Source organism: Bos taurus, chromosome 21 (genome assembly GCF_002263795.3).
Source record: "Bos taurus isolate L1 Dominette 01449 registration number 42190680 breed Hereford chromosome 21, ARS-UCD2.0, whole genome shotgun sequence".
Classification (NCBI taxonomy): domain Eukaryota; kingdom Metazoa; phylum Chordata; class Mammalia; order Artiodactyla; family Bovidae; genus Bos; species Bos taurus.
In genome coordinates, this window is record NC_037348.1 from 35,876,021 (window position 1) to 35,948,109 (window position 72,089).

General features: G+C 39.3%; 1 long non-coding RNA gene across 1 annotated transcript; it reads left to right on the top strand.

The window, feature by feature from the left end:
• The first annotated feature begins 22,691 nt into the window (after positions 1-22,691).
• LOC112443154 (uncharacterized) lies at positions 22,692-38,636 on the top strand. Its single transcript, XR_003031439.2, has 3 exons — positions 22,692-22,808; positions 28,638-28,672; positions 38,109-38,636. It is a non-coding gene; the product is annotated as an uncharacterized lncRNA (long non-coding RNA).
• The last annotated feature ends 33,453 nt before the right edge of the window (positions 38,637-72,089 follow it).

Consider the following 72,089-nt stretch of genomic DNA (forward strand, 5'->3'; position numbering starts at 1 on the left):
TCACTTAAGTCATGTCCTACCCAACCCTTTGCAAACCCCATGGACTGAAGCATGCCAGGCTCCTCTGGACTCTACCATCTCCTGGAGTTTGCTCAGATTCATGTCTATTGAGTTGGTGATTCTATCTAACCATCTCATCCTCTGCTGCCCTATTCTCCTTTGCCTTTTATCTTTCCCAGCCTCAGGGTCTTTTCCAATGAGTCAGCTCTTCCTGTCAGGTGGCCAAAATATTGGAGCTTCAGCATTAGCCTTTCCAATGAATATTCAGGGTTGATTTTTTTTTTAGGATTTACAGGTTTTGAATATGCAATAATATATACCATAGATCTCCAGAAGACAAACCCTGGGCCCTGTTTGGGCATGTGGACTTGGGAGGACAGAAAGTGGCCACAGGTACCTGGGCACAGGAGGTAAAAGAGCAGGCAAGTACTCCCATTGGTCTTTAAAGTGAGGGCCATGAGCACTGGTGAAATATGGTTCAGAAAATATCCTGGACTTTGACCACTTAGACCAGTTACTCCTTTTACGGGAAGGGCTAGACTATTAGCAGAAGTTTCCTCCTCTGTAAGATGAAAAAGTAGAGGAATGAGGAGCCTTGGGTCTTACATAGTGGACAGCCAGGATTTTGAAAAATGATAAAACCCTTGACACATTTGAACATGCAATATGTATTTCTCTCAAAGAGCATAGGGGAGTTGATAGAGCAGGGAAAATAATCCTTTGAGCCCAAGATACAAGACTTAAAAGCTGTAATAAATTACAACTGAAGGAGACCTTAACGTTGACCTATTTTAGTGATACTTCAATCTGATCTACTGAGCTGTAGGGTCTCCAGGAAACTCATTCTCGGAGACCCCAGAGAAGGAATGGATGGGGTGCTAGGCCCCTTAACCCTCTGTTTTAAGTAGAGCTGCTCCAAAGTCAACTTCAAGAATATCTCTTCTAAACAGGGATATGTCTTTTAAAAGGAATTTGAAAGACCTCTATTGAAGAATGCCAAGCTAACTATCAAGAAAGTTAGAAAATGAATTACTCTATCAGGAGCAATAGAAGACTCTGAGGGACTCTGCAGTGCATGCCAAACATGGTTCAACATTAAAATACCGAGCACCACTTGCCCACTTCAGTCAAGGAACAGTAAGGAGGTAAGAGATAAAGTCTCCTAGTTTGCCAGAATCCCATTAATTCTGATTGAGGGAGCAAGACGGACTTTTACCTAGATGAAATCATAGGAGGGTGTGAGGTATAGCTCTGATAATACAAAGAAATCTTAGTGAACAAAGCTGATTCCATCTAGAAACAGTTTCTTCCTTTGATTTACAGGAATTATACCATCTTGGCACTTATTCTTGTTACATAAGATGAGCTATGGCATATATTTAAGATATGAGATTTCTAAATGATGCTTTTGGGGCATTGTCCATACTAGGAATTAGCAAACTTTTTTCTCTGAAAGGTCAAACAGTAAGCATTTCAGCTTTGCAGGCCACATGGTCTCTACAGCAACTACTCAGTTGTATGGCAGTAGAAAGATGTGGAAGAGAGTAGGCATGGTTATTCACATGGAAGAGTATGGACATGGCAGAACTTGGCCATGATTTCTGCTGCTGATGCTGCTAAGTTGCTTCAGTCGTGTCCGACTCTGTGCGACCCCATAGATGGCAGCCCACCAGGCTCTGCTGTCACTGGGATTTGCCAGGCAAGATTAATGGAGTGGGTTGCCATTGCCTTCTCCGTGGACATGATTTCTGACCAGATTACTATTGGCCAACCCAGACACACCTGGCATGTGCTCAGTTCAGTTCAGTCGCTCAGTCATGTCTGACTCTTTGCAACCCCATGAATCGCAGCATGCCAGGCCTCCCTGTCCATCACCAACTCCCGGAGGTTCACTCAGACTCATGTCCATCGAGTCAGTGATGCCATCCAGCCATCTCATCCTCTGTCGTCCCCTTCTCCTCTTGCCCCCAATCCCTCCCAGCATCAGAGTCTTTTCCAATGAGTCCACTCTTCGCATCAGGTGGCCAAAGTACTGGAGTTTCAGCTTTAGCAGCATTCCTTCCAAAGAAATCCCAGGGCTGATCTCCTTCAGAATGGACTGGTTGGATCTCCTTGCAGTCCAAGGGACTCTCAAGAGTCTTCTCCAATACCACAGTTCAAAAGCATCAATTCTTCAGCACTCAGCTTTCTTCAGAGTCCAACTCTCACATCCATACATGACCACTGGAAAAACCATAGCCTTGACTAGATGAACCTTTGTAGGCAAAGTAATGTCTCTGCTTTTGAATGTGCTATCTAGGTTGGTCATAATTTCCCTTCCAAGGAGTAAGTGTCTTTTAATCTCATGGCTGCAATCACCATCTGCAGTGATTTTGGAGCCCCCCAAAATAAAGTCTGACACTGTTTCCACTGTTTGCTCATCTATTTCCCATAAAGTGATGGGACCACATGCCATGATCTTAGTTTTCTGAATGTTGACCTTTAAGCCAACTTTTTCACTCTCCTCTTTCACTTTCATCAAGAGGCTTTTTAGTTCCTCTTCACTTTCTGCCATAAGGGTGGTGTCATCTGCATATCTGAGGTTATTGATATTTCTCCTGGAAATCTTGATTCCAGCTTGTGCTTCCTCCAGCCAAGCATTTCTCATGATGTACTCTGCATAGAAGTTAAATAAGCAGGATGACAATATACAGCCTTGACGGACTCCTTTTCCTATGTGGAACCTGTCTGTTGTTCCATGTCTAGTTCTAACTATTGCTTCCTGACCCACATATAGGTTTCTCAAGAGGCAGATCAGGTGGTCTGGTATTCCATTCTGTTTTGGAATTTTCCACAGATTATTGTGATCCACACAGTCAAAGGCTTTGGCATAGTCAATAAAGCAGAAATAGATGTTTTTCTGGAACTCTCTTGCTTTCTCCATGATCCAGCAGATGTTGGCAATTTGATCTCTGGCTTCCTTGCCTTTTCTAAAACCAGCTTGAACATCTGGAAGTTCATGGTTCACATACTGTTGAGCCTGGCTTGGAGCATTACTTTACTAGTGTGTGAGATGAGTGCAATTGTGCAATACTTTGAGCATTCTTTAGCATTGCCTTTCTTTGGGATTGGAATGAAAACTGACCTTTTTCAGTCCTGTGGCCACTGCTGAGTTTTCCAAATTTGCTGGCATATTGAGTGCAGCACTTTCACACCATCATCTTTCAGGATTTGAAATAGCTCAACTGGAATTCCATCACCTCCATCAGCTTTGTTCGTAGTGATGCTTTCTAAGGCCCACTTGATTTCACATTTCAGGATGTCTGGCTCTAGGTGAGTGATCACACCATTGTGATTATCTTGGTCATGAAGACCTTTTTTGTACAGTTCTTCTGTGTATTCTTGCCACCTCTTCTTAATATCTTCTGCTCCTGTTAGGTTCATACCATTTCTGTCCTTTATCGAGCCCATCTTTGCATGAAATGTTCCCTTGGTATCTCTAATTTTCTCGAAGAGATCTATAGTCTTTCCCATTCTGTTGTTTTCCTCTATTTCTTTGCATTGATCGCTGAGGAAGGCTTTCTTATCTCTCCTTGCTATTCTTTGGAACTCTGCATTCAGATGCTTTTATCTTTCCTTTTCTCCTTTGCTTTTTGCTTCTCTTCTTTTGACAGCTATTTGTAAGACCTCGTTAGACAGCCATTTTGCTTTTTTGCATTTCTTTTCCATGGGGATGGTCTTGATCCCTGTCTCTTGTACAATGTCACGAACCTCCGTCCATAGTTCATCAGGCATTCTATCTATCAGATCTAGTCCCATAAATCTATTTCTCACTTCCACTGTATAATCATAAGGGATTTGATTTAGGTCATACCTGAATGGTCTAGTGGTTTTCCCCACTTTCTTCAATTTAAGTCTGGATTTGGCAATAAGGAGTTCATGATCTGAGCCACAGTCAGCTCCCAGTTTTGTTTTTGCTGACTGTATAGAGCTTCTCCATCTTTGGCTGCAAAGAATATAATCAATCTGATTTTGATGTTGACCGTCTGGTGATGTCCATGTGTAGAGTCTTCTCTTGTGTTGTTGGAAGAGGGTGTTTGCTATGACCAGTGTGTTCTCTTGGCAAAACTCTATTAGCCTTTGCCCTGCTTCATTCTGTATTCCAAGGCCAAATTTGCCTATTACTCCAGGTGTTTCTTGACTTCCTACTTTTGCATTCCAGTCCCCTATAATTACCACATACTAATGATAAAGAGTCTCCATTAGTAAATACTGCCAGAAAATCTGATTAGTATATTTGCAAAAAAAAAAATCTTGACCATATCACTTCTTTCTTTTCCTTCCTCCATTCTCCCCACTGAGCCCCAACTTGTCTCTAGGGTAAGAAGGATGAATTACAGACCAGTTACTAACATTTGTCTTCCTATACTGCTAGGATGTGAGCTCTGTGAGGTTAGGCATTTTTCCCATATGGTGTTACCCATATGGTGTTGTGGGTAGGAAATGTAAACTCATACCTGGACTATGTGTCAATTCCATTCAATATGTATCACTGTCTGTTTCAGAGTACAAGTGGCTGGTTGGCCTCCTCAGTGGATGGTGGCATGCTGGGACATCACTCTCAGAGTCTGCTGCTGTAATGTTGGATAGTTAACAGTGGCAGCAGCTAAGTCATCCTTGGTTAGTGGGAGCCCTTGCTGGTTGGCCCATGGCACCTCCATTCATACATCCAATTTTTTAGCACTGGAATGGCTAATAGGGTCTGGCTGACACCAACTGGTCAAGCCATTCTTTTGACTTCTTGGCTGTTTAGTGCCTCTTCCATGATGGTATTAAATTCTACACAATGGAAGAGTGTTTTACAGTCGATAAACTCCCTTCTCTCCAATTTTATATTCTGCCCTTGTTGATATATCAATCTCAGGATTCAGTCCCATTATATGCTTCCTTAGCTTGTGTTGACACATGTTGCTGAGGTGCTGAAACTTCTTCAATTACAGTTTCTTTCTTACCTTAGCCAGCCCAGTGTTTCCCTGGCTGAGCATCCTTGGGACTTAATTCTAGTTACTGGTTTGGTGGCAAGAAGATATGAAGAGAGAGATCTTGAGTTGAGGGTGTATATATATTTTTTTCATTAAAAATAGATGTTTCTGCATCATTTTCAAAGAAAAGGAGGAGAATGCTAGCCTATAGCAGGGAGGATGGGGCCACTGCAGCCTCAAAGGATTCAGAGAATCCGGGGGATTAAAGATTTAAGTGCACTGACTAGATATGCCTATCCCAAGTGTCAAGGCCTCAGAGCTTCCCAACCAGTGCCTTGAAACCTGCGTACCAGAGTTACAAAGTCTAGGAATTCAACTTTACCAAAGCACCACTATCTTTATAAGTGATTCTAACCTGATCCAAAGATTATCTGCTTTTACCAAAATCAGATTGATTATATTCTTTGTAGACAAAGATGAAGAAGCTCTATACAGTCAGCCAAAACAAGAGTGGGAGCTGACTGTGGCTCAGATCATGAACTCCTTATTGCAAAATTCAGACTTAAATTGAAGAAAGTAGGGAAAACCAATAGAACATTCAGGTATGACCTAAAATAAATCCCTTATGATTATACAGTGGAAGTGACAAATAGATTCAGGGGATTAGATCTGATAGAGTGCCTGAAGAACTATGGATGGAGGTTCATGACATTGTACAGGAGGCAGTGATCAAGACCATCCCCAAGAATAAGAAATGCAAAAAGGCAAAATGGTTGTCTGAGGAGGTCTTACAAATAGGTGTGAAAAGAAGAGAAGCTAAAGGCAAAGGAGAAAAGGAAAGATATAAGCATCTGAATTCCAAAGAATTCAGTAGAGTTCCAAAGAATAGCAAGGAGAGATAAGAAAGCCTTCCTCAGCAATCAATGCAAAGAAATAGAGGAAAACAACAGAATGGGAAAGACTAGAGATATCTTCAAGAAAATTAGAGATACCAAGGGAACATTTCATGCAAAGATGGGCTCGATAAAGGACAGAAATGGTATGAACCTAACAGGAGCAGAAGATATTAAAAAGAGGTGGCAAGAATATACAGAACTATATAGAAAAGATCTTCATGAGCCAGATAACCATGATCATGTCACTCACCCAGAGTCAGACATCCTGGAATGTGAAGTCAAGTGGGCCTTAGGAAGCATCATTACAAACAAAGCTGATGGAGGTGATGGAATTCCAGTTGAGCTATTTCAAATCCTAAAAGATGATGGTGTGAAAGTGCTGCACTCAATATACCAGCAAATGTGAAAAACTCAGCAGTGGCCACAGGACTGGAAAAGGTCAGTTTTCATTCCAATCCCAAAGAAAGGTAATGTCAAAGAATGCTCAAAGTACTGCACAATTTCACTCATCTCACATGTTAGCAAAGTAATGCTCAAAATTCTCCAAGCCAGGCTCAACAGTATGTGAACCATGAACTTCCAGATTTTCAAGCTGGGTTTAGAAAAGGCAGAGAAGCCATAGATCAAATTGTCAACATCTGCTGGATAATCGAAAAAGCAAAAGAGCTCCAGAAAAACATCTACTTCTGTTTGACTAGGCCACAGTCTTTGACTGTGTGGATTAAAACAAACTGTGGAAAATTCTTCAAGAGATGGGAATACCAGACCACCTTACCTTCCTCCTGAGAAATCTGTATGCATGTCAAGAAGCAACAGATAGAACCAGAAATGGAACAACAGACTGACTGTTTCCAAATCTGGAAAGGAGTACATCAAAGCTGTATATTGTTAACCTGCTTATTTAACTTCTATGCAGAGTACATCATGCAAAATGCTGGGCTGGATGAAGCACAAGCTGGAATCAAGATTACCAAGAGAAATATCAATAACCTCAGATATGCAGATGACACCACCCTTATGGCAGAAAGCGAAGAAGAGCTAAAGAGCCTCTTGATGAAAGTGAAAGAAGAGAGTGAAAAAGATGGCTTAAGACTCCACATTTAGAAAACTAAGATCATGGCATCCAGTCCCATCACTTTTGGCAAATAGATGGGGAAACAAACGAAACAATGACAGACTTTATTTTTGGGAGCTCCAAAATCACTGCAGATGGTGACTGCAGCCATGAAATTAAAAGATGCTTGCTCCTTGGAAAAAAAGCTATGACCAACCTAGACAGCATACTAAAAAACAGAGACATTACTTTGCCAACAAAGGTCCATCTAGTCAAATCTATGGTTTTTCCAGTAGTTATTTATGGATGTGAGTGTTGGACTATAAAAAAAGCTGAGGGCTGAAGAACTGATGCTTTTGAATTGTGGTGTGGAGAAGACCCTCAAGAGTCCCTTGGACTGCAAGGAGATCCAACCAGTCCATCCTAAAGGAAATCAGTCCTGAATATTCATTGGAAGGACTGATGCTGAAGCTGAAATTCCAATACTTTGGTCATCTAAGGTGAAGAATTGATTCCTTGGAAAAGACCCTGATGCTGGGAAGGATTGAAAGCAGGAGAAGGGGACAACAGAGGAAGAGAAGGTTGGATAGCATCACTAACTCGATGGACATGAGTTTGAGTAAGTTCCAGGAGTTGGTGATGGTCAGGGAAGCCTGGCATGCTGCAGTCCTTGGAGTTGCAAAGAATTGAACACGACTGACTGAACTGAACTGAAGCTGTAAGAGCTGTGAATTCCTTTATCAGCTATCAAGGAGACTGATTTTAACACTTTGTTAACCATCCTCAAGCTTTGTTTTCTCCAGTGAATACATAGCACCAGCAACAGTTATCCAACCCCATTGTCCTTATGATTACTCACTCTCAATCTCGCAAATACTTGAGGCACTGCATTATCTATCGCATTCCCTTCCAGAACCATACAATTTGAACTTCCCACTGGCGAGTCTGAACAGTTGAATCAGTACAGTATGTCAGAGATAAGCCTACTTTCAGACTTGCCCGTGGACTGGTAGGTAATCCGGTTTGTAGATTCTGTCTCCTTGGTCTACTCTAAGCATCAATTATCCTTATGTCTGCAATCAGATTTCCTAGGAAACAAACTGTGAGATGAAGAGTTACACACAGAGAGTTTGGGTATGCTTTTGGCAACACCTGTGAGGGTTTGAAAGACTCAGGATTGGGAGACATTCAACTGCAATAGAATTACAACAAATTTTTGGTCATCCCATAGGGAAACTCAGTCACTGGGATGGCTGTTCAAAGTTGTTGCAGATTGTGGAAGGAGGGTCAAGGTCTTTGTACGTCTGTACCAACCAGTAGTCAGTGGATGTAAGTTGCTCCTGAGAAGGGGATGTAACTGTAGGTAAGGTAGCTAACTCCCTTTCTGGAAAATTCCTAATTGGAAGAGATTTTTTATCAGTGAGCCATCAGCAGGCAACATCCTAGCTACCAAAAGGAATGAGTTCCTTAAGTCTGAATGTGGATCAGAGATGTGAATCACAACATTTAATTAAGGCAATAATAGTGAAAGTGAAAAGGAGAGGATATATTTGAGATTTACTTACGAAGTCAAAATGACAGGTCTTAGACATTGGGTTTGAGGAATCAGAGAGAGGAAAGAGTATGGAGTAGCGTAAGATTTTTAACTTGGATGGCCAGGAGAAGAGAGATACCATTCATAGAAAAGTGAAAAATGGTAGGATTAGTCAGAGTTGGGGGGAAAGACAGTAGTTAAATTTCAAACATTATTGGTCACCTGTGGAGCATTTAATGGGGATTATAAATTATTTGGAAATAAGGATCTGGTAATTATGGAAGATTTTAACTGGAAAATTATAGCTATCAATTTAAAGAACATAGTTTGTAAAAGATCTACAGAAAAAATATATAACAGAGAAGAAATAAAAACCAAGGTTGAAATCTGAAACATTTTAAAATGCAGATGAAGACAGCAAAATGGTTCTAACCAAGACCATAGACACTCTCCCAATGACAAATCTAACACACATTTTGAAGTTTTTGGCCGGCCAAACTGGCATATCACACTTTCTACCTCTGGATGGATCCAGAGTTCCCCTCTAAGGAGAAATAGTTGGTGCCTGTTGGAGTATGTGGCCAGGAGGGTTTTATCACAGACGTATTCAAATTATGTAAATTTGTTCTTTCTCTTCTTTTTTCCTTCCTTTCCATGGACAGTTCATTCCTAAAGGCATTAAAGTGGGGCAAAGCATTTCAGGTCTCCTTGCTCAAGGCAGGGAACAGTTGTGGTGGGCCAGAGTATAGTACTGGGATCTGATCAAGGTGAGCAGGATGTTGTCCTGGGAAAGCAGTAGTGTGGGGTGTCAGAACCCAAGGAGGGGGAGATGGGGGAAGGTCTTCTGGGGTGATGACTTGGCCAGGGAGGTAGAACCCAAGTAGGATGAGGAGAGTATTCATGCACGGGGTTAAGTCTTACGTGGAGTATTAGAGACCAAATGGATGAATAGGGCATTCTTCCCCATGGAAAACAGTTTTACTAATTATCAAATGCACAATAATATATTTGTATATTTGCAAGCTTTGATCATATTTCTCTTTCAGGTCACATTTGATACTACTGCTAACTGTCATACTTGAAACATTTTCTTTGCTAGGCTTCTAGGGCAGCTTTCCTCCTAAATAATTTTCCTATTTCCTTCATATCCCCATGCAGACTTCCATTCTATCTACTCTTCTTTATATGATGGTTTCCTTCTCAGCCTTCTATTTTTTTCCTCTACCTACCCTTCCTGAGTGACCTTATCAACTGCCACGGATATACCATCAGTATTTTGCAAGTCCTGTATATACTAATTAACACTTCCCTGCAACAGTTTGGAACTAAGGGCTATTTAACACAAAAAACTTACAGAACATTTCTTTCTGATTTCCCAGAACTAGTTATCTCAAACCACTATTTCAAGCATCTAGTTTGAAGAATGCTTCCAAGTTCTCCAACTCATTATTGTCTCCTCCAAACCACAACTTCTTTATCATTACTCTTTTATTCTGTGAGATGGCACAAACCCCTATCCAACTCTCAAAGCCAGAAGCCATGAAAATAACAACTATGACCTCTCTTTTCCTCTTATACTTAGTCACTCACTAAGTCCTAATGATTCTGCTTTGTACATCTTTCTTGAAGTTCTGTCTCTATTTCTCTTTCCCATTCTCATGGTTATACCTCAATGCAGACTCTTTTCTTCTCTAAACAAGATTATTGAAAATGTCTTGGTCTCCAGTCTTTTTTCCTCCAATTCTTTCTCCATACTACTTCTGGCGATCTTTTTAGCTGAAAATATGATTGTGCTATGCTCCTGCTTGAAACTGTTCAAAAAGTTTCCATCACCTAAGCAAAACATCCACGTTCCCTGGCATTGCCTGTATAATTCTTTATCACCCCAACCCTGATGCTTTTATACTTAGCTCCAATAACAGTAACATTCTACACATTTGGGTTTGACTGTGATGACATAAAACAGGTTTTTATTGAGGCATATCTGTGTTCTGCCAGGAGTTTTTCAAGATAATGAACTGTCTTCATTTGTGTGCAAGAAAATTTGCCCTTGAAACAAATGTGAAAAGTGTATAGAACATTTATATCCTACAGTCAATGAGCTTCTGAAATAATCAGAATTGTATTCTAGGAACAGGAGATGAAACATAGCACAATGACTGCAAACCTACCCATCTCCTGAAATTTGATTTTGTGAAGTTGATTCTATAAATATGAAAGCAAAAACCTTTCAAATCATTTTTATGAATGAAAAGAGACCTTTACTTACTTCTGCAGTTAAAAAAAAAAAACAAAAAAAACCAGTGGGGAGGAGCAGGAAGATATGATTGAGGCATTCCCCTGGTCCTCTTTATGGCCTAGATGAATCTTGAAATCCAAAATATCTTCTTTTGAATATTATCTCCTCCTCAGGGATGTGTTCTGCCTCTTAAGTTTATGAAATAGCTTTAAGTAGAAAAAATAAGTGAGCCAGTCACATGTCCTGTAGGCAAGGCAGGTAGACAGGAAATTGGAAGTTTGCAACCATTTTACATTATTAAAATATCATGAAAATTCTTGGCCATTTGGTGATGTTAGCAATATTCCAATAAAAAGTGCTAGGAAAATAAATTCATTTTTGAGTCTATTTCTACAGGCCTATACCTAGTGTTTCTCAAGGGACTGCTACCTAACCACTTCTGCTTAGCCAAACAGTAAGGCACAGGGAAGTTGAATTTGAGGATATAACTGTACTCCCCCATCTGTTTCTGGGGACATCTTTACAATCTTTGAATTCATTTATATCCACTTCCTTAAATGGTGAGATATTAACACACAATGAAATCTACTTGCTGATTAGGACTATAGGTTGATTGCACTATGTCCTTTACAGAACATATGCCATTGCCTTGGGCATCTTAGATGTTCAATAAATAATAAATACTTGTGGATTCAACTTTAATTATATTTAATGTCATTCTGTAGGAGAGATTTGACATTGGGAGATTTAGCTGTGCAAAGCTAATTCTTCTATCAGTGCATTTCTATTATTCCTATCTCTGTGGATGCACAAAAATATAACAGCATATTTGGTATTTTTACAAGTCTTCTTTAAAGCTAACATTAGAATTCACCAACTGTATTTCCAAAAAAAAAGCTCTCTTTCAAAAAAGTAGTATTTCTGCTTTATTGATAACTTGACAAGCTACATGAAATCAAAGAAATAGACCTAGGCAATGGGATTTGAAGGAGCCCACTCCAAGAAAATTTCTATTCAACAGAGCATCCAGATCACCTAAGCAAGGATACTGAAATAGTGCATACACTTACATAACAAGCCGCAGATGATGATAATTGAGGACCAGTGGTTCAGGAGAATGTGTCTGACCATTCTTGAGCCCATAGACACGTCCAAGGTGCTGATTAGGCTTCATGAAAGACAGCCATTCTCATTGTATCTTTTTTTTTTAACCTTAATTATGCTCCTTCAACTTGCATTTTTGCTGTATTTGACTAGACAATGACAATCTAAGTACATTTCCACAGAATGTGCAATTTCCATAGGAATGGAAAGTGCACTTGTCGATTTAAAGTTCGCTTCTTGCTGTTCATTTGATACTTTACTTCCCACATGGACTTAAAGTGCCCCACTTGCCCATGGAGCTGGGAATGAGTATATCAAGACCAAGATTCCCCTCTTATCATCAGAAGAAAGTGCCCAGTTACTGGGAAAAATGCCAATAAAACTTTTACATCTTTTTGTTCTTTTATTTAAATAACCTCTGTGAAAGTGAGTTTTTCTTCTTAAGTTTTATCATCTGTAGTTTGAAGAGCTGTGTGTAATTATTTAAGACTAAATTAAAACATGACAGGATTTTTTAAAGAACATAGCTTATTAGGGTCAATTGTTTAAAAAATCATATTTTAGAGAATATGGATTAATGCTGGGTTCTCTAGAAGGATTGTCCAACAAAAAATGATTTTTTTTTAAGTTTCCACTTTTTTTTTTTCTTTTGTAAATTATTTTGCCTGTAAACACAGACATTCTTTTCTACCATGACACCACCATTCTCTGTTCTCCCATCCTCGCCTTACTAGAACATATCTGGTTTAAGATAAACAACAATCTATTAAAAAAATAAAAAACGTTTACCTTACCTTAGTAAAGTCAGTCTAAGGTAGTAATTGTCATTGCCTATAACATGGAACATGAAATACAGTTATCTTTGAAAGTATGCTATGGCTTTCAACATAAGACAGATGATTTCATCAAAATGTCCAAGGACCCTGGTTTCATCTATGGGCACCTTTCTTCTAACATAGCTCCAAGAAGAACATTCAAGAAGGATTTACCAAGTGTGTGTTCCATATTAGGCACCATTTGTAGAAGTGGATAGGGCAGACGTGGAATTCACTTTTAACTGAGGGTGGTAACTGGGAGAGCTTCCCTTTTGGCTCAATGGTCAAGAACCTGCCTTTAAAGCAGTAGCTGCAGGAGACACGGGTTTTATCCCTGGGTCTGGAAGATCCCCTGGAGGAAGGCAGGGCAACCCACTCCAGGATTCTTGCCTGGAGAATCCCACGGACAGAGGAACTTGGTGGGCTATAGTCCATAGGGTTGCAAAGAGTTGGACATGACTGAAAGGACTTAGCACACATGCATGCATGGTAACTGGGAGGAGAGAGGTGATAAATATGACCCTTTCAGACTGAGATGTATTGTAACAAGCAAAAATCAACAAGATGATGTGTTAGAGAATATTCCAGCTCTGTACCGATGAACAACATCAAAAAAACCAACCTATACTTAGTGGGTTAGCACAACCTTTTATTTTGCCAACCAACTGCAGTTTGGTCAGGTCTTAGCTGGGACAGTTCGTTCCTACTCTTAATGGTAGCTGACTTTACTCGCATGGATTCAATTTAACACTGGCTGTGGGCTGTTCTCCATGTGGGCCTTTCCTAGTACTCCCTCACAGCAGGAAGCTGGGATCCATGAGCACATACCCCAGGAGACTCATTGGAAAAGACTCTAATGCTGGGAAAGATTGAGGGCAGGGAGAAGCGGGCAACAGAGGATGAGATGGTTGGATGAAATCAATGGACATGAGTTTGCACAAACTCCAGAAGATAGTGAAGGACAGGAAAGCCTTAAGTGCTGCAGTCCATGAGGTTATAAAGAGTTAGATACAACTTAGCAACTGAAAAACAACCACCCCAGCAGACAGGAAGAAGTAGCTGCCAGTCTCTGATAGCCTGAGCTGGACACCCAGAGAAGCATCATTTAGGCTGTGTTCCATTGGTTAAGCAATCATGAGTCTGCTCAGACTCAAGCGAAAAGGTTTATATCCACTTCTTAATGGAAAGGAAGGCAAATAATTTAGCAATCTTTAATTCACCTCAGAGGGCAAATGAAGGGAACGGTCATAAAAGAACTCACGGAGGAACTGACATTTAGGTTGAGACCTCATCGGTGAGAAGGAGCCTGAGGAGTAGGCTCACTCAGAATTCATTCACCAATAGTTACTAAATGCCTCTCACTCACAAGGTGGGGCTCAGATAGTAAAGAATCTGCCTGCAATGCAGGAGACCTATGTTTGACCCCTGGGTCAGGAAGATACCCTGGAGAAGGGAATGGCTATCCACTCCAATATTCTTGCCTGGAAAATTTCAGGGCCAGAGGAGCCTGGCAGGCTATAGCCCATGGGGTGGCAGAGTCGAACAAGACTGAGCAACTAACACTCACCCATAAGGTACTTTTAAAGACACCAGACATAAAAGCATGAATAAGGTATTGTATTATCTCTGAAGGGTTATATTCAAATGAGAGAGTAAAATATGTAAAAGAATAGTGACAGGGCAATGCAGTAAGGTATCTAGGTGTTGTGGGATTACAGAGGAAGGGATCCTTAAACCTGATGGAGAATTCAGATACGCCTTCTCAGAGGAGGCAAAGTCTCAGCTGCCATTTGAAAGGCAAATCTCTCAGATAAAGAAGAGAGAAAGTGAAGACTCTGGGAAACAGAAGCAAGGAATGAGTGTTTGCAGATATGAGGAGGTGCAGGGGAAAAGAAAAACCCAGCTGCAAGTTAACGGAGATGGCTTGGTAGGAGGCCATTTATGAACAGTGACTGAAACTGAGGCTAGAAATGAGGCTGTGTCTGGACCATGACAGACCTTCAACACACAGAGTTCAGTGGTGTGCCTGCTAAAGAGTCAGGAATTTATCTTGCAGGTAATGAAAAGCCGCATGATGTTCTACTTAAGTCACTGGAGGCAGTGCAGCTAATAGAATTACACCATGTATGTAACCTGTCTGTCCTTTTTTAAATGTTGAATGCTCAGTTGAGACCACAGCTCCTGGAATTTAAAATGACTGAGTTAAAATTCTGGTATCATGACTTGCTTAGTGCAACCTTGGATAAGTTACTTAGTCTCTCTGTGTCTCAGTTTCCTCCTCTGTAAGATAGAAATAACAGTCCCCCTTCTCACTGATTTGTTGTGAGAATTTACAGGAATGATTTCATGCAAAGCATTTAGAGCTTGGCATGTAGTAAGCACTCAGTGCTTTTAGTATTATTTATTACATAGTCCCAGCCCATGCCCATCTTCTGACCCCTCCTCTGAGTTAAGGCCTAGGCTGATGGAGCTCCCATACAGCTGAAACGGTCACCCCATGCTCCTGGAATTAAAATTTGCCACTGTAAAGAGTCAATTTTAAATATAAATTAGAACATTTATCTATCTCTACCACATTTAATGTAAACAAAGATAGTGTTTTGCCCATTAGAAAAACCTTCTGGGATGAATTATATTCTTCCAAACACTAAGTCAGTTTAAGCAGAGCTGGTAAAATAGACAAAGAAGCAACCAAAAAAAAAAGAAGTGTTTTTCCCTCTCACCCTGCCCTCTGAATACTTCTCCTTAAACCCAAGTCACATCCTATCCTTCTTTCCCTTCCTCCTTTGCCCCCTCCCTAGACTCCTTCATTGCCTCCCTCCTACGGATTCATTTCCCTTTCTTATATCTAGCTAAAGAAAATCTATTAATATCTTCAATTAAAAAAAAAAAAAGACCGTCCACTAGCCTTGTAGTTAGCTTCTGATTGAAAGAAACTATTTTATTTTGAAGCTAAACTGCTCTCTCTCAGTTGCCAAGCAGTGCTTCGAATAAGAAGAAATCTTTCTTACGAAAGAAAATGACCAACTTTACAGGAAAAAAAGGCATTCCTCCAAATCCAGTTCAACCCAACCATTTTAAGCAAATGCTGACCAGTAGGCAGAACTCCTGCCTAGCTTGCTGGACACTGTTGGTGACCAGAAAGAGCTGGGGAAGAATTCATAATTTCTCCATTCCAACACCCTCCTGTACATGTCTGTGCTCAGGTGGGGGCACACGCCAGAGGTCGTGGTGTGCAGTGAGCAGCTGGATCTGAGCTGTTCTTCTGAGGGCAGTGGCTTCTTTCTGTCATCCTGTGCACAGAGGAGTGTGTCTGCAGGCACGTGGAGAGAGCGGATGCATTCTGACCCTTGTGGCAGCTGATCAGGATGATTGGCTAGTAGTGGCGGCTTTGTGAGTGTACAGTGTATAACAGCCAGCAGGAGACAGACAGTGTTGGGAGAGGAAAAAGGCATCCAAAGCCAGTGCCATTAATATGGAGATTCAAAACAGCAATTTCTACCTCACTTTCTGAAATTAGAGGCTCTATATGGTGTTATTATTGTTATTTAACATGTATTGAATGCCAACTGTGAAGCAGATTCTGAATGGAATGTTAAGCAGCTACAATCTCTACCCAGTGGGTTGCAATGTACATAAGACAACACAAAAGAAACGGGAGGAGGGGACTGGCTCTCACCTACACAAGTTAAGGGTGCCGATTCCTCTTTGCTCCAGGAATCCTTGGATTTTTCTGACTATTCTCTTTCCAGCCTCCATCAGTCACCTTTGCGGTGCGTGCACGCACCTCCAACCTCACTCTGAGTACATCAGCCATAATGAACAAGTGCTCCAGAGTAAAGTGGAACTATTCAGTGCTGCTGGGTCTGGAAGTGCTGACATTGGTTTTCTAGGGAACACATTCTGTATTGATAAATGTCAGGACCCAAAGAACAAATTTAATTCAAGGCAAGTCCAATTTGACTTCCCCAGATAATGGCACAACACCCAACCTCACTGAAGAGTGTGTGGATGGAGGAGTCTCACTCTAAGAACGTGGTGTTTAATCATCTTGAAAAGATTCAAAGGTCATCTACTCCTTGCTCCTCATTAGCCACTCTGGGAATTTTTACTGTTGTTTGTCTTGATTCTCCCTTCACGTTTGATTTATCTGCTTGAATTTGAGATACATGTTTAAGCAGAAATGGCACATTTATTTAATGCAAAGCAAACTGACTCCTCATATTTATTATTTAGATCAATAAATGGACATCCTAAACACTCTTTGCCAAAGGGCACAAGTACAAACTTTAAAACACCAGAGTCAGCAGCATTTCCAAAATCCCATTTTAAAAGCAATTTCCTCAAAATAGCCCCTTCTCAAGGATCACCAGGTTGGAAAGTTATGCTCTGGGCTTTGCGAGTCACTTGACTAAGGCTCTACCCATGAAAATTAAAAGGGAATTCCATAAACAAGTGAAAGTGTAAGATATAAAATAAAGGTGGTTGTTTGAAAATGAATATTTAATACTTTCCAGAAATATGGGAACTAGGTTATATTATGGCTTGAAACATGGCTTTCCAAACTGCTATCTGTAGAACTACTAATAAGTGAATTCTCAAAGCTGGTCTATAGTTCTGATGGTGATGGTAATGGTCAGAATCTGTAAGTTGTACTGAACAAGCTTTAAGAAATGTCTACTGGGTCAGATTAGAAACCTCTCCTGAGCCAAGAAAAATTAACATAGAAAACCACTGTATCAGAAACAAACAAAATGTAGCCAATCTTTGCAGACAGGGAGCAGAATACAGCAGGGACTCTGTACAGAGGATTCCCACGGGAAAGCTGAATTATGGTCATGGGTTTTTCTTCACTACCTCAGGCACAGAAGTCACACCCAGGAGTTATAAACAATGGCTTTGTAGGTGACCCACTCTATCCCTCATATTTTCAGCCCCATACCCCTCACTGTCTTGGCTATACCATGAATCCTTCTTCTAACTTGACATAGAATTCCACAGACCTAGACTTGCTTCATCCTTGAAACCATCGACCCTCATTTCTCTTTCAGCTTTAGGAACCCTTTACTTCTTACTGGGATTCAGCTTCAGCCTCACCAAGAGCTCTGTTTCCTCGATTCTAGATTGTTCTTCCAAACTACTTGCCTGCAAAGCTACTACTCGCTCTCTGTGGGTTTTTCTTTTACCACATTTAAACACACTTAAGCTTCTCTCGGGCTTCCCAGGTGGCTTGGTGGGTAAAGAACCTGCCTGCAATGCAGGAGACACAGGAGATATGGGTTCAATTCCTGGGTCAGGAAGATCCCCTAGAGGAGGGTACAGCAACCCACTACAGCATTCTTGCCTGGAGAATCCCACGGACAGAGGAGCCTGGTGGGCTACAGCCCATAACTCCCAAAGATTCAGACACGACTAAAGTGACTGAGCATGCATGCAAGCTTCTCTTATCTCATAAAAAGCAAAAAACTAAATTCTTCTGCTAATCTTATGCCCCTCCACTGCTGTTATTTACCCTTTTCCCTCTTCCCAACCTGGTGCCATGCAAGGTCTCCGCATTGTTACCTCTTTAACCCACTGCCATGACCCCAGTGGAATTGTTCTGGTCAAAGACACTGATACCCTTTTTTGACTAAAAGATACTAATCTGAAAGGCTTTTGCATTCCACTGATGGTTCTGTTGGTGCATTAAAAAAATATGTATTTCTGTTGGAGTATAGTTGATTGATAGCATTGTGTTAGTTTCAGGTCTACAGCAAAGTGATTCAGCTATATATATTCATTTATTGATTCTTTTTCAGATTTTTTTTCCCATATAGGATATTACATAATACTAAGTAGAATTCCTTATACAACAGGTCCTGGTTGATTATCTATTTTATATATAGTAGTTCATTTCAGTTCACTTGCTCAGTCGTGTCTGACTCTTTGCAACCCCATGAACCGCAGCACACTAGGCCTCCCTGTCCATCACCAACTCCCGGAGTCCACCCAAACCCATGTCCAGTGTGTCAGCGATGTCATCCAACCATCTCATCCTCTGTCATTCCCTTCAAATCCTGCCTTCGATCTTTCCCAGCATCAGGGTCTTTTCAAATGAGTCAGCTCTCCGCATCAGGTGGCCAAAGTATTGGAGTTTCAGCTTCAACATCAGTCCTTCCAATGAACACTCAGGACTAATCTCCTTTAGGATGGACTGGTTGGATCTTCTTGCAGTCCAAGGGACTCTTGAGAGTCTTCTCCAACACCACAGTTCAAAAGCATCAATTCTTCTGTGCTCAGCTTTCTTTATAGTCCAACTCTCACATCCATACATGACTACTGGAAAAACCATAGCCTTGACTAGATGGACCTTTGTTGGCAAAGTAATGTCTCTGCTTTTAATATACTGTCTAGGTTGGTCATAACTTTACTTCCAAGGAGGAAGCATCTTTTAATTTCATGGCTGCAATCACCATCTGCAGTGATTTTGGAGCCCAGAAAAATAAAGTCAGCCATGTTTTTTACTGTTTCCCCATCTATTTGCCATGAAGTGATGAGACCAGATGCCATGATTTTAGTTTTCTGAATGTTGAGCTTTAAGCCAACATTTTCACTCTCCTCTTTCACTTTCATCAAGAGGCTCTTTAGTTCTTCTTCACTTTCTGCCTTAAGGGTGGTGTCATCTGCATATCTGAGGTTATTGATATTTCTCCCAGCAATCTAGATTCCAGCTTGTGCTTCCTCCAGCCCAGCGTTTCTCATGATGTACTCTGCATATAAGTTGTGTGTATATGTTAATTCCAAACACCTAATCTGCTGCTACGTTTACCCAATCTCCTCACCATCCATGGAGGTGGTTGCGTGAGTGCTCAGTCACTAAGTCGTGTCTGACTCTTTGCAACCCATGAACTGTAGCCTGCCATGTTCCTCTGTCCATGGAATTTTTCCATGCAAGATTTCTTGAGTGGGTTGCCATTTCCTCCTCCAGGGCATCTTCCCAATCCAGGGATTGAACCCACGTCTCCTGCATTGGCAGGAGGATTTTTTGTTTTTATCACCGGGCCACCTGGGAAACCCATGACATGGAAGTAGTTAGCAGCCCCTAATAAAAGGAAACACAACTAGACATAATGGGGACACTGGAAGTTTCTCCCTTTTATAGATGACCTTTCCTAAGGAGCTCAAGAATGAGCCAGCCCAGGTTTCAGACCAGCACAGGTCCAATGTTGTGCTGTGTCTCATTGCCTAGGCTGCCTTTAGCCTCCTTAGTACACACTCATCCTCTTAAGATTCCTTAAATTTCCATTGACATCGTTTCGGTTTTCTTCATTCTTTCCTGGTTGCATATCATTATGAGAATAACTTCTGAAGGCAATATGTAAAGAAAATCTTTCATATAGTTAACAAAATAAAATTACCCTTGATAATTACTGAAATTGCCAGTGAAATGTAAATGTGTCAAGATGTTCACACTGTAAGAGTCATATAGGGATTGAAACCTACTGAGAGGATAATGTATTCAGGTTTCCCTGCTCATGCTCAGTTAAGAGCAAGCATTAAGTCATTAAGTCGACTTAGTGACAGCACCCCCAGTATTTTTTTTGTCTTTTTTAACTTTTAATTTTGAAATAATTTCAAATTTACAGAAATGTTGCCCCCGCAAAATGCCAATTACTCCAGTATTCCTTCACCCACATTTTCTCTGTGTGTCTCTCCCTCTGTTCCTTTGTCCCTCTCTTCCTTCCTCTCTCTCTGAATATATATTTTCTGAATCATTTGACAGTTATTTGGAGACATTGTGCTTCTTTACCCCTAAACATTATAGCTGTGTATTTCTTTTTTTTTCACCTTACGTATTTTTTTCCTTTTTAAAAAATAATTATTAATTCATTTACTTTAATTGGAGGCTAATTACTTTACAATATTGTAATGATTTTTGCCATACATTGACATGAATCAGCCATGGGTGCACATGTGTTCCCCATCCTGAACCCCCCTCCCACCTCCCTCTCATCCCATCCCTCAGGGTCATCCCAGTGCACCAACCCTGAGCACCCTGTCTCATGCATTGAACCTGGACTGGTGATTCATTTCACATATGATATTATACATGTTTCAATGCCATTCTCCCAAATCATCCCACCCTCACCCTCTCCCACAGACTCCAAAAGAATGTTCCATACATCAGTGTCTCTTTTGCTGGGTCATCATTACCATCTTTCTAAATTCCATATGTATGCATTCCTATACTGTATTAGTGTTTTTCTTTCTGACTTACTTCACTCCGTATAATAGGCTCCAGTTTCATCTACCTCATTAGAACTGATTCAAATGAATTCTTTTTAATGGCTGAGTAATATTCCATTGTGTATATGTACCACAGCTTGCTTATCCATTCGTCTGCTGATGGACATCTAGGTCAGCACCCACATTATATACGTCATCTTGCTCTACCTTTTTCTTCCTATGTACAGAGTGAAATTTTTATACTTTTAAAATACTCAAAATAATCTCAAAGTTACAGAGATGCTACAATATATAAATACAATATATACAAAATATAAAGAATTTTTCCTCAATGATTAGAGAAGTAAGTTGCCCATATAATCATGATAAGCAACCCTCATCATCCTAATACTTCAGCATGTATCCAACAAAGGCATTCTGCTATATAACCATAACGTGACCACCAATATTAAAAAATTATGGGTGTATCAGACTTCAGTTAATTGAGTGTATCTCAGTTTCCCCATATGGTCAATTATATATAACTCCTGGTTGAAACCTAAAGTATGGCAGGATACAGAAAGCTCCTGACCAGCTGGTAATAATCAACAGAATTCATCACAACTGGAATAACAAACGAGGCTTAGGCAAAGGACAAAAACTGACTCCACATGAACTCGTGGAAAATAAATTAATCTAAATATTTTATATAATTGTCAACATGATTTTAGGCATTGGCTTGTCACACATTGGTCTTTTTTAGTCCTCTATAAGCACAATAGAAGCTTTAACTGAGTGTTGGTATTTTGGGCTGTTTTCTAAGACTTAAAAAAATTTACATTCTCATTCATCTTTCCATCAAGCAGGCTTGGTTTGCATGTTTGGCTAATGACTCTACATCTAAAAATTAGAAAGTAAATTGGTACAGCAACTACAGAAAACAGTATGGAGGTTCCTGAAAAAATTATAAATAGAGCTATCCTATGATCTAGCAATCCTGCTTCTGTGTATTTATTTAAAGAAAATAAAACACTAACTTGGAAAAAATAAATTTAAATTCTTATTCATCGTTTCATCAGTTATGCCTGGTTTGCTTGTTTGGCTAATAATTCTACATCTAAACATTTTTTCTTTTAATTGAATCTATTAATAGTTTTCAACCAAGATCAATCTTGTCTCCAAGAGTTCACAAACATTTGTCAATGTCTGAAGACATTTTTGGTTGTCATAAGCAGGAGGTAGGCTCCTCTTTGCTTCTAGTAGGTAGACATAAGAGAGATGGCTAAATAGTCTTCAGTGCCCAGGACAGCCCTCTACAACGAAGAGCTATCCAGCCAAAATGTGGAGTGTTGAAATTAAGAAATCTTGTTCTAAAGCAAATCGTTTCAAACTGAAGATCTTTGAATCTCAATTTAACATGCTGATAACTTAAAGGCCTCGACAGCACATTTTCAAATGAATTTTTCTGCTTTCTGAATTTTTTTTTTTTTTAATTTGTTTAGAGATCGTTGCCTATGGCTTATGTTGGCCACACCTGAGAACTCACAGGTGGGGCTCGTGTGGGAGGGCAGTCAATTCCAAGAAGACTTGGTGAGACATCTGTTTTTGGTCTAGGTGAAAAAATAATTTATTCAAATCAAGGGGGAGGCCAATCCTAAAAAGTAAACTGTGCTTCTATTTCTAAATGACAAATTTCTAAGTTTGTACATGCACAGGAGGCAAAAGAATGGGGTATGTTAAGTGATGAGACATTGCCACTTATAAAGTCTATCAAAGGTGTTATGTGTCTGTAAAGACAAAGACCCCAAACACCCAGAACAAACATTTCCCCATGGAATGGTTACCACTAGCAACAACGTCCTGTTGCTAGGCAAGTTCAGGTCAGCTCTGGGCGTAAACGAGCAGCCTCCAGTCACAGAGGTATGGCAATGAGTGATGTACAGCTCCCCGTGACCTATGGAGTGTATTTTAGCACCACCCGTGGGTCTGTTACTACATAGGTGAGTGGAATAGGTTTGTTAGAGGTCCCCACTTGATCACACTCACCCACACTTTCAATTATGGGCTGGTTTGGAGGGCATCAAAAGTTGTTTTGACACAATTTCTTTTATTGGATGAAACTAAGTCTGAGTTCTAGATTTAAAGCTGTTATGAGAAATCATTTTTTCATTTATCAAACAGTTACGACGTATTTAAAAAAAAACATGGAAAAGCTTGAGAAGTCAGCGTGGAAAAAGGGTAGGAAACTTCAACCATAGTATTCAAGTTCCTAAGGCAAACTGATTTAGATGATTAATAATAGTTTAACTGAGGAAAAAGAGTATTTTAGTAGGAGGGACCAAGCTAAGAGTAGGCCTGTATATAATACCATCTATCTTCATATTACTAATGGGGATGCTACTTTGAAATAAGGTGGTAGGCTGGGCCAGACCATCAAAGGGCTAACATAACTTACTTCTACTATTAGTCTCCCCTACCATAATATCTAGGCTTTAGCACACAGAGTATAAAAACTCCAAGGATATGCCACATGCTCGCACATCTCCATGGTTTTGTACATACTGTGCCTTCTCTTATTTGGTTGGCAAACTATTTATTCTTTACAGTACATTTTAGATCATTTAATAAGATAACTACAAAGAATCATGGTCACTTCCATAATGAAGCCCTGACTATCCCAGGTTGTCATTCCTTATGTTCCATTATAGTCACCTCTAGTATAACTACAATGATGATGTCTGCCTCTAAATTTTCTCAAAATGTTCTAATTTTAAATAGTTGACCCTAGAAATTATGGTCTTTGGTTTTATAATATTAGCCAATATGTGGTCTGTGCACAGTGGGGCCCCTCTGGAATATGGGCTATAACTCTCCACCTTTTCATCATCAGTGCCTCAAATATATCTGGATACAAAGTTAGGGCTTAATATATGTTTGTTGGATATATTAGTGAATAGGCAAATGCAACAGAATTCCAGAAAAACATCTGTTTTTGCTTTACTGACTAAGTCAAAGCCTTTGACTGTGTGGATCACAACAATCTGTGGATCACAATCTGTGGAAAATTCTTAAAGAGATGGGAATACAAGACCACCTTAACCTGCCTCCTGAGAAATCTGTATGCATGTCAAGAAGCAACAGTTCAAACCAGACATGGAACAACAGACTGGTTCCAAATTGAGAAAGGAGTACATCAAGGTTGTATATTGTCACCCTGCTTATTTAACTTATATGCAGAGTACATAATGCAAAATGCTAGGCTGGATGAAGTACAAGCTGGAATCAAGATTTTCAGGAGAAATATCAATAACCTCAGACATGCAGATGACACCACCCTTATGGCAGAAAGCGAGGAAGAACTAAAGTGCCTATTGATGAAAGTGAAAGAGGAGAGTGAAAAAGTTGGCTTAAAACTCAACTTTCAAAAAACGAAGATCATGGCATCCGATCCCATCACTTCATGGCAAATAGTTGGGGAAACAGTGAGAGACTATTTTTGAGCTCCAAAATCACTGCAGATGGTGATTGCAGCCATGAAATTAAAAGATGCTTACTCCTTGGAAGGAAAGTTATGACCAACCTAGATAGCATATTAAAAAGCAGAGATATTACTTTGTCAACAAAGGTCCATCTAGTCAAGGCAAAGGTTTTTGCAGTGGTCATGTATGGATATGAGAGTTGGACTGTGAAGAAAGCTGAGTGCTGAAGAATTGATGCTTTTAAACTGTGGTGCTGGAGAAGACTCTTGAAAGTCCCTTGGACTGCAAGAAGATCCACCCAGTCCATTCTAAAGGAGATCAGTCCTGGGTGTTCCTTGGAAGGACTGATGCTGAGGCTGAAACTCAGTACTTTGGCCACCTGATGCAAAGAACTGACTCATTTGAAAAGACCCTGATGCTGGGAGGGATTGAGGGCAGGAGGAGAAGGGGATGACAGAGTATGAGATGGTTGGATCGCATCAGTTCAGTTCCTCAGTCATGTCCGAATCTTTGTGACCCTATGGACTGTAGCACATCAGTCCTCCTTGTCCATCTCCAACTCCCAGAGTTTACTCAAATGCATGTTCATTGAGTCGGTGATGCCATCCAACCATCTCATCCTTTGTCGTCCCCTTCTCCTCCTGCCTTCAATCTTCCAGCAGCAGGGTCTTTTCTAATTTGATTGACATGAGTTTGTGCAAGCTCTGGGAGCTGGTGATGGAGAGGATAGCCTGGCGTGCTGCAGTCTGTGGGTTTGCAAAGAGTCGGACACGACTGAATGACTGAACTGAATCGAAGCAAGTGCATATTTATAGTACCTTGCAAAGTCTCTACTATTTGTCCTTCTAAAATGTTTCATGTACTTTATATACTGTTTGAGATGAGCACTAAGGATTACAGAGATTCGGCTAGCTATTTCACACAGCACTGATGGTCAGTGCACTTATGCCTGCTGTGGTCATCAATGTCCTGAGTGCTCTATGTGGGGTAAATACTAGGCAAACACAATGAGAAAAGTTTGTTTTCAATGTCCCTCCCAATATCTGTGTCCTTTTCCTACCTCACCATTTTCTGGCACTCAAATAGCTAAAAATCTTAGATTTTTCTCCTTGAATATCAGTTATACAGAATTGGATTAATCATAAATTTATTATACACCCTCATCATTGACCCATATATGCTATGTTTTCAGTTATTTAGCTGCAATAATTATTTTCAATAATGTAATAAGCATCCATGAACCCACCACACAAAAGAGGTAGGACATGACAGTAACGTACATGTTTACCATATAGCTCTCCAATCTTGTTTTGGAAGCTCTCCAATCTCTACCACCACCTGAATTTCATCATCCTGAATCTTGTCTTTGTCATTTCCTTGTTTCCTTTTATGTGGTGCTTTATTTCATTGCATTTACTTGATTTCTAAAAACAGAATTTTACTGTTTTTATTTTCCTACAAAGTATACCATGCTTTATTGCAATAGGTCATTCTTTTGGCTCCTATTGATTTGCATTTTTTAAAAATTTGGCTGCACCAGGCCTTAGTTATAGCATGCAAACTCTGAGCTGCTGCATGTGGGATCTAGTTCCGAGGCCAAGGACCAAACCCTGGCCCCCTGCATTAAGAGCCTGGAGTCTTAGCCACTGGACCACCAGGGAAGTCCCCTCCATATTCATTTGTATTTTTTCCCGTTCTTGCTACTGTAAACAGTACTACTGTGAATACTCTTGTGCATCTCCCCTGTGATGTTTGAGCAAGGCGTCATCTGCATACCTAGGAGTAGAGCTGCTAGGTTCTAAGGTACATGAATATTCAACTTTGAGATAAAACATTCTATTTTCCAAAGTGCTTTCACTAATTTACAAGTCAATGATCAAAGTATAAGAGATTATGTGCATCCATAGTCTCTCTATCATGGAATTATCAAACTTAATGTTTGCTGAATAAATAAGTTCAAATTGGAGCTTATTATCTTGAATAAAAATGGGGATAGTGGGCTTCTTTGTCTCTTTCCTGATTGTAAAGGCAATACTTCTGACATTTCCTTATTTAAGATGACGCTTGAAGAGTATCTATTTAAAAAGACAAGACCTCTCTATCAGGTTAAAAGAATTTCTTCTAATTTACTAAGAGGTTAAGTGTTTAATTATGTGAAATATCTGTCCTAGATAAGCAGAAACATTGTACGGCATCCCTTATATGCAGAATCTAAAAAGATATGATACAAACAAACTCATTTACAAAACAGAAGCAGACTCACAGACTAGCGAATGATGCTATGGTTGCCGGCAGGGATGGGGGGGGGATAGGTAGGAAATTTGGGATGGACATGTACATATCACTACATTTCAAATGGATAACCAATAAGGACCTACTGTGTAGCACATGAAATTCTGCTCAATGTTATGTGGAAGCCTGGATAGGAGAGAGTTTGGGGGAGAATGGATACATGTATATTTATGGCTGAGTTGCTTCGCTGTTCACCTGAAATTATCACAACATTGCTAATCAGCTGTACTCCAATACAAAATAAAAAGTTTAATAAAAAATAAAACAGAATGCCTGTCCTACATCTCTAACATGATCATACATTTTTTCTAATATTAATCCAGCCTTGCATGTCTGGGATACATCCCACTTGATTGAGGTATAGTAACTTTATTATTTATCAGCTACAATTTAATTATGTTAAGATTTTTTAAAAATATAGGTTTTAAAAACATTGGAATATGACTGTTGACAACACTCTATAATGCCCACTTTATCTGTAGTTATGGCAGTCAGCATCTCAATTTGGAGTATAATTGTTATGACTATACATTTCCCTTGAAATATCTTTTATTAGATTCTACAGATTGACACATGAAACATATAAAATTGTTGTGCTTTTGTTTCTATTTATTGTTTTCATATTAACTTTAAACAATTGTTAAGACTATATAGATCAATTAGATCTCTTTCCTACATACCCATTATATGTATATATATGTGTCAATATGTATCATATACATATTTTGCACAGAACCTTTGATATATCAATTAGATCAAGTTTTAAAACGTGTTCAGATCTTCTATATTGGTAATGATTTCATGCCTGTTTTAGTTCAGTTCATTTGCTCAGTCATGTCCAACGCTTTGTGACACCATGAATCACAGCACGCCAGGCCTCCCTGTCCATCACCAACTCCCGGAGTTCACTCAGACTCACGTCCATTGAGTCAGTGATGCCATCCAGCCATCTCATCCTCTGTCGTCCCCTTCTTTTCCTGCCCCCAATCCCTCCCAGCATCAGAATCTTTTCCAATGAGTCAACTCTTTGCATGAGGTGGCCAAAGTATTGGAGTTTCAGCTTCAGCATCAGTCCTTCCAATGAACACCCAGGACTAATCTCCTTTAGAATGGACTAGATGGATCTCCTTGCAGTCCAAGGGATGCTCAAGAGTCTTCTCCAACACCACAATTCAAAAGCATCAATTCTTCAGCACTCAGCTTTCTTCACAGTCCAACTCTCACATCCATACATGACCACTGGAAAAACCATAGCCTTGACTAGATGGACCTTTTTTGACAAAGTAATGTCCCTGCTTTTGAATATGCTATCTAGGTTGGTCATAACTTTCCTTCCAAGGAGTATGTGTCTTTTAATTTCATGGCTGCAATCACCATCTGCAGTGATTCTGGAGCCCCCAAAAATAAAGTTTGACACTGTTTCCCCATCTATTTGCCATGAAGTGATGGAACCAGATGCCATGATCTTAGTTTTCTGAATGTTGAGCTTTAAGCCAACTTTTTCACTCTCCTCTTTCACTTTCATCAAGAGGCTTTTAGTTCCTCTTTACTTTCTGCCATAAGGGTGGTGTCATCTGCGTATCTGAGGTTATTGATATTTCTCCCGGCAATATTTGATTCCAGCTTGTGCTTCCTCCAGCCCAGCGTTTCTCATGGTGTACTCTGCATGTAAGTTAAATAAGCAGGGTGACAATATACAGCCTTGACGTCCTCCTTTTCCTATTTGGAACCAGTCTGTTGTTCCACGCCCAGTTCTAACTGTTTAGTCTATCAACAATCAAAAGAAGTATGTTGATATCACTATGATAGTATTTATTAACACTCTGCAAACATACATTTTTTAAAAGAGTATTTAAGGCTATTTTGTTGGCTGTAAAGATGTTTAAAATTGCTATATCTTTTTTGGTAAATTGAGATATTACCATGATGCCATGCTCCTTCGCAGGTGTAATTTTTCTGTTAAATTTACTTCATCTGATATTAGGTTGCAGCAGTTTCTTTAGGTTAGCATTTGACTGATATGTTGTTCTCTATCCTTCTCTTCATTTTTGTCTTTAGGTTTTATATATACTTCATCTGCACAGCTGTATCAGGTAAGTTTAATTCAGTGATATTTATTGTAGTTTATATAACATTTAACTAGCCTTTTGGGCATGAATGCCTGAGTTGGCCAATCCGCACTAGATTCTCTCAGCACCTCACACTTTGCCCTGATCTTACTTGTCATGGTAGAGATCAACAAGCACTTTTTTTTTGTCCTAATGTAAGGATGAAGGAAAAGAGGCAAAGATGACCTCTAACAGTTCTTTTCTTAGTAACCCCCCACAGCTTCGCCTTGCTGCCTCTCACCTCAGGTCAAAGCTGCATTCCAACACCAGCCAGAACAGCCCCTACACCCATGGGTTTCTCACAGAGGTGTTATGTGGGTACCTCAACTTAGTCTTGAAGGAGGGAAGCAGTCATTCTGCTACTTCACCATCATGGCATTTTATTAAAAAATATGTCAGTCTCATTAGCAATCGAAGAAACTGAATTTTAAAAAATACAGAGTACCACTTGTATTACCACCTTGGCAAGCATTGTTGTAAAATGAAAATTCTCAAATTTAACAAAGATTTGACTAAATGGGCCTTTTCACACACTGCTGGTGAGTTCTAAGGAGACATCACCTATTTTGTAACGTGTATTAAAGATCTTGTTGTGAATAAATTCTTTCACACAGCAACACATATATTTAATGACAAAAGTATCACTATTTGGTTTATGATAATTAAAAATTGAAAGCAATATAAAGTTTTGTATAGGGATTTTTTTACATAGTTGTGGTATGTCTAGAAAGTGGAATATTCTGTAGCCATTCAAAGAAATTTTTAAAGACCAAATATGAAATATAAAATAGAGTATATTAAAGTATAAGTGCTTAAATCTTGAGTGATGAAATTGTAAATGACTTAAGTTTTCCTCTTTTTACTTAACTGAGTTTTCTAAATACTCTCTAGTGAATACGCACTATTATATTGTTCTAACAGATTACTTCTTTGACATCACTTATCCTGAAAGTTCCCCTAACCACAGAAGACAGAACTAATATAATCAACTACGTGAAGTAAAAGACTAGGGGATTAGCCCTCCAGCATCTTTTGCATTTTAACTGGTAACTTTGTCTTGCAAAAGAAAACACGAAAATGGTGGACATACCAGGTTATTTTCAGGCTTCCCAGGTGGCTCAGTGGGGAAAGAACCTGTCTGCAATGCAGGAGACGCATGTTAGATCCCTTGGTTGGGGACATCCCCTAGAGGAGGAAATGACAACCCATCCAGTATTCTTGCCTGGAGAATCCCATGGACAGAGAAGCCTAGCAGGCTATGGTCCATGGGCTTGCAAAGAGTCAGAGACGACTGAAGCGACTGAGCACGCATGCATACTCCAGGTACTGTTGAAGAAGGAATTCATAGGGCCTGGACTCCATCTTAGGCCTGTTCATGCTGATCATGCTCGGCCACCTTTCCAATGGACTCCGAACTCTGTGTTTAGTGCCTATGAAAACAACAACAGAAGGATAAGACCCCCTCCAGACCAGGGAACCTTGAAGATCGTATCTAGGTTACTCATCGCCTAAGAGAAAACATACATTAATCACCCCTTCCTCCAGACAGGCCTCCGTATTAATTGGAGTGTAGCCTTGGGTTTATTGATTATTGGCTAATTGTTTGACTGTTTGAGCACATGAGCACATAGCACATGAATGATGGGGTTATTGGGATTATATTTTCCTTGGTTTATGTAAGTCTCAAGTAACTTGGAGTGGTGGGTTCAGACACGAACACATGGGGTATAAAAGATTTTCGCAAATGCTGGTCAGGGTCCCCGCCGGTGTAATAAATTGCACTCCACTATCTGCGCTGTCCTTCTGAGTGAGTTTGTTTCCCGGAACGTGTGGCTACAACACTGTCAGGATATAGAATAACCTTCACATCTCTAAATCATTTCATATGTCATACGCCATATTTCTATTCAAGAGAGAGCACATTCTCTCCCCCCCTCAATTTCTCTCTCAAAATATGTGTATATACACACACTTACATACATAAATCATGCATTTATCACACACACACACACACACACACACAAGGGGAGACACAGAAGGGGAGAAAGAAAGGAGGAGACAGGGTGGTTCACCCTGAGATTCACTGGCTGTAAACTTGGCACCAGAGAGGGTGAGAAAGCAAGTACTGCTCAGAAGTACACGTCCTGTATGATTCCTATCATGACAGTCTTAACTGAAACACACCTACTTAGAACCAGGCATCCAATCACCACCACTCTTTTGGAGTAGAGGTTCTCTGGACCCTTTAGTAGGTCCTTGGGGCATCAGAATGTTCACAAAATACTAAAATGATGTTAACTAATCACTTGGAACTATAATAACATTGTCTTATCTTCTACCTTAAATATATTCATCTTCTTCACTAGGAATTTCATTTTTAAAAAGAGGTAATTTGGTACAATCTGGAAAGAAAGTATGAATTTCGATTAACTAATCCAGTTACTCAGTTGCTATGCTTTGGGTATCTACTTCAGAGAACTGCCAGGCATTTTCTTTCCTTTCGTAGCAATATAACTGAATCTAGAGAAGCAATACGTTAAAGAAAAGGATGAGGGATGCAAAGAGGTAATCCATCCAGGGGCCTTTACCCCAAGGCCACCACCCTTAGTCAGGCCAGGATCATTTAAGATGGGACAACTGTAGTAAATGCTTGAGGACTTCTGCAAGGCTAGTCTTGGTACCCTACATCTTTCACACGCCAGCCAGATTTACCCTTTGCAAATGCACCTCTGATCCCATCACTCCTCAGTTTAAAATTCTTGAATGACCACCTATTGCCTTAGGATAAAATGCAAATTGCTAATTTGTCTTACGAAAAGATCTAACTTCTGCCTGCATCTCCACCGTCAAATTACCCCATTCTGCCCATTCCAGACTTGCTAGTTAACTCCCGAAGTGCACTTTGCTCTCTGGTGTCTTGATCCTTTTCCGACTGGCGAGGGTTCATGTGAGAAGAGCTATAATTGAGGTCTGTATTAGCTATGAGAGTACAGAGTCTGTGCTTGCAGAAGCTGAGAAAAGCATCAGAAAACAAGTAACCCTTGAGAGGCTCTTAAGGCTCCTGTAAACACTGTACTTAATTCAATGCCAACATTTATGCAAAGATTCACAGACTGGAAATTAAATAACATGTATTTCAGTTTCCTTATTATATAACATAAGGAGTTAAGCTCAGTGCTGTGCATATTTTCATCCAGTCAACATTTATTTAAGGAATATTTATCAAGTGCCGCTAAAACGCCAGATACTCTTGTAGGTCCTGGAGACATAATGAAATATTGAACAAGTAGTAGTCCCCGATTTCACATATCTAACATCCTCGAGTAGAGGCAACCAATCAACAAATAGGCAGCATAAGTCAAATAGTAGATTATAAAGAAGAAAAACAAAACAGAGTACCAGAAGTATATATGTGTGGAGAGTTGCTGTTTTATACAGGATGTTAGGAAAGGTGCCTCTGAGAGGTCGCAATTAAAAGAGACCTGAATGAAGAGAAGAAAGGACCCTGAAGCTTGCTGGGAGGAATGTTTAAGGCCATGAAGACGTCAGTTACTCTGAGCCTGAACATACTCAACAGGCTGAAGAGCAGCGGGGAGAACGGGGAGTGAGGAGGAGAGAGGCGGCTGGGGTTGGATCCACTCTAGGGCCATGCAGGCCTTGGAAAGAATTTTAAATTCTATTCTAATGATGAAGGAAAGTCAGAGGAACATTTTAAGAAGTCGAGTATCTTAGTCTGATTATTCACCCATGAATAGTTTATAAATGGCAGACCCTGGGGGGAGAAGTAGGATGGGTGTATGTCCAGGTTTTCCAGGGACAGTCTTAGTTTATATGCATGTCCTTCACTCTCAAAAATAGGAAGACAGCCTATAATTCATAGAGAAATGTAGAGCTATGAAAGTAAAATCTACTTTATCGAGAAGACAACTAATGGCTCACTTAGACGGAAAATTCCTACTCTATATAGTGAGGGAGACTGACTGCAGTGTGACTGCACATACCTCTTGGTCAGACGCTCTACCTGCCATCAAGCCTTCAATAGAGGCTTAGGCCAGCTGAAACCAGTCTTAAAAAGACCATGGATGGTTACAATGTGCAGAAACAATTAGCTGTTCCTGAATGCAGACACTGCACTAATGTCTTAATTTTTCCCCAGAGCCAGGCACATTGTTAGGCATGTATCAGATCCTCACTCAGTACTTTCCAAAAAATGGTTAAAAAATTTGAATGACTTCAGACTCTGAAATTTAAAAATACAAAAGTAGGGTTTTCTTCACTAATTTTATTAGGCTGATACAGTTTAATAACTGAGGGATAATATGTAACATAAAACATTTTACTGCATTCTATCATTTTAGTGAAGTGTGACTTATATTACATTGTTTTTGTACCTGGTATTTCTGTCTATAAATGTGCTTAATTTTTCAATGAATAATGAATACGTTAATGACCCACATTACTTTTTAAGACATAAAGCTAACTGCTATAGTTATAAAATTACTCAGATGACATTTTGTTATGGAAATTATTATAACACTGATTTCTCTCCTTACTGTTACACGTGTGAGGCCACATTCAGTGGTTGTTCATAATAAGTGAAATAGTAGTATACAGAGACATCTGAATGGTAGTCTTGCTATATGTGGTCAAAGTTTAGTCAAATGTTCAACGTAACAACAGTCATGGGTTTTTACCTATTGTCTCCATAATGTAATTATGTTTCCTTATGTTGGCAATCCCCATCTGTTCTTTGACTATAAACTTTGATCTAAGTTAGAAGATAAAGGAACTCATCAGATAAAATGCTTAAGATATTACAGAACCAGTGACAACATACCAATGTAGTTTTCTTCTTCCACTAGTTTTTCTTAATTAATGTCATTGACACCTGTTCAGAGTGAAACATGTCTCTTTGCAAAGACTGTTGAGATGAATAGAAAAATCAACAAGAAGACCATGGGCTATTTAGCCTTTGTAACACCCCCAACTTAGGCTATTTATCCATTAACATTGGATTTAGAAAATTTGCTGGAATGACTTTTCTTTTGATAAACAGAGACATTTTCCTCCCCATATTCTACAGTTCAGTCCTCAGGTTCTTTGCAGTGGTCATTCTGTCCACCCCTCCACTGACGCACTTTCACACACAAGAGTGCTCGTCATCATTCAGGGCTGGCTAGATAGTGGATAGAGTACAGACTATTTTTCTGAGCTTCTAAAAGTAATACATTTGTTTTGAGAAAATGGATGAAAACCCTGGTGTCCATAGTGGGTGCTCTGGTGCTGTTTCAGGGTATGGCAGGGCAGAATGAGCTCTGATCTGTTTGCTAAAGTGAGAAACCTGAGATTTTAACTAGCTTCTCCCCCTGGCTGGCTATGGGACTTTGAATGAGTTATTGGAGTTCTCAAATTGTGTCAGCTTCCTCATTTCTAAAATAAAAAGGATTGCAATGGGTGATCTGTAAGGTCTTTCCTAGCTCTGAAAAATTTTTTAATGCTCTATTTAGTTTAGAAATAGAGGCCTTTCTTGTGGCTTTCTTATGACCTGGTGCTCTAAACCCTTTTGCCTTGCAGCTGAGGCTCTATAAAGTTAAATGTTCATTCTCACGTATGCCATGGTTTATTAGAAATGAGTGTCAGGAAATGTGGAGAATCCTATATTTAACATCTCAGAATTGGATACTAGTTTGATATAAATAGCAAGTTGTTATCCGAGTAGATTACAATGGATTTACTATCAAGCAAATTAAATCACTGGGGACAGATGTGTTTTTAGAATTGTCTGAGACAATCAATCTCTAAGGAGAAAATTTTTGGTAGCTGCCAAGCTGTCCTGTATAATTCAAAGATATGTCACCCAAGCACTTCCTTTTCAGTGGCCAATAGAGAGTGTTTGCAGGAAAGGAATGATCAGAAAAGGGCAGGTGTATGCTATTCTAAATTGTATACTATGGGCTTTGGGGAAATTGTGAAGCATTTGGAAGAATGAGCAAGAATCAGTAGAAAGTAAAACAGAAAGAAACATGATGGATAACAAAATGTGCAAGAAAGAGACAAAGGGGTGGGAAATAACTGAAAGTCATACTGCATGGTTAATGAAATATCTGACTTTTATGATAGAAGAAAATGAAAGCAAGTGGTAGGAAGGGACTGACCAAGGTCATAAGCAAGGAAGATGATCTGAACGCATTAGAATGGAAGAAAAATGGTGGGGCTGGAGAACACCTGTGACGAGAATGTGGTAACTGCACAGATGTAAGAGGGACTAAGAATAGGAATGTTAAAAAAAAAAAAATATATATATATATATGTATATATAAATGTTGAAGAATCGATGGAAAAAAAAGATACTTTCTTTAGAATGATTTCCCAGTGAGACTGACATAACTGGCATTTCATATCAATACTGCAGTAACCAAAATTTAATGACTTTTAGTTAATGTTTTTTCTCCCTTGGAGAAAAGTGTTATTTCAATAAAAGATGTTTTTCATTATTTTAAAGATCTAAACATGAAAAAGAAACATTTATACTAGAAGTAATTATAGGAAAATATTATGACCTTAGGAAGTGAAATAGTTTCCTAAAACATAAGACTGATATATTTTCCCATATTAAGTATAAACTCATCTATATAAAAATATACTGTTAAACATATAAAGATGAGAAAATGTAAGTTATTTGCAACATGTATAACAGACAATTACTATTCAGAATATAAACAAATATTCCCTACAAATCAATGGAATAGACAAATTTTTTAAAGGTTCATATAAAATTAAATAGAAGATATGTATGAATAAAAGGTTTTTTAAAAGCGCTTTTCCAGTGAGATTTGGGTAATTGCTACTAATGATAATAGTCAGGTCTTTAAATGAAAGACAGGATAGTCTTTGCCCAATGAGAACCTTGTTTGTTCTCTGACCCAGATAATAAAATTCTATCACTAATCAGAGTCATTTGCATTTGACAGAAATGGAGTCAGCAACCTTATTCTGTAAGGACCAGATAGTAAATATTTCAGGCTTTATAGCCACTAGTTTCCTAGTGCTCCTATAATAAATTACCACAAACTTAGTGGCTGAAAACTACACAAATTTGTTTTTCAGTTTTGGAGGTCGCAAGTCCCAGAATCCCAGTGTTGGCAGGGCTGTGCACCTCTTGGAGGCTTCAGAGGAGAATCCATTCCCTCATGATTTCCAGCTACAAGACCACCTGCATTCCTTAGGTTACAGCCCCTTCTTCCCTCTTCACAGCCAGTAGCACAACATCTTTATATCCCTCTCCTTTCCTGACCCTGATACTGGGCTCACCCAGATAACCCAGGATGATTTTTCCATCTCAAATCCTTAATCACATCTGCAAAATCTCTTTCACCATGTAAATTAACATTCACAAATTCCTAGAATTAGGACAATGGTATCTCTGGAGGCTATTATCCTGTCCACCGTGTGGGTCCTTTGTCTCTTGTTGCAATTACTCAACTCTGATATTGCAGAGGTAAAACAGCCACAGACAACATGTGTAATCAGTCGGTGTGGCTGGGTCCTTCTAAATCTCATTCACAAAAACAGAATCTTCAGAATTGTCCCATGGGCTCTCATTTGCCAACCCCAGAAAGATCCACTGGAGAAGGGTTAGGCTACCCAGTCCAGTATTCTTGGGCTTCCCTTGTGGCTCAGCTGGTAAAGAATCCGCCTGCAATGCGGGAGACCTGGGTTTGAACCCTGGGTTGGGAAGATCCCCTGGAGAAGGGAAAGGCTACCCGCTCCAGCATTCTGGCCTGGAGAACTCCATGGACTGTATAGTCTATGGGGTCACAAAGAGTCGGACACAACTGAGCGACTTTCACTTTCAAGGTAGATTTAAAAAGCAGGAACAAATCTAGCAAAAAATTAGAGGTTTACATGAGCATTCCAAGAGCCAAAAGGAAGGAAGGAAACTGAGGACTCTGCAGGCTTTCAGAATATCTAGAAGGGCAGGAATCCCAAGGAAAGAGATGATCTTGACTGTCTACAGTGTTGCTTTGGTTTGTATTTTGGAGGAAGCCTGGAAGCTGTGTATGCTCAGCCTTCACTCACACCTGCCCTCAGTTATACTGAGTTGGTGGAATATAATTTCCTGGATTTTAGCTCCTTCCTGAGAGAGCTTAGAAGGGAGTGGGTGGTACTCAGTATCATTAGATAATACCTGACAAACATGGTGAGCTCTGGTTTAAAAAAATTATAATTTCAAATAAGCATGGAGAGATGCCACGAAATGGCAGGATTCATCAGAGAAATACTTGTTGGAAGATGAATGGAATTTTCAGCCAGACTCTTTTCCCAGTTCCACAGTTTGGCTGATTATACGTTATAAGCATGTGACAGTGTCTGTCTTTGTTTTCACCAACTGGACATAAGCAATCTGCTCTGACAGCTTTGAGATCAGCCACAATCCTGGACCTCAATCCTGTCTCTACCTTTTTCTGTGTGACCTCAGTAACTGCCTTGGTATCAGATTCATCAGTAAGATGTTTGTGACAGTATCTGTCATATGATTTGGATAGGAAGAGAATAAGACAATGTATGTAAAGTGCCTGGTATGAAATTGATGCTAAATAAATCTATTACTATTCACACTTCCTTTATAACTCATGGGACTGAATATCTTAGAGACTTTTAAATAAAGGATGGGTTCCCCATTAAATATTCTTACTAGAGAAAATTCCCCAATTTTTTTTCCCCTTTTTCCTTCACTGAATCCCCTTGCCCCGACCTGTTCTTACCCCACCCGTCCCTCAGGTACAGTGGCTCACCTATTTCTTCTGATATCTGGGTGATAAGCCACTATCAAGTTGAGTGGACCAGGTCATCCTTGAAGGAGACAGAGGTCTCATTTTGGCCTCAAGTCTCTGACACATTGTCCAATAAAGTTTTACTATCAGTCAAGCTTTATACTCAGTCTAGCTGAAGTCTGATCCACATTTGATTCAGTTTTCCTGTGTACACCCTGTGATGAAGACCAGGACTACAGAGGAGTGGTGAGTGGTACAATTCATACATCAAACCCTACCTTGTACTTTAAACCACAGCCTTGAGACATAAGACATTTTCTTTCGATTTTTATCTTGGTTAATAATGACTTTCATTTAAAAGTTTATTAACATAAAGCTAAAAAAAATGCTTTACTTTCTGATTATTCAAAGATATATAAAAACTACACCAAAAATAATTGTTTGCTTATCTGTTGTGCTACACTGATTTGTTAAGAAGGTATGTGTCTTTATAACAATTTGATGGACAGTTATAGTGCAGAGTTTCAGTGGCTTACGATGTAGAAAGGAAAGCTCCCATGTAAGAATATGTGTTTATGCATTTTACTTCTCTGGTACATTACATATTGTGTCAACTAAAGTCTCTACTTTTGTTACTTTCCTTATAGGTGAGAAAAACTGAAGATACACAACTTGCCCAAGGGTCTTACTATTGATCGTTACTGTGTGCTAAGAACTAGCCAGAGACAGAAACTGAAGAAATACTCGGCTTTGCTGTTTATGACCCTCATCCTACATCCAGCTCTTTATCATAATTTTGGGCTGGGCCCGGAAAGGTCTCTTGCATATCCATACCCAGGAGCTCCTGACAGTCTCATGCACAAAGGAGCCCTGTGGTGAGTTGGAAATCAGCAGCAAAGCTAAACTGAGAAACCCCCCACTGCCAATCAGCCCAGAGGCAAGGTTAAGTGAAGAATGTGCTGTCAGCCCCTGGCATTTCTCCTGTAGAGGAAACTTGAGTGCCGGCTAATAGAGGCCAGAGGTCTGCATGGCCTTAGGATGAATTCAGGGGGTTGATGATTGAGCAGTAGAAGGGAGAGAACCTAGCCTAAGGGAGGCTGGTAAACCTCTCCTATGAAGCAGAAAATCAGCTGGAACAACCCACTCATAAGTAATAAACTGGCATTAATAACTTAGCCCAGCTGACTCTGCATCACATTCTCTTAAGCTAACAGAAAGATGAGCTTATCTGCGGGCATATCTACAAGTATACACTGCGTACAAAAGAATATTTACAAGATCTACCTTTTTGCATTTATTTGGCCTTAATATGTAGCTTAGAAATCAGTAAGAAGCACCACAAGAGTGTTGAGAAAAATTAAAACTTATGTTACTGGGCCTTTATAAGATCTAACTTTCTCCCCCAAACACTGAGTTGAAGATATGGTAGCAGAAGTTCTTCCCGCAAATTTCTAACTTGAGGCAGTGTATTTCAACCAGTTAGCACACCAAATCAGGCATCAACCAGAATCCTAAAGCTGGAACTTTCATTAGCTTTCTGTAAATTAATTTCAGAGTCTTGAGCTCCTCATGAGAAATATAGAAATCTACCTGCTTTATAAGGTCACTGGTCGTTGAAAAGGCCAAATTATAAAGGAACTGTGAGAACATTTAGAGAATTTCTAAAGTGTTAGAAAAGGGTAGGTTTTTCTCATAATAGAAATCTACATTAAACTGACTTGCACATGGACTGGTTAGGTTGAAGATGTGCAGGTAATGCAATCCACAGATGAGTTATTGCTTCTGAGGGAGACTTCCAGTTTAGATTTGCAAACCCAAATATGATGCAAGAACACTTTCTAGATGGACTGAGAATATCGTAAGAGGCCATGAGCAGATATAAAAGCAAACTGCGCTTGAGTTCATTTAGAGGGAAGTGGCTACAGGGTGCCAGGCATTATGGTATTAAGCTCTATTTTATTCAACATCTTTATTCATCATCCAGAAGATGAGAAAAACAGCACATTAATTAAATCTGCAGATGGTGCTAAACAGAGAGACATTTCAGAGGCCACTGTGGGCAAAGTAACAGTATTAAAAGGCTCGATTTATAAGGATGCAGAGCAAAACACTAATGAGTATTTGTGTTGGTACAATAAAGGTTCCAAGTACACCTAAAGTGGAATATGAAATGCTGCTAAAGGCCCGGAACAGGGTGATAACAATTAGCGATGATAAGGATACAAACTAAAATATTATTGGCAGTAAAAAAGAGCTGTGTAACTCACTTTCTGTTTTTTTTCATGTCATGTTATCCCTTTGCTTGACACGCAGACAGAATTCACTTCACAGACGAGGCACGCCAGATGAGATCAGGGTGTACAGTTGTCAAATGGGACTAGGAGCATCAAGGGACCTGCCTGGATAGCCCCTCAGATGTGTATTCTCAGACCATCTCACCAAGCCAGCTCCTACTGGCCTGCTAAGTCATGGACTTCTTCCTTCTAGAACCTTGCTCCACAGTTTACCCTACATAAAGCTACCAGAATCGCCTTCCTCTAACGCTGTTTAACATACCATGTCCCTGGTGAATAAGTGAACAAATAGCTCTTAATTAAGACCTCTATCACTTTTTTCTCCTCATTAAAAAAAAAGTTAATATAGTTGTCAGAGTCTAAACAAAAACTATTCAATGCTCCTCCAAATACTTAAAAAAAATTGTTATATGCCATTTCCTTTCATTTTTTTCCCATACCTCTTAATTTATACCAGGCAAGGTCCTAAAAAGAATTAGATGCTACACTCAGAATACTTACAAAGGGGCTTCTCATTGAGGTTCAGGTTTCAGGGAGCCACGTATTTGGCAGTTACCCAACTGTTTAATATGAGGTTGACTATCAGGCCCTCTAGATCTGAAGGGATGAGAAACTTCTCAGGACCTAGAAGGAGAAGTCATGTAAGGCTGACATCCTTGAAAGAAGCAGTGACATTTAGTTCTGAGCATCAGGCAGCTAGGGATTTCCCTGGTGGCTCAGATAGTAAAGAATTCACCTGCAATGCAGGAGACCTGGGTTCAGTCCCTGGGTTGGGAAGATCCCCTGGAGAAGGGAATAGCTACCCACTCCAGTATTCTTGCCTGAATTCCATGGACAGAGGATCTTGGTAGGCTACAGTCTATGGGATCACAAAGAGTTGGACACGACTGAACGACTTTCACATACATAAGTATCAGGCAACCAGACACAATTTTGGTGGGGAAGAATGAAGGTGATGGATACCTTGATCTCACTGTTGTCCCTCCACCCAATCACCTTTTAGAGCTCTCAACTGACCCAAGCAAAGCAGAAGCCAAAGGAAATAGAGGCCATTCACTTGGCCTTTACAGGTGACCCTCCCGTGGCAGGGAAAAGAGCAGAGAAGGGTGGAGGGGGGCAAGTGGCAGGTACCTGGCCTGAGATTCTCACCTAACATGTTGAGAAGATAAGAAGTTGGGAATGAGGATACGAGTAAGTGGGCCATCCTAACTACATCCTAGCTTCCTCCTGCCTGAGAATATAATCAACAGGACATATTAGGACTTGATTATTTTAACAAAACGTAGTCAACTTTGGCCAAATGGTTCTGTTATAACATACGTAAAATACACAGAACATAAAAGTATATAAGTAATGCTTGGGTAACTCATAAAGAAATACAAATGAACACCCGGAAGCTGTAACATTTTAAAGAGACCATCTTCCTTACAGTGAAGTTTCTCTGTGTACCATCCCTGGCAACACGCTCCAATATTCAACAAACACTACTCTGAATTGTTTCATTCTCTTGCTTTTCTTCATAGAGTTGATTTTAACCCTAACCAACATATATATATATATATATATATATTTTTAATATTGCCAGTTTTTGAACTTGTTATGAGTGGTATCATATTAATGGGACTTGTTTTACAATCACTCAGTGTTCTGAGATTCATCCATTTTGGTGCACAAAACTATTTACTTTTATTGTGATAGAGTGTTTTATCATGTGAATATTTCATAACTATTTACTTATTCTCCTTTGATGGACGCATTTCACTTATAGTTTATTGCTGTTGAAAATTAAGTAATTATGATTGTTTTTATTCATGTCTCCTGGTACACATGTACAAAAGTTTCTCTAAGATGTACTACCTAGGATTGATAATACTGGGTGACAGAATATGTGTATTTTAAACTTTATTACATAATTCCATAATTTTGCATCAATTTATTCTCCCAAGAGTAGCATTTAAGAGTTTCTATTGCTTCTCATCCCCACCAATTCTTAACTATGTTATATAGTTTTTTGAGTCCGGTGTGGGATGGTAGCTCATATGTGTGTACTTTTTTTTAAGTTTTCAGGTGTGATTGCTAATGAGTTTGAGCATCTTTTTATTCTTGTATCTTCCTATGTGAAATATTTTTTCATATGTGTTATTTGGGGAATATTATTTTTTTATTAAATTGTGTAAGTTGTTTTTATGTTCTGGACATGAGTATTTTGGTGGTTATGTTGTAAATATCTCCTCCTTGGTTGTACATTTAAAGCTTTCTTTAATACCACTTTTCAGAACCAGAAGTTCTTAATTTTATTATAGTTAATTTTATTGATTGTTTCTTTTCTGGCTTATTCAATAAATCTTTTCCTTTCTCAAAAGCATAAAAATAATATTCTATATTTTTTCAAAAATTTAAGTTTTGCCTTTATATGTAAGTCTTTAATGCATTATATGCATTCTTTTCAATAATAATGTTTTTCTTGGTGATTCTTCCATATAAATTTTAAAATTTCTGTTGAGATTATGACTAAAACTGCAATGAATATTTAGATAGAATTGGAAATAATTAATATCATTAGGATATTTAGTCTGTCTGTTTAGTAAAATTATATTTTCTATCCTTATTCTGGCAGCTAAAAATGCAAATGGCTTTTTTGACACATTGATCTTTCATGTAGTAAAATAGTCTCTTATTAATTCAGACAATTTATAGAAAATTTGGGGTTTTGAATGTAGGAGAAATCTTTGAAAAATAGTTTTATTTCACTCAAATTCTTATAATTTTGCTCCTTTTTTTTTTTTTTTGTCTTATTATGTTGTTCAGGAGTTCCAGTATTTTGAATTAGATGAGACAATCATAGACATGCTCATCTTGTTCCTAAATAAAAAGGAATGTTTCTAACTTTTTACCATAGGGTAGAATTTTTACTCTAAATAAACCTAATATTTTGAGACTGGGATTTTCTAATTAATCTAAATCACTTATATGTAAATTCAGGAATTACTTTTGTTGATAAATATTGACAGTTAATATTGCAGACTTGTAGCTCAGTTGGTAAAGAATCTGCCTGCAGTGCAGGAGACCCGTGTTTGATCCCTGGGTCGGGAAGATCTACTGGAGAAGGAAATGGAAAGCCACTCCAATATTCTTGCCTGGAGAATCCCATCGACAGAGGAGCCTGGCAGGCTACAGTTCATGGGATCGTAAGAGTTGGACAATGACTAGCGACTAAAAAGAGAGAGGGAGATTGCAGAAGTTGGTGCTACTGAAGCCTAAACTTAACCTTATGAATCAGTTCAGTTGCTCAGTCATGTCCGACTCTTTGGGACCCCATGAATCACAGCACGCCAGGCCTCCCTGTCCATCACCAACTCCCGGAGTTCACTCAAACTCACGTCCATCGAGTCAGTGATGCCATCCAGCCATCTCATCCTCTGTCGTCCCCTTCTCCTCCTGCCCCCAATCCCTCCCAGCATCAGAGTCTTTTCCAATGAGTCAACTCTTTGCATGAGGTGGCCAAAGTATTGGAGTTTCAGCTTCAGCATCAGTCCTTTGAATGAACACCCAGGACTGATCTCCTTTAGGATGGACTGGTTGGATCTCCTTGCAGTCCAAGGGACTCTCAAGAGTCTTCTCCAACACCACAGTTCAAAAGCATCAATTCTTCTGTGCTCAGCTTTCTTTATAGTTCAACTCTCATATCCATACATGACTACTGGAAAAACCATAGCCTTGACTAGATGGACCTTTGTTGACAAAGTAATGCCTCTGCTTTTTAATATGCTGTCTAGGTTGGTCATAACTTTCCTTCCAAGGAGTACGTGTCTTTTAATTTCATGGCTGCAATCACCATCTGCAGTGATTTTGGAGCCCAGAAAAATCACTGGAAAAAGTAGAAAAAAGTCAGTGGAAAAAGTCAGTCACTGTTTCCCCATCTATTTGCCATGAAGTGATGGGACCAGATGCCATGATCTTAGTTTTCTGAATGTTGAATTTTAAGCCAACTTTTTCACTCTCCTCCTTCACTTTCATCAAGAGGCTTTTTAGTTCCTCTTCACTTTCTGCCATAAGGGTGATGTCATCTGCATATCTGAGGTTATTGATATTTCTCCCAGCAATCTTGATTCCAGCTTGTGCTTCTTCCAGCCCAGTGTTTCTCATGATGTACTCTGCATATAAGTTAAATAAGCAGGGTGACAAGATACAGCCTTGCCGTACTCCTTTCCCGATTTAGAATCAGTCTGTTGTTCTGTATCCAGTTCTAACTGTTGCTTCCCGACCTGCATACAGATTTCTCAAGAGGCAGGTCAGGTGGTCTGGTATTCCCATCTCTTTCAGAATTTTCCACAGTTTATTGTGATCCACACAATCAAAGGCTTTGGCATAGTCAATAAAGCAGAAATAGATATTTTTCTAGAACTTTCTTGCTTTTTCCATGATCCAACCGATGTTGGCATATTCAAACAGATTTAGAAAAAAACTAGGAGAACTGAATATGTAAATCTTTTCTCTTCTACCCTCCCTCTCCCATCCCTGAGGGCCCTAATCCACTTCACTCCGTTATTATTATCACCACTTTATTTGAAGAATAGAGTTGCCATTGTTTGATATGGTAAAGATTGTGGGAGCAATAGATTTGAGGGTAAAACATCAGGAGTTCATTTTTTAAGTTTAATCAAAACTGCTTTTTAAATATTTAACTGGTAACATCAGATAGACAGCCAAGTGCCGAGTCTGGAGTTCAGACTAGACGTCCAGGCTAGCACTGAAATTTGGCTAACATCAGCTTTTACAGATGGCGTTTAAAACCATAAGACTGAATGGAATCACCTAGGGGCAAGTAAAGATGAAATAGAACCAAAGACTGAGGACGGGGAACTCATATTTTAAGATATGACATACAAAAGGAACAAAGGAAGCTGAGGAAGAGACATCTTTGAAGAAAGAGAATGAAGAACACATGGTTCTCTGTAAGTCAAGTTCTGAGTCCATTCCAAGGAGGAGGGTGCAGTCATCTAGGTCAAATGATGCCAACAGGTCAAGTAAGAAGAGGATTGAGAACTGGGCACTGGACAGTTCACAACACAGAGGTCATTGGTAACCTTCCTATCATTTGGTAAAATCACTGATGACAGGTTCAAGACAGAACAGGGAGACAGGATATTATTCTGTGTATAGCTGTGTGACCTGATGTTTTCACTTATTAAAAATAGTTTCTGTGTGCTTAAACATTCTTTTATAACACCAGTTTCAATGGCTGGATAGTACTCAAGTGTAGATGTTCTGCAGTATATTTAATTAATTCTATGTTTGAATATATGAATTGTTTCCTTTCTCCCCTCTTTGCTTGTTAACACACTGACTTGTTTCTATTTCTGGAATTCTATTTATTTTCTTAGGTTAAATTACAAGCAGACTTGCTGGCTTACAGGATATATGTAACATATGTCACAACATATTAAAGCATATTATGCTATGATATTTCACAAAAGAATGGAAGTGAAAGAGAAGTTGCTCAGTCATGTATAACTCTTTGCTACCCCCATGGACTATACAGTCCATGGAATTCTCCAGGCTAGAATACTTGAATGGGTAGCCTTTCCCTTCTCCAGGGTATCTTCCCAACCCAGGGATCAAATTCAGGTCTCCCACATTGCAGGCAGATTCTTTACCAGCTGAGCTACAAGGGAAGCCCAAGAATACTGGAGCGGATAAGATATGAAGGCTAATAATGAAATCAGAAACTATGTTTATCTATTATCAATTCAATACATGCAAACTAAACATTTTGAGAGGAAGTTTAATCAGAATTTTGAGAGCTGTTACAAGAAAGTGAAAGTACCTGAGTGAAAAGTAAAAGTAGTTGAAAGTCAAACCTGGTGTATATGCATCTTTTTCTTTCATTCAAATTTTTTTTGAGTGATTACAATATGCTTGACCTTGGGGAGACAATGACTGTACAATATAATCCTATGGAACTGTATCGCCTATATCATCCAAAATTTCCTTAGCTAGTAATCAGTGTATGAAATACTATTACGTTTCTCTTTTCTGCCAGTGGATAAGTAGGATTTATGTAATTTTTGGCACATAACTGATCCTTGATGCCAGATAAGGGCCACTGATACCAGTGATTCACACAGAACCTTGATTGAGCTCATAATTTTGAGGTTAAGTAGTCTCATCCCTTCTATTACTCCTAATAATTATCTTTCCATTTATCATGGGATAAAGATTTTTATATTTTGAGGGTGTGGCACGAGGGATGAATGCCAAGGAATCATAAAATGGCTTTTATATTTAGTTGGGGCTTTCCAGGTGGCACTAGTGGTAAAGAGCCCACCTGGCAATGCAGGAGACCTGGGTTTGATCCCTGGGCCAGGAAGATCTCCTGGAGAAGGGAATGGAAACCCACTCCAGTGTTCTTGCCTGGAGAATCCCATGGACTGAGGAGCCTGGCAGGCTACAGTCTATGGGGTCGCAAAGAGTCCGACATGACTGAGCGACTAAGCGTGCAAAGTAACACATTGGTTATTGGGGATTGGTAGGATTACCAATTGGGGATTGGTAGGGGTGATTAATTTAATATGTGGTTAAATGAAGATAAGACAATGTTTTGGACAAAGTTTGAAATCTACAGAGTCTACTCCCATGAGGCCAAAAGACAGGTCAATAAAACCTTCCAAGATTCTTCAAGGCAAATGGGTTTTTGTTCCTGTTACTAAAAGAGCCTAGTGGATTAAATATGGAGGAATGTTTGGTTGTAACAAAAATAAGTGAGATATCATTATACTAGTAAAGAGACTGAAAGAGGAAGAAAGACTATACTATGTATATTTGAAAGGGTACGAGTGAAAGAGCTCTCATACGCTGCTAGTGGCACCGTCAATTGCTACCTCTCTCGAAAGTAGTTTGACTAAGTTTCTAGAGTCTTAAAATGTTCTACTTCCAGTAATTTATCCCAGGAAAATATTTGGAAGTGTCCGCAAAGATTTATGTATGCTGATGTTTATTACAGTGTTATTTATAAAAGAGTTGAAAACAATATAAATGTCCGCCGATAGGCACTTGGCATAATAAATTAAGGTATATCTATGTAATTTATTTCTATGCAGCAGTTTATAATCATTTTCAAAGACCATTTGATAGCATGGAGAAATATTCACAATATAGTGCTAAATTAAAACTGTCAGGTACAAGCAAACAGCATTAAACAGCTACCACTTACTGAACATTAATTTTGTACTAGGATATGTATTCAGGGCCTTAGAAACACCTCCCTTAATAATCTTCTAACAAATCTGTAAAATGGCTATTGCTATTCTTAATTTATATACTGTGAATCTAAGGTTAGCGAGTTAAGCTGCATTACAAATCCAAGTTGTCCTAGAAAATAGAGTAGCTTCAAGTATGTAGAGGCACTGGAGGAAAAAGGTTTTTCAGAAATCCAGAGACATTTTATATGCTTCAAGTTCAAGGGAGAAAGAAAGTGGCAGGTTATGAAATAAAGTTACAATCTGAAGAGTGTTATATCACTCATTATAGTTTAAATTAATCTGGTAGGTGACGAAAATACCATCGAAGTTTAAAGAACTGAGTGAAATGATCGTATTTCTTGTTTTAGAATGGTAACTGAAGGACTTGTACCAGGCGTGGGATTACCATGCGGCAACTGGCAGTTGTTCAAATACCAGTCAATAGAGGTTTTGTCTCTAAGGGGTGATGATGGAGATGGAGAACAAGAGACAGACTAGAGAGACTCACTGTGGGTAAAGGACTAACTAGACTCTGAGACAAAGAAGACATGAAGTTCTAAGACAAAGGGAAGAGAAGAGACAATAATGATTTTAAGCTTCCAATAGCAGTAGTTATATACACAGTAATAAGTAATGAAGTAGAAACCAAGGGAAAATTCAATACATGGAGCAGCTGACCCTGAGTTTGATTTTGAGGAAGTTTTATGTGAGGAACCGCTTTAAAGGAGGCAACCTAGAGGCAGAAGGTTGTGGAGAAAAACAATGTTCAAGTACAGACTTGAGGGTTGTTTGCATATTAAAGTTATTTGAAGCCATGGGAGTAAATGAGATTTCCAACAGAAAGAATATAGAGCAGGGCTTCTCAAATGAGTATGGATGAGTTTATCAGAATTGCCCAAAGAGATTTCCAAATTACATAGTCAGTCACTGTACACTCAAAAAAATTCTACTATGTCTCCTTTTTCTGTAGGAGGTGGAGAGACCGTGGTTTGAAAAAGTAAGCAGAGCTGAGCTCAAGATTTTTGTTTTTAACTGGTAGCCATATTGATAGATGTTTAATAGATACTTTATAAAAGAAGAATTGATGGATGCAATTCGAATTCTTGAAGCCATACTCACTGCATGAAGAGCTGCGGTTAATATAACTCTGATTATGTCCCTAATCAGTAATGATATATACCAAGAGTGATAATATTTCTTTTGTAAGAGCAATAGGGCCTCAAAGAAATCACTTGGCATGCCTGAACTTACATGTGGTTTACATTTCAACATTGAATTTGTAATTAGACACTGAATCTTTGAATTCATTTTCTCTCAGGAATAGTTTGCAGGAAAACTCATAAGAGCCTGTTTCATACCAATATATTCTAAATGGTGTTTATTTTCTAAAGCAAACTGGTACCAAATCATATTTTTGTAATTTGGTAGAGTTTATTAAAACAGAGGAATCACAAAACAGAAGGGACTGCATATGCAAGGTGATATCTAAGCCATGAAGATGAAGAATTAAAAAATAAAAAACAAACAAGGACGATTCATAATGAGTGAGCCATTAAGAAAAAAGAGATGAGATTTCCAGCCTCACTCCCAAGTGGTTCACTAGGTAATGACTTCAGCCTAGAGCACCATAGGTTTTTAGGGGAAAAGACATGTCAGCTATGAGTATGAAGGAACTGGATGTTGGCCAGTCAACCAATCATCTCTTCATACTGAACATTTGAAGATATGCTCCTTAATTCACAGAAGTTTTTTACCTAAATTATAAAAGAAAAAACTTTTATGTGGTTACCTAGGGACCAGAAGAGAAGGATCAGAGATGAATAGAAAGTATACAATAGAATCTCACTATCCTCAGAATCTTGCCCATTTAAGCTCTTCTTGGTTTTAACGTGGCATGATATAAACAATCATGCATTTTCTGTACTGTATGTGTATTGGAGAGCTACAGTGAATTACAAGAGCTATAATCGCCTTGCTTTATAGTTCCAGTTATTCCTCCCAGGGAAGAAAGGAATTTGGATGGTAATTCAGTAAACTTTTGTGGTGTTACATTTAACTAGATTAGGAAAAAAATGAGAGTTTTACCATTAAATTTTAAAAATCTGTTTTAAATAAGTCAGACAAAAAATCAGTAAAAGTACAAGTAAATATGTAGTTTGTACTTGAGTCAGATAGGACACTATGTTAGTCCCATGTAGCACACAATCAGCTCCGAAAGTTAGATTCTAGAATAGGAAGTGAACTGTTAAGCACTGTCACATTTCAAGTACCAGCGGATGGATGAGAACCTGGACTTCTATATCCATTATCACAGCAGAAGACAGACAGGGGTAGAATTAACTAGAGTCAGACACACCTCCCACACAGAAGTTTAGAAAAACACACACACCCACCACTCAGTCCACACTTTTCTTTCATATGTGCATCAGAACACATATCCTTAGGCTTGCTGCATGCATACATGGTCTTGTCTGCCTAGACATGTGGCAGAGGTACTCAGCAGGTTCTCACAACTGGTCTTTCAAACTAAATTCTCTCGTGAGGGCTCAGTTCTGAAACTGGATACGGCATACCTGGTGACCTGTTACTGACAAGAATCGAAAGTAAATCTCCTTTGTGTTAGATGGGACAAGAAATGTAAAGCCAGGATTCAAAGGAAATGAGAAAACTCATTTTGGAAAAATCTCTAGAATAGAGACTTTCGTCACTTTCCAAGGGTCCAGATAGACTGTATACTTTTATTTTCTAAGATGGGCAGGTGAACTTATGAGATTGAAGAGAATTCTTTGTGGCAGAGAGAGGGGAGGTAAGAGGGGTAGAGTAGGAGGTAGAGAAAAAGGAAATCTTCCAGGTGCTGCTATAAGAAGGTAAAGTCCCTTTATAGGTGCTTGTGGACTTGGCCAAAGTAAGAAAAAGTTGCTACAATACAGAGACAAGGCATATGATTTCAAGGAGAAAGCATAGTGGGAGGCTTAACTCTAGGTAACAATACCATAGTATAAGGTTAAATAATGACTAAAAGTGATTATAGATTTTCTTAAATCTCTCAAATAGCGAAGAAAAACAATTCCTAGACTATACTCAAAAGAGAAATACTTTTAGAGGTATGGAGACTATCTAGGGGACATACATAATTTAAGAAGTGTTTGCAAAGTACATATACTGTTTTTCAGGCATGGCAGTACTGGAACAGGTTTGATGAAAAACAAAAAAAGAAGAGAATATTTAGAAAATATCCTTGGGAATATAATTTCTAGGTGAGAATACACTTGTTGTCAATGTCATCTCCACAAAAACTCAAGGTTTTTAAGTGTAGTTTGAATCTTTCTGATCTGGCCTTTTGCTCTAGTTCTGAAAGCCAGCCTCCTACCCAGATGCTCAAATCCAAATTGACCTGGTCAACTACCAATGCTTTCAGCAGTCACTGGACACACAACCAAGCTCAAAGTAGCAAAAAGTTAGACTACTTCTGCTATAAAATTTATCCTCATATAAAGAGAAATATTCTGCAATATCATTGTTCAGTTGCTAAGTCATGTCCAATTCTTTGTGATCCCATGAACTGCAGCACACCACTCTTCCCTGTCTTTCACTATCTCTGGGAGTTTGCCCAAACTTGAGTCAGAGATGCCATCCAACCATCTCATTCTCTGTTGCCCTCAATTCTGCATTCTGTAATATGTTACCAAAAAATAAACTCCAGTTCTTATGCCCAGTCATAAATATGGTCTACATCTTATTTTTGTGAGTTTAAAAGGAAATCTGTGCTTATTAGAGAAATGTGACTATAGTAGAAATCTTAAGTGGAGGTTTATAAGGAGCAGGGCAGCATGATTAGTTTCTTTCAATAGGAAAATTTTAGGATAAAGAGGTTTTTTTTTTGGTGAACTTGATCTTTAGAAACTCTGAAAAAGCTGTTATAGTCGTCAAGATGTTGTCCCACCTGTAGGGAAATAAAAGCACTTTCCTCAGCTTCCAAAGTATAATATTACCACAGTTCTGAAGTATCTGAGAGTATCTTTGCATGAAGAAAAGATTTTGAGATTTCCCAGAGGCCTGTGCAGTGCACTTCTGTGCCCTTCCTCTAAGAATGTCAATACCCTCGGCAAACCTTAGCTGAATCATCATCATTACAGCCCAGACAATAGGCATCGAACAACTCACTGCATTTTCTTCTCCGTATATAAAGGAGACTATAAATTGGAATGGAGTGTGTCATGGCTAGGGGTCAAAGAAGGCATTATTGAAAAGGAACACTGAATCCAATATCTAACATAACACAGGAGTTGGAAAAGGAGTTTTCTGTTCAGCTTGTCCAAAAGTTCTTTACTGGTTGACAGAGGAAGTGAAAATTCCTACATGGCATTTTTCAAGCAAGACTCAACCCCACGTAGCAGGAATTTACAGACGAATGGACGGGAGGGTTAGGGTTTGCCATACCATAGCATGCTGCTCTCCCAAGGGATCTTCATTTTCCTTATTTTGTACATTCAGAAAATTTAGTCTTAACCCCTTCTGTAATCCTGAAATTCACTTAAGAATCTATCAGTCTTGAAGCATAGGATGTCTCCACTCCAAGAGAAGTGCAGATGCTAGTGGTAAAGAACCTGCCTGTCCATTCAGGTAGATGTAGAAGACACAGGTTCGATCTCAGGGTCAGGAAGATCCCCTGGAGGAGGGCATGGCAACCTACTCTAGAATTCTTTCCTGGAGAATCCCAAGGACTGAGGAGCCTGGTGGGCTACAGTCCATAGTGTCACACAGAGTCTGACACAGAAGCAGAAAGGCACCGACGCACCAAGACAAAGTATGTATTTGCTTGAATATATGATACACTTGAATTTAGCCAAACTTCCCTGCAAGAAACAAAGAAATGCTCTCTTTTAAGCACTAAAGGGCACCATGTTAAACGACCTGGAGGGCAAGCTGTTTGTGTGTTATCTCAACATGTTTTGTCATCTCTGCTAACCTTGTGCATGTTTTCTGTCAATAGACGGAACACTTTAAGAGGTGAGAAAGTGGTGTTTATAACTGCACGCTGAATCCAGAATGAGTTCAAATGTATTATATGACACTGACGATCACCAACTTTAAGGACATTTGGAGTAGCTGATCTCTGGTTCATGAATAATGAGTTATCTTGGTTTTAATAATTTACTTTCAAAAACCTTTTCCCTCTACTCTTTATCTGTGAAGTTGCAAGAGCTCTCTACCTCACCTTAGATGATTACTTAGTTATATTCCTAGAGGGCAGATATAAGTTAATGAACAACAAGGGAGGGGACAAGGAAGCAAGAACAAAAACAGCATATTGCCTTCAAGACTATTAACATCCCTTTGTGGAGGATGGCAACAGCTAATGTCTGGCAAGAGCAGTGGAGGAAGAAATTGCTGCAAGTTCAGGTGGGAGAGTGAGTCACCTTGAGGCTGGCACTGCTGATGAGGTTTGGAGAATAATCTTTCCATTAGGAGTGGGTCCTCCTTTGAGGATGGGGGTATTATTAATGTCCAGTACTTGAAATGTTTGATTTACTTCTTGTGTGTTGCACAGGAACAAAACATTAAAGCCCCACACATCACAGATCCATGGAAGGTTTCTGTTAATGCATCTGTTCTCAAAGATATTAGGAGATTTTTAGAGTTTGGAGCATTTCTTTTGGCATGTGGACATATTACAGAGATGCAAGCTATTTGAATGGAGAGATAAATAGGTAAACAGGTAGGTGGGTCGATACATAGACATCATCACGTAGGATTTTTAGTAGAAAAAGGTCTTGCCTATACTGTGTCTCTCTGCAAAGCTCCTGTTTATGGGAAAACTGTTAAATTTAGATATCAAAATAGTTAAATCACTTCTAATGTACTTGCAACCACAGAGAGTGTCTAGCAGATTTTATTAATAAGTGATTTTCATAGAGCTGGATTTGGAATTGTGTGCTTGCTTTAAATGTCAAGTCATTGTAATGAGGTATTAGCTTGCTTTGGCTTAAATTTGTATATTTTATTCTTACTCACTTTTAAATACCTTTTCTTAATCCCTTATTTTTGGCTCATTTGGTATGATTATCATTCCAATTTCTTGCCTCCTGAATAATAGATTCTAAATCATTCTCATTTTGGTCTTTGATTCCTTATTAAAAATCCTGAAGCCTAACAGCTAATGATGCTATTGATGCATGGTAATACTGCATTTAATCAAGGTTCCCCCCCCCCCCATTATTACACCACATCTTTCTTATCCCAGCAATGATAATTTTTGTATTTTTCCATTTCCCCTTGTTATTTAATTGAATAAGCTGGGAACATACATTTACAGTCAGTGAGCCCCCCAAATGACCTTATACCTAATAAGGTGTTTTCACTTCTAATCAATATAATTTCATGGTTGACACCTCTTTATTTGAGGTGGCTTTGGGTATTTCTGCATACAGCTGTTTTACATCCCTCTATTTATGTGGATTTTTACCAACTGAGCTATCTGGGAAGCCTATTTAAGTCCATAGGCATTCTATTAAAAACAAAGGAAAAAAACATTATGTGTAGAAGGCAAGTCCTCTCAGATACAGGATTTCCAATGCTCTTACAAGATATCAGAATTCTTTTATGTGAAAAATGTGAATTTACAGAACATACGTACTTTCCCAAAGAGCTAATCACTTAAAAGATGCCAGATTTCTCAGTGTGAGATAGCTGCCTTTTGGTTTTAAATTGGTCAAATAGGTTTCAAATTGGTCTTGTTTTACTGGTTACAACAGTTGAACAATAGTTTAAAGAAAGACTTCTGGTCAGCTGGCTGGTTGTAAAAGCAAAGTTTGCCATTCATTTGGAGTTTTTCACTTCCTAAGGAATTACTCAAAAAATTGATCTATGAAAGATAAAGGTGTTTAATAAATACTAGTATGTGTGAATTATGTGGCATTTGTTCCGTTATCTGAAAAAAAAAAAAAAAATTGCCCCATCAGTTATGAGGAAGTCCTGAGCTGCTGCTGCTGCTAAGTCACTTCAGTCGTGTCCGACTCTGTGTGACCCCATAGACAGCAGCCCACCAGGCTCGCCGGTCCCTGGGATTCTCCAGGCAAGAACACTGGAGTGGGTTGCCATTTCCTTCTCCAAGGCATGAAAGTGAAAAGTGAAAGTGAAGTCGCTCAGTCGTGTCCGACTCTTCGCAACCCCATTGACTGCAGCCTACCAGGCTCCTCTGTCCATGGGATTTTCCAGGCAAGAGTACTGGAGTGGGGTGCCATTGCCTTCTCCAAGTCCTAAGCTATCAGTGCTAATGAGGTCAAATGTTTTGGTTCAACCTGGGTTCCCTGGTTCTGTTCCCAGCTTCAAAATGCACAAATGTGTGCTGGGGTCACCAGAAGGACCACATCACAGTGTGAAAAGGGAAGGAAAGTCTATTTTACCACTGGAGGAGAGGGAAACCTGTGAAGTCACATTTTCTACCTTTTGTCAAATAGGCATTATGTCGTTTTATGAAGACAATTACAGAACTGACACAGGATGATACTAAGTAGGAATAAACTATGGGAAAGTCAAAAGATCATTTCCAGCTCCTAGAACAACTTCTTGAAACTTCTTGGTACATTTGTAGAGGGACAAGGATTGAAAAGGGGGCAAAATAATTAAACATCCCCTCTTAGATGTAAACTCCTAGTCAGTGTGCCTCTCTTCCAAAACTTAATAAAAACCACTAGAACTAAACAGGATTAGGTACATGCAAAAATGATTTTAAATTCAGTGGCTCCAAGAACAAGACTTGCTGATGGGCAAGGTGGTAATATCACATATCTAATGAGTATGTGAAAAGTGCTACACGTGCCCAGGTGTATTTGATGTGTATACAGGGAAGAAGGACAGTGACTCAGGCCTCAAGGGAGGAGTTCTATGTAAGGTAGGCTATTTGATTGTATGTGTGTTTGTAATAAAAATATCTATTAAAATACTTTACCACCTTGTGCTCCAACTTCAGCTACCATCAGTCAACCTACTGATTACTAAGAATCTCTTAGGAATAGGAGTGTTCTGGTTAAGAATAATTTTGAAAATATTTGATTAAAAAATGAATTGAAATTCTAGCTTAAACTTCCATCTCTTAGAATACTGTTGACCTACTTCTGTTGAACGATGGTGACAGCTATACATCAGGCATCTTTTCATTTGAAGAAATAACAACAATGAACATGGTCATGACTGATTTTCTCGTGGGTGAAGAGATAGTTATCATCTTTCTCTATGCCACCCTTGTCAACATTCTGTCAAGAGGTCTGCTGTCTCTATTTGCAGAAGGTATCCAGAGTCTGATTACATCTTCACCTCCCCTCTGCTACCCACAGTTTTCTCATGTGTGGATTTCAGCTATGGTCTCCAACAGGTCTTGTGCTTTTTCAGCTATGTCACTCTCACACATGGTCTATTTTGAACAGAGCAAGAATGATGCTTTCATAACACAAGTCAGACTGGTATTTCTCTGCTCAAAATCCTGCAACGTCTCCCATTTCACCAAGAGTAGGAGTCCTTACATTGGCCTAAAGGGCCTGGGCAACCAACTCATTTCCTCATCCTTTCTCTTGCTCATTCTCCAGCCACATCGACCTCCCTTTCCCTTCCACAGGCCACACACACCCAGACCTCCCTCAGAACCTTGGCATGTGTCCTGTCATGAGAACAATCTTCACCCAGTAATCTGCTCTGTTTTTGCTCAAATGTTACAATCTCTTATGAGGCCTTCCATGGCCACACTCAAAGTTACAATCCATTCTCTAAGTACTCCCAATTCTCTTTACTTGGCTCTATTTTTTTCTATTTGTATTTATGTAAAAAAATTTTTTTTTTACTATGGTAAAAGTCACAGAATATAAAACATACTATTATAACCATATTTAACTATACAATTCAGTGGCACTAGGAAGCAACAGTAGAACTGGACATGGAACAACAGACTGGTTCCAAATAGGAAAAGGAGTTCGTCAAGGCTGTGTATTGTCACCCTGCTTATTTAACTTATATGCAGAGTACATCATGAGAAACGCTGGACTGGAAGAAACACAAACTGGAATCAAGATTGCTGGGAGAAATATCAATAACCTCAGACATGCAGATGACACCACCCTTATGGCAGAAAGTGAAGAGGAACTAAAAAGCCTCTTGATGAAAGTGAAAGTGGAGAGTGAAAAAGTTGGCTTAAAGCTCAACATTAGAAAACGAAGATCATGGCATCTGGTCCCACGACTTCATGGGAAATAGATGGGGAAACAGTGGAAACAGTGTCAGACTTTATTTTTCTGGGCTCCAAAATCACTACAGATGGTGACTGCAGCCATGAAATTAAAAGACGCTTACTCCTTGGAAGGTAAGTTATGACCAACCTAGATAGCATATTCAAAAGCAGGGACATTACTTTGCCAACAAAGGTTCGTCTAGTCAAGGCTGTGGTTTTTCCTGTGGTCATGTATGGATGTGAGAGTTGGACTGTGAAAAAGGCTGAGCGCCGAAGAATTGATGCTTTTGAACTGTGGTGTTGGAGAAGACTCTTGAGAGTCCCTTGGACTGCAAGGAGATCCAACCAGTCCATTCTGAAGGAGATCAGCCCTGGGATTTCTTTGAAAGGAATGATGCTAAAGCTGAAACTCCAGTACTTTGGCCACCTCATGCGAAGAGTTGACTCATTGGAAAAGACTCTGATGCTGGGAGGGATTGGGGGCAGGAGGAGAAAGAGACGACAGAGGATGAGATGGCTGGATGGCATCACTGACTCGATGGACGTGAGTCTCAGTGAACTCTGGGAGTTGGTGATGGACAGGGAGGCCGGGCGTGCTGCGATTCATGGGGTCGCAGAGAGTCGGACACGACTGAGCGACTGATCTGATCTGATCTGAAGTACATTTACATTGTTGTACAACTCTCACCATCATCCATTGCCCTGGTTTTTCACCTTCCTAAACTGAAACTCTACCCATTAGATACCAACTCCTCATTCTGCCTCCTCCCTCACCTCCAATCCCTGGAACCCACCAATATATATATTTTTAACTCCAGTATACTTTCTGACTATGAATTTGACTATTCTAGGTACCTTGTCTAAGTGGAGTCAAACAGTATTTGTCTCCACATAAAGTACATTGAAATGCATTTTTAAGCTTAATATATGTTCTACAGACAGACTACCTTTTCTTCCTGTAGTGCTATAGAGTAGGTTCTCGTTACCTATTTTATAGATAGCAGTTATATACATGTCAATTCCAATCCAATTTATTCAATCTCCCATTCTCCCCTTGTTTTTCATGTTTATTCTCTTTATCTGTCTATTTCTGCTTTGCAGATAGATTCTTCTGTATACTGTTTTTCTAGATTCCACATATATGCGTTAATACACATTTTTCAGACTTACTTCACTCTATGACAGCCTCTGCTGCTGCAAAGTCACTTCCATCGTGTCTGACTCTGTGCGACCCCATAGACGGCAGCCCACCAGGCTCCGCCGTCCCTGGGATTCTCTAGGCAAGATCACTGGAGTGGGTTGCCATTTCCTTCTCCAATGCATGAAAGTGAAAAGTGAAAGTGAAGTCGCTCAGTCGTGTCTGACCCTCAGTGACCCCATGGACTGCAGCCCACCAGGCTCCTCTGTCCATGGGGTTTTCCAGGCAAGAGTACTGGAGTGGGGTGCCATCGCCTTCTCCGTGACAGCCTCTAGATCCATCCAATAGAATAGAAATTCTATTTTTAAGAATCACTTTCTCATATACTATATAATGTTCAAAGTTATTATTTGTTTTTATCTAGAACACTAGAACAGAAGTCTTTAAGGCAGAGATTTTATTCACACACACACACACACACACACACACACACACACACACATATATATATCTGACAGTGAGCTTGGCACATAGCAGGCATTTACTAAATTGACTGTTTAATGAATGAGCCAAGTAAAAATAAATGAATAATCAAAAGTTGTGACAATAATTGACAAATAATGCCCATGATTTAAGTGCTTTACATATAAACTTACATAAAATTACCTTGAAAACAACCCTATGAGACAGATGCATTATCTCCATCTTAAATATGAAGTAACTGAGACACAGAGAAGTTAAAAACATGTTACCTGCTAATATAACTTGAGTTAGGGTTGAAAGGCATGCAGTTGGGCTCCTAAGAAGGCCACACTCTTAATCTTAGCATTTCAAATGCTACCACTTTTCTGCTGTCAAGATGCTAGCACTGTGACAAAAAGACAGATATAGCTGGGGAACTGGATCTGGTTTGGAGTCTCAGGGGAGGTCTCCCAATGAAATGGCTTTAAATTGAGAAAAGACAAGTAGCACTTAGCTGGTTGAAAAGAAGGACCAGTCTAAGTCAGCTCAGCTTTTGAGCGCTAAGAAGGTGGGAACTTAGCAAGCTGAAAATGCAAATTCAGCTAATACCAGCAGGTAAGAGAGTTGCTAGACATACCTCCGGTAGAGAGGTTAGTTACTGACCAGTTTTGATGGAGAATTGCTCACACTGACTGCGTAACTTAATTATAGAGTCACTCCACTTTTCAAGGTGTAGGACAGTGCTTGGAGATAGTAAAGATAAGGAAAATCATATCCGTTCTGTTAAGTGGACCAAGGAGGACCTGTAAATAGGTTTGATCATGATCCCTATGACTGAGTGGGTTTCACTAGTAAGACTGGGGTAATAGGAAGAGACTAATTGGTTCTTGGAGGTGGCTTTGACTGCTTTACAGAAAGTCTCAGCTGCAACTATTCCAAAAATTAACAGCATGAGGCAATGGATAGACCACTCATTTATATGTTAGTGCTTAACTGCAAATGGGGGAAGTAACTGGAGCATGCATATATCGAAAGTCTCAGATGGGGATGGCATCTGGATTCCTTTTTCCCAGTACCCACCCCAACTATGCTCTTTGTTTTCATGGAACCCTCATAAGCATTCACTTGTGGTTCCAAGCATTCTCCTACAGGCATAAGAGGTGAATTACAAGTAGGTTCCAGAACTGTATTATATCCCACACGCTTAAGGATCCCATCTCCATGTCATGTCACACGTCCTATGGTTTATTTAATACGAACATGGCTATGAATCATGGGTAGAAAAGTTTATGCTTTATTGGGTCTGACAGAGCAGCTGATTTCTGGGTATCCTTCTCAACAAAACTGCATTTCAAATTGAGGCACTAAAATTCATGGGTATCAGTTTTTTCAGTCCATGTCTTCTTATGAAATTATTCACAGCAACTCCTATGTAATACCAGCTTTTTAAAGATAAATTAAATCTTTAAAATAAATATTATATACACTTGGTAATATGCAGAGATTTATGCTTTACACATTGGTTTTTATTATGAAGGTGGTAAGATTAGGACTCTAAAGTCATTTGCCTTTCAAGTTTTTTCTTTTTGTCATCCTAATGAATCCATTCTAATTAATTCTCTAGAAAAACAGGTCTAGAGAATTATGACTTTTGAATTATGAGTTTTATGTTCTAAACCCATGAGTTATGACTTTTATGTTCTAAACCCATGCCAGCTTGTCTAGAAAGCCCCCTTTCCCATCTCTGATTCTTAAAATTCCATCTCTTAAGACCCTTTCTGATCTACCCAATAGGAAATGAATGTCAGAGAGAATGTAAGTATTTTCTATGCTGATTGTGATACTTATAATGCCTTCATTTCCCATTAAAGAAATATCTTATAGTCTTATTTTAATATTATTATACTGTTACTTTAATACTGTGATAGGTCTAGGGATATAGCAGTGAAAAAATTTAGTCTTACACTTATGAAATATAGAAATAATCACAGATACGTATAAGGAGAAATTGTGGTACGAGTTGTATTGGAAAACTATAGGCTATCATGCAAAAGAATAAGGTTAAAGAAAATAATAGAGAGGCACAAGTCAGAGAAGACTTCCCGAGGAAGTGACATTTCACCTGAGATCTGATGGATGAATAAAAGTTATTCAGGTTAAGGGAAGAGGGAAGTATTTGAGACACAGGGACTTGCTAAGTTCTTAGGTGGAAAATGTCTTGGTGCATTCCAGGAACTGAAAAAAGTCACTTGTCTCATACTGTAGTTATATATGGACCCTTCTTATCTCTCAGATGGAAGAAAACTTTATTTCTTCCCCATAAATAATGTACACACTATTTTATACATAGAAGGAACTCAAAAAGTATGTTAGAGAACTGTGGCTTCCAGAAACTGTAAGTAACTCGTTTTGAACTTACTCTCCTATGTAAATAATTATGAAAACAGGAAAAAATATGAGAATAACTTTCAAGCATTGGAAACTGAGCAGCCCTATTATCCTTGAGAGAAAGGAAAATCCATGAGGTAGGCTTATTATTCCCAAATGTCTATATGGGACAGTTTCTACAACTTTGCACTAACAAGTTAAGTCCAGAAAAACAAAGCAGAAATCTCAGGGGAGGAGTTGTAGATTACATTTGAAGTGGCCAAGGCAGGTGGAACTGGAGGAACACAGGATGGAAAGTGAAGTATTCTTCTTGTATCCTGTACAGGGACGGCACCCTGGGAGTTTGCATGAGGGTTCACTTTCTGTCCTTGGCTGAGGGCCAAGTGCTCATGAACAGGGCATTGTCCATGAGGTCTAGCAGACAGTGACTTTGAGGTGATATCAGACATTGCACAGGACTAAAAGAAGTCAGAATTTGGACCAGCTAGAGTAGAGAGACCTCACTGAATAATCTAGACATCCAATCAAGATTCTGGAAAAATCATTACCCAGAGGAAAGGAAATACCCCAGCTCTAACTGGGAGAAAAAGTCCTGAAATCAATGCTTCCTACAAAGCACAAAACCAAGTTTAAAGGATCAAAATAATCTATCAGTCAGTTGTCAGATAAAACAAAACTTAATAGGACTAAAATGAAGATAACGCACATGAAACTCTCCACAAAATAACATATACAGTGGAAAGTTATGAGACAAAAGCAGGAAAATGTCTCCCCCATAGTCAAGGAGAAAAATAATTTAAAAAATAGATATGAGTGATAGCAGATATAGATTTTAAAACAGCTATTATAAACACATTCAAGGATTTAAATGAAAAGGTGGACAGATCTCAAAGAAATAGAAACTAAAAAGAAATGGAAATTCTAGAGCTAAAAATAAAATGATATCAAATAAAAGCATTCTGGATGGTTTAAATTATCTAACAAATTAGATTATATTAGACAATAGATTAGACACTATGTTAAGAAAGGATCAATAATATTATTCAAACTGAAGGGAAAGAAAAATATTTGAAATACCAGCAAAATCTCAATTACCCATGAGATGATATTATGCAAATATAAGTACAGAGTACCAGGAAGGAAAAATTATCAAGAATGCATCAGACAGAAATACTGAGTAAACAACTGAAAACCTAACGTTTGGTGGAAAATAGGACCACAAAGATCCAAGAGTTTCACGCATACTCAATTAAAGGAATATTACTATGTACAATTTAGCAAAAATAAATTTGACAACTTAGACGAAAAAGACAAAAATTCTAGAAAAAAAAAAACTTTCTAAAACTGATAAATATAGAAAACCTGAATGCTTCTCAGCTTATTAAAGAAATGTAATTCATAGGTAAATATTTTCCCACAAAGAAAACATTAGGTCTAAATAACTTCACTGGTGAATTCTACCTGATATTTAATAATAATTAATATTTTACATGAATCATTTAGGAAAATAAAGTGTGGCAGTATTTTCTATGTCTTTTCATGAAACCAGCATAACTTTAAAACCAGCCTAAACAAAGATATTAAAATAAAAATAAAATTGCAGACCAATATTTCTGATGAACCTAATAAAAATTCTTAACCGAATATTAACAGCAAATGGAATCTAGCATTATATAAAAAGAATCAAATGGAGTTTATCCCCAGATTGTAAGGTTGTGACAAGATTAAAAAGAGAAAAGTCACATTAGCAGAGAATAAAAATCATAATTACCTTAATTGAAGCAAAAGAACAAGCAGATAACATTTAACACTCATTCATGACAAATTATTAAACTAAGCATAGAAAAGCATTTCAATTATAAGTGACATCTGTGAAAAACCATCCTTTAACATGATAGTTGAAACTGACATATACTCCACTTTTTCCCTACTATCAAAAACAATGTGAAGGTATTCATTTATACCATTGTGTCCAAAGCTGACTAAATCTCCTCAGTTCAGTTCAGTCGCTCAGTCATGTCCGACTCTTTGCGACCCCATGAACTGCAGCACTCCGGGCCTCCCTGTCCATCACCAAATCCCGGAGTCCACCCAAACCCATGTCCATTGAGCAGTGTAATATGGCACAGAAAAATGAATGTATAAAGATTGGAAGAGAAAAAATAAATTTGTCTATGCATAGATGACTTAGTTACATCATAATGTATGTAGAAAATCCTATGAAACCCAGAAAGACACTATGACTTAATGAGTAAGAAAGATCCTAGAATACAAGGTCAACATACAGAAATCAACTGATTTTAACACCAACAAAGAACTGGAAGATATTAATAAGCCACACAGTTTAACAGCACCAAACAATCCCATGAAATACTTAGGAATACATTTAATGGAAGATATATTTAAGTCTTCTATATTAAAAATTATAAATCTTTAAGAGAGAATTTAAGGACCTAATTAAAGAAGAAACATGCCATATTAATGAATTGAAAATTCAGTATTTTTAAGATTCCCATTCTTTACAAACATAGAGATTCAAAGTAATTGAAGTAAAAGAAAATTAAGACATAGCATAGATACTGACAACCTGATTCTAAAACTTAAATAAAATCAAAAGATCTAGAATAGATGAAGCAATCATCAAAAAAAGAGAGAAAGGTTTGGAGGCTTAATTAAGTAATTAATTAACACTACTTAATTTTAAGCATTACTATTAAGTGACAATAACCGGTGCAGCATTGAAATACAAATAGACAAATAGATCAATGGAAGCAAATAGAACATGCAGAAATAAATACTTACATGGTCTAATGATGTCACTGCAGTTTAATGGGGAAAAGAAAGTCATTTCAACAGTTTCAATGAAAGTAAGGAAAACAGTGATTCCCACTTCATGTCACATACAAAAATGAAAAGCTAAAACTATAAAAGTTCTACCATACACTACAGAGTAATATTATGACCATGGATTAAACAAAAAGGCTTTTTAGCCATGAAACAAAAAACTCTAAATATTAAATTATAAAGATAGATTTGATTCAAATTTTAAAATATCTGCTCATCAACAGATGCCCTAAAGAAAATGTTAAGACAAGACACAGGTGGGAGGAATGTACCGACAATACTTGTATGTGATAAAGGATTTATCTCTAGAACATACTAAAAACTCTTACAAATAATAAGCAAACAACACAAACAGGTCAAGGTCTTGAACAGGTATTTCCCAGAAGACTTAGAAATGGACTACAGTACATGAAAATGTGCCCAATAGCATTAGTCATCAAATCAATACTACAATGTGATAATAATTCACTCCTAACAAAAAGGCTAAAATTAAAAAATGAACAACACTAAATGTTGGCAAGGTTTTAGAGCAACTAAATTCTTATGCATTGTTGATGGGAGAGAATGTAAATTAGTATGTTTGAAAAAATCCAGTAGTTCCTTATGAAGTTAACTATAGGCCTACCATATGACTCAGCATTTCATTCACTGATATAACTTTCTTGTTGTTGGAATTATTGCAAACTTAGTGGCTAAAGTCAAAACAAAGTTATTATCTTACTGTTCTGGAATTCAGAAGTCCAAAATGGGTCTCACTGGGCTAAAATCAAGGTGTCGCCAGGGCTCCATTCCTTTCTAGAGGCTCAAGGAGAAAACCCACTTTCGTGCCTTGCCTTTTCCTTCTTCTAGAGGTCACCCACATTTCTTGGCTTTACAGCTTCCTTCTACCTTTAAAGCCAGCAACGTTCAGTCCCTTCTTTCCCACACCACATCTCTCTGGCACTGACTCTCCAGAGTTTCTCTACCTTATATAAGGATGCTAATGATAATATTGGGCACACCTGGATACCCAGCACATTCTCCCTTGCGCATCCCAATGCTCAGTCGTGTCTGACTCTGCAACCCCATGGACTGTAGCCTGCCAGATTCCTCTGTCCATGGATTTCTCCAGGCAAGAATACTGGAGGTGGGTTGCCATTTCCTCCTCCAGGGGATCTTCCTGACTCAGGAATCAAACCTAGGTCTCCTGCGTCTTCTCCATTGGCAGGCAGATTCTTTACCACTGAGTGACCTGGGAAGCCCTGCTCCCTTTAGGTCAGCTAATGATTAGTAACATTACTTCCATCTGCTACCAGAATTTCCCTCACCATGCAACTTACTCACTGGATCTGGGGATGTGGATATATGAGAGGCCATTACTCTGCCTACCACAAGTATTTATCTAAAACAAATGAAAATATATGCTCACGATACACTTGTACAAGACTGTTTAAAACAGCTTTATTCAGAATAGCCCCAAACTAGAAACAACTCTGATGCTTATCATTGGAGGAGTGGATAAACCAATAGTAGTAAGTTATTAGAATGGAAAACTGTTAAAAAATTTTAAAAAGAACATTTAATTGATGCACTAAACAATCCCTAAAAGGTTACAGTGAGCAAAAGAAGCAAGGTATAAAAGTAAACACAGTATGTTTCCACTTTGATGACATTCGAGAACAGCAAAGCCAAACTATGGTGATAAAAATTAATATACTGGTGACTTTAGGGGCAAGATTGATGAGAAGCGGGAAGAGTGAAATTTCTGAGACAGGTGATGGAAATACTTTATATCTTGTTGCTTGATGCTGTGAAATTACACATTTAATTTTTCAAAGTATACCCTTCAAGTTCAAATGTAAAGTCTATGTAAATTTTGGGGACAAATTTAAACATGAAAACCCTACCTTTCACTTTGCTGGAGATAATTCAGAGATGTTTTTAAAAGTGCAAAGCAGATTTTTTTCAGTTTTATTGAGGTGTAATTGCCAAAGTTATAATATGTTTAAAGTGTACATGATGATTTGACAATGCATACATTGTAAAAAGATCCTAACAATCAAATAAGACATAATTTTTGAAAGTTAGGGAGAAAAATTTTATCAAGTTTTCCCACATGCCACAATGGGGTTACACTTCTGTATAAAATGAAGTCAGAGCTCTCAATGTGTGCATGCGTGCTGGGTTGTGTCTGATTCTTTGTGACCCCATGGACTGTAGCCCACCAGGCTCCTCTGTCCATGGAATTCTCGAGGCAAGAACACTGGAGTGGGTTGCCATTGCCTTCTCCAGAGGATCTTCCCGACCCACGGATTGAACTCTCCTGCATTGGCAGCTGCATTCTCTACTGTCTGAGCCACCAGGGAAACTCATACATGTGTATATATTACATATACATATATATGTAATATCAGCCAGGGTGCTGATGCAAAGAAGATGATAGAAATGATCCAGCAATGGGGTGTTCCTGGGATAACCTTCTTTAGCCAGTTTACTGAAGAGTCCATGATACTAGGGTGCTGGTTAGTCAGCACTGAAGCATCCCAAGGTAGAATCTTGGAAGAAATAGATGGTTTGGATGAACTGAGAAACGTTGAAAAATTAAAGTTTTCACAAAATTCAGGAGCAAGTATCATGCATCCAAGGTAGTGAATCATAACAGGTATAAAGGATTTGAAAGGTCTCAGGCATTCATCAGTGAATGAGGCTGCTGATGCAAGATCAAAAGTGAGCTCTATGACTGCAGAGTAGAAACACAGAGGAAGCTGCAGTACTGAATTATCAACATAAGCAAAACGAAAGTATCTAAGAAATAAGGTAGAGATCAGAGGAGGAAAAATGATGGTGACACTGGCTGCCAGCAATGTACTGACACGATGTTAATCTTGGCAAGGCAGCAAAGGGAGTGTTGGTATAGAGGGATGATTTATGTATTTTTTTAGGGCATTCGCTTCACCTCTTTACCAATCTTAGATATAAACATCCTTCAAAACTTAGCTCAAGTTACTTCTCTATGAGAAGTCTTTTATGGCTGGGACTCCGGCTAGTTTGTTAGCTTGTTCTTTTATTCAGTCACACTTTTACTCTCCTAATGAGGGTGCGTCATCTGGCAGACACTGATGTCCAAACTCTTCTCCTAGACTACAAGAGGCAACACCTCTGAACTTGACTTAGGTTCCTGGAGGCCTGGGCAGTTACGGCAGGGGCATATGGACCTATGAATTGGCAATTATTGAAAGGTTGTTGTTGAATCACATGAAGACACCGGGATTCTTGGCCCCCGGAGGAGAAGAATTCAATCCGGGGCCAGAGACTAGGCTTGATCGCTCAGAGCTTTTGTGTAATAAAGTTTTATTAAAGTACAAAGGAGATAGAGAAAGCTTCTGACATAGGCATCAGAAGGGGGCAGAAAGAATACCCGCTTGCTAGTGTTAACAATGAAGTTATATAATCCAAAGAATGTCTGGAGGTTGTAAAGACCTCATCAGACCTACTCCCATAATTTACATTTTAAGATAACACTGTCCTCAGGCAGGATACATCCTTGTAAAGACCAGGTCTATTCCCATAATTTACATTTTAAGATAACAGAAGGTTTAATCCAAAGACTGTCCTCAGGCAGGATACATTATTGTTATATAATCCTAAGGAATGTGGAGAAAGAAAAAAAAGTTTGTCCTTTCTTCCTCCTTGAGAATTCCAGACCCCTCTCCCCTTGGGGACCCCTAGACTCCCTATCAACCTGCCTAGGAAATGACTCTCTCATTATGGACCTATGAATGCAGAGCATGGGAGTGAGAAACCATCACAGAGCAAAGAGGAAAGAATACGCCATGCACACAACTATGAAAGGCCAGTGGGCAAACACTTGCGGTGCAGATAAAATTCAGGTATAACACTGTCATACTACTGCACAAAGGGTCAGAACAAGTGAGCAGAAGTCAAAACTAGGAGACAACCTACACATTTTCCTACAGCCTATACAAGTGTGTTAGTCACTCAGTCATGTCCAACTCCATGTGACCCCATGGGCTGCAACCCACCAGTCTCCTCTGTCCATGGAATTCTCCAGGCAAGAATACTGGAGTGGGTTGCCATTCCCTTCTTCAGGGGATCTTCCTGACCCAGGGATCGACTTGTAATCTCCTGCATTGCAGGCAGACTCTACCGTCTACAGTATTTCTTGACTTGTAAACCTTTCCACAGTTATATATACAGTCATGAGCTCCTTAGAATTTTTTGAAGTGATTTGCTCACTTTTGAACAGTATCATCTGGCGGGATTCCAGTGGAGAAAGAAAGAGCACTAGACAACCACTCTTGCGTGGATTGCTAAGTGGAGACAAGGTGGCTCATGATGGAAAGTTAAAAACAAAACAAATCCAAAAACTGTCAACCATAGCCCCAGGGCATGACAGGGAGAGAGTTTCATTTTTTTGCTCCCATTGTTTAGAAAGTTCACTGTTTGACAAGACAAAGGGGAGCGATCCTGTTTTAGCCATTTTACTTCGGGTTATGGTGGAGAGAAAGACAGATAAAGAGATAACAACAGAGACAGAAACTGCAAAAGGTGGGTGAGAGAGAAACGAAGATGGCCAGAGTGAGGAAGCTAACAGCGTTTTGATTTGTAAGTGGCTTGGGCACACTGACCCAGCTGTGTAAGGTGATAGCACAGTGTGGGAGGGACTTGTTAGTTCACCTGTTGGTTCCTATCAGCTGCTTCTCCTTCTCCCCAGTTTTTGATTTGTGACAATATCTTACTCATAAATAAAATGCTATACAGTTGCAGCTTGAAGACAAGATCCATAGTTCCTGCTTTCAACCAGACTGTCCCTTCAAAGCTTCCTAAATGGCTCTGGTTTCTGCTCAAGGATGTGAGAGCATCTCTCTCACCCTGATAATTAAAAAATAAATGAATAATTAAAAATCCAGAAAATGTGCAAATTTATGACTCTTTTTTCAAGTCCACTGGAGAAAGGAGGCACAGGCAATACACGGGTCACAAATCCAAGGAGACACAGGCACCTAAGGGAGCAAAGAGATGTGAATGATTCCTTACGTGAGTACAGGCCCAGCGTCAGGAAGGAGAGTTCAGTTGGAGTAGATCACAAGGTGGTAAAGGGTGCACGTGGCTGGCAGGAGAGTGTGAAGGACGCTCAGGTTTCTTCTCCATTAACCTCATCATGCTTTCACAGAATAATGAGGAAAGAACCCTTAAAAAGACTTTGTTGCGGCAGTCATGGTGACAGGGAGAACAGCAGCTTATGCAGGATAGGTATTTTAAGACTCCATCTAGACAATTTCCCTTATCTTCCCTATAAAGAAAGCCTTAATTTGTGGCATGAAGGTCAACAAACATTTTTACCCTTAGGACCTACGTGAAAATTCATGGACTCTGGGAAAAGCAACAGAGAGACAAATATCTCTATCATTTATGCTGCTGCTGCTGCTGCTGCTGCTGCTAAGTCACTTCAGTCGTGTCCAACTCTGTGTGACCCCAGGGACTGCAGCCCACCAGACTCCTCCATCCATGGGATTTTCCAGACAAGAGTACTGGAGTGGGGTGCCATTGCCTTCTCCGCTATCATTCATGAGGGACAGGAATACATGGAGGGCCCAGGACTAAGTGGTGGGACTGGGGAAGAGCACTAAAATGGCACCGGGGACAGGCACCTGCCTCAGAGTCGGGGTTAATCAGAACAACAGAAAATGCTCCCCACTCCCTCCGTACCATGGCTCTCCCTTCCCCCTATCCCACTGATGAGCTTGCAGGAGCAAGTAACAGCCAGATACCACTGATAGACCTAAAAGAGATCCTGTCTTGGAATAGTTGAAGGGAAAGAGCTAAAAGGTAAAATAGATATTGCTGTCAAATCAGCTTCTTGGCCTGCAAACACAGTTACTACAGGAATCTGATGCCTGTGGTGCCCTAGGGATAACTATAGCAATATGAGACCTTCAACCCACACCAACTCTTAAATATAATACACTCAAATCTGCACACTAAGGTCCTATCAGAGAAGAAGGAATGCTTATTTCTAGGCATAAACTATTTATGTCAATCTCCAGTGATTACATAAGACATCTGGCTTTCAAGAAAATATGGTAGATAAAGTATACAGAAAGTGAGTAAAGATACAGAAGTTATAAAGAACAATTAGACCTAATTCACATTTGTAGAAAACTCTACTGAATGGTAGCAGAATATATATTTTCACTAGAGCACTGGGAACAGTCTCCAAGATAGACCATATTGTGGCTGTAAAACAAACATCCACAAACTTAAAATACTAGAAAGAAATGCCAAGTATATGCTTGATTATAACAGAGTCAAACTAGAAATATAAATAACAAAAAATTATCTGAAAAATCCCTAAATATTTTTGAAAACAAACAACATACTTCTAATGCCCCCATATGTTACTGAGGAAATTTCAATGGAAATTTTAAAATGTTTGACCTCAATGAAAATAAAAATACCATTTCAAAATTTGAAGGACGCAATGTAGCAGCGCTTAGATAGAAACTGATAGCAATAAATTCTTCTCCTCACTTGAGCTTTGCTGCTGCCTCTGCTAAGTCGCTCCAGTCGAGTCCGACTCTGTGTGACCCCATAGACAGCAGCCCACCAGGCACCCCCGTATCTGGGATTCTCCAGGCAAGAACACTGGAGTGGGTTGCCATTTCCTTCTCCAATGCAGATGATACCACCCTTATGGCAGAAAGTGAAGAGGAACTCAAAAGCCTCTAGATGAAAGTGAAAGTGGAGAGTGAAAAAGTTGGCTTAAAGCTCAACATTCAGAAAACGAAGATCATGGCATCTGGTCCCACCACTTCATGGGAAATAGATGGAGAAACAGTGGAAACAGTGTCAAACTTTATTTTTCTGGGCTCCAAAATCACTGCAGATGGTGATTGCAGCCATGAAATTAAAAGATGCTTACTCCTTGGAAGGAAAGTTATGACCAACCTAGATAGCATATTCAAAAGCAGAGACATTACTTTGCCAACAAAGGTCTGTCTAGTCAAGGCTATGGTTTTTCCTGTGGTCATGTATGGATGTGAGAGTTGGACTATAAAGAAGGCTGAGTGCCGAAGAATTGATGCTTTTGAACTGTGGTGTTGGAGAAGACTCTTGAGAGTCCCTTGGAATGCAAGGAGATCCAACCAGTCCATTCTGAAGGAGATCAGCCCTGGGATTTCTTTGGAAGGAATGATGCTAAAACTGAAACTCCAGTACTTTGGCCACCTCATGCGAAGAGTTGACTCATTTGAAAAGACTCTGATGCTGGGAGGGATTGGGGGCAAGAGGAGAAGGGGATGACAGAGGATGAGATGGCTGGATGGCATCACTGACTCGATGGACATGAGTCTGAGTGAACTCCGGGAGTTGGTGATGGACAGGGAGGCCTGGCATGCTGCGATTCATGGGGTCGCAGAGTCGGACATGACTGAGCGACTGATCTGATCTGATCTGATCTGATCTCCAATGCATGAAAGTGAAAAGTGAAAGTGAAGTTGCTCAGTCGTGTCTGACCCTTAGTGGCCCCATGGACTGCAGCCTACCAGGCTCCTCCGTCCATGGGATGTTCCAGGCAAGAGTACTGGAGTGGGTTGCCATATATAATTGGCATATAACACTGTGTATCTTTAAAGTGTACAAAATAATGATTTGATATATGTATATTCCATGCTCTTCTGTTGGGTGAAGTCAATGGCCAGGTCAATGGCCCACTCCCAGAATGGATGAGGCTGGGGATGCTTCACTGTCAGGCTGGGCTGCTGTCTAATCTCCTTGGTCAGGTGAAGCCACAGGCTATGCAGAGTCCCAAGCCTCTGAGGTTGAGCCTAGCACTATCACTTGCTAGGCTCTGAAGCAGGATGGAGTTGTAGACTAGGTTCCAGAGCTGAGAGGTACCATAGGCTGGACTCCAAGGCTACTCAGGGTCACTGTTCAGATTTCCTGGTTATGTGGTGCCAGAGGCTATGTTCAATAGTTAACAGGGTTGCTGATTTAATTTCTGGACACACAGGCCTTCAGATATGCTCCATGGCTGTCAGACCATGTTTCCTGCCAGGGCAGGACTGGAAGCTATGATCAGCATTGGAAGAGGACTACAAATTTGCTCATCTGACTGGTTAGGGACCTAGAATGGGTTCCATGGCTGATATGGCCCACTGGCTAGGGATCAAGTAGAACTGACATCTGAGCTTCTGGGCCAGATGGGGTCACTGACTTGACTCTGCAGATGAGTAGAGCTGCTGGCTGGGATCTCTGCTCAGGCACCACTGCAAGCAGAGATACAGTCAGCAAAGACCCAAGCTCTGACAATGGTAAACTCTGCCTCTGTTCTAAGTCTGTATGGGATCCCCAATGGCCAAACTCTGTAGGTTCCTTCTTTCAGTGGTTCCCAGGTGAGAAACAAATGAGCCTCCTGGGAAGTATCTTATAACCCTAAGGAAGCTGCGTGTCCACCTTGGGCTCTCTTTTCCACTGGAGAAGCTGTGGCTTAGAGGAGCCCCTTTGGTACAGTGGTGTGACGGCCTGGGAGAGATGGTTTCTCTTATTCTTCTGAGACAATCTGCCTTGGTCTGTGTTGTCAGCCTCATCTTTGGGTTCTGGGATTTTTGCAATGGTATGTCTGGTCTAGGAATAGTTGACAGGTGGTCATTTTTGTGAAGGAGACTGAAGTTGGGAATGGCCTATGTCACCATCTTGATGATGTCACTTCTCTAAATTTTTATACTGGAAAAAAAGAAAGGTTTCAAATCAATAATCTAAGCTCCTATCTTAAGAAACAAACAAACAAAAGGAGAGCAAAGTAAATCCAAAAGGAGGAAGAAAACAACAAACATAAGAGTGAAAATTATTTATTAAAGAAAACTCATTATCATCTTCAGAAGACACAGAGTATTTGATAAGATTCAACATCAAAACTCATGATAAAAACTCTAAGGAAACTAGGAATAGAAGGGACGTTTCTTAATATGATAAAGTATACCTATAAGGTAGTTGCAGATAACATCAGACTGAATGGTGAAAGATTGAAGGCACTATCTCCA